Source organism: Bos taurus, chromosome 20 (genome assembly GCF_002263795.3).
Source record: "Bos taurus isolate L1 Dominette 01449 registration number 42190680 breed Hereford chromosome 20, ARS-UCD2.0, whole genome shotgun sequence".
Lineage (NCBI taxonomy): Eukaryota > Metazoa > Chordata > Mammalia > Artiodactyla > Bovidae > Bos > Bos taurus.
Genome location: NC_037347.1, coordinates 31,371,413 through 31,443,501, shown reverse-complemented (window position 1 = coordinate 31,443,501; position 72,089 = coordinate 31,371,413). Strand labels below are relative to the sequence as shown.

Sequence of the window (72,089 nt, the reverse complement as noted above, 5' to 3'; positions counted from 1 at the left end):
AGCCAGAAAAGTATAAGTCCCCATTTTACACAGTCACTGGTGCTATGTGGAAAATGGATCTGAGTTAGGAAGTTGATATGGAAGCCCGAGATATAGCTCATGAAACAGAGCAATTACTGCATGAAGAGAAAAGGAGCAGCTTCAGAAAATTTTGGAAGCAAAAAACTGGCAGAAATTGTGATTGACTAGATGGTAGGAAAAGGATGAAATATTTAGGGTAGATAACTCCCAGATTTCTAGCCTCCACTGTTGTATTTCTTGACAGAATCACTCACTGGCAGATACACTAAAGTGAGCAGAGAAGCACCTCTCCACTTTGTCCCATTTCTTCCCTCTTTTAGGCAAACCCATTGATTTTATGATAATCTAAACTCGGCTACACTGAGGTTTAAATGAAGACGAGGCATATTCTAAGTTTATAATAAAATATGTTTAAGTCATCTGCATAGTCCACAGAAAAGAACTCTAAAACTAGTGTTAAAAACAAAAAGCAGCCCCTATACTTATAAAAAGAACCCCTCCTATATGCTACCCTTTAAAGCACCAAAACAGAGGCAGTAGGATTAACCACTTTTCCAGCCTTTCCCCAATGTACCCTTCACATTCTTTTCAGCTCTTCAAACTGCTCTAAACATGATGAGGACAATATAATTTTCCCTGCCTGGTCTAATAGCTTGCAGTGCTGTTGGAAATAAAGTGGAAAAATACATATAATCTGAAGATATGAACCAGTTTACGCCATAAAGCAAAGCTCTAATTCCAGAATTAATCTACGTTTATCATAATCAAATCAGCTCTGATTAGTTCTTATTATATGGTACTTACTAAATAAGGTATAACTCTATTATTAAGCCTAATACTTCAGTATTCTTGCCTTGAGAACCCCATGAACAGTATGAAAAGGCAAAATGATAGGATACTGAAAGAGGAACTCCCCAGATCGGTAGGTGCCCAATATGCTACTGGAGATCAGTGGAGAAATAACTCCAGAAAGAATGAAAGGATGGAGCCAAAGTAAAAACAATACCTAGTTGTGGATGTGACTGGTGATAGAAGCAAGGTCCAATGCTGTAAAGAGCAATATTGCATAGGAACCTGGAATGTCAGGTCCATGAAACAAGGCAAATTGGAAGTGGTCAAACAGGAGACAGCAAGAGTGAACATGGACATTCTGGGAATCAGCGAACTAAAATGGACTGGAATGGGTGAATTTAACTCAGATGACCATTATATCTACTACTGTGGGCAGGAATCCCTTAGAAGAAATGGAGTAGCCATTATGGTCAACAAAAGAGTCTGAAATGCAAAACTTGGATGCAACCTCAAAAATGACATAATGATCTCTGTTCATTTCCAAGGCAAACCATTCAATATCACGGTAATCCAAGCCTATACCCCAACCAGTAACCCTGAAGAAGCTGAAGTTGAACGGTTCTATGAAGACCTACAAGACCTTTTAGAACTAACATCCAAAAAAGACGTCCTTTTCATTATAGGGGACTGGAATGCAAAAGTAGGAAGTCAAGAAACACCTGGAGTGACAGGCAAATTTGGCCTTGGAGTACAGAATGAAGCAGGGCAAAGGCTAACAGAGTTTTGCCAAGAGAACGCACTGGTCATAGCAAACATCCTCTTCCAACAACACAAGAGAAGACTCTACACATGGACATCACCAGATGGTCAACACTAAAATCAGACTGATTATACTCTTTGCAGCCAAAGATGGAGAGAAGCTCTATACAGTCAGCAAAAACAAGACCAGGAGCTGACTGTGGCTCAGACCATGAACTCCTTATTGCCAAATTCAGACTTAAATTGAAGAAAGTAGGGAAAACCATTAGACCATTCAGCTATGACCTAAATCAAACCCCTTCTCATTATACAGTAGAAGCGAGAAATAGATTTAAGGGACTAGATCTGATAGACAGAGTGCCTGATGAACTATGGACTGAGGTTCCTGACATTGTACAGGAGACAGGGATCAAGACCATCCCCATGGAGAAGAAATGCAAAAAAGCAAAATGGCTGTCTGGGGAGGCCTTACAAATAGCTGTGAAAAGAAGAGAAGTGAAAAGCAAAGGAGAAAAGGAAAGATATAAGCATCTGAATGCAGAGTTCCAAAGAATAGCAAAGAAAGATAAGAAAGCCTTCCTCAGTGATCAATGCAAAGAAACAGAGGAAAACAACAGAATGGGAAAGACTAGAGATCTCTTCACGAAAATTAGAGATACCAAGGGAACATTTCATGCAAAGATAGGCTCGATAAAGGACAGAAATGGTATGGACCTAACAGAAGCAGATGATATTAAGAAGAGGTGGCAAGAATACACAGAAGAACTGTACAAAAAAGATCTTCATGACCCAGATAATCACAATGGTGTGATCACTCACCTAGAGCCAGACATCCTGGAATGTGAAGTCAAGTGGGCCTTAGAAAGCATCACTACAAACAAAGCTAGTGGAGGTGATGGAATTCCAGTTGAGCTCTTTCAAATCCTGAAAGATGATGCTGTGAAAGTGCTGCACTCACTATGCCAGCAAATTTGGAAAACTCAGCAGTGGCCACAGGACTGGAAAAGGTCAGTTTTCATTCCAGTCCCAAAGAAAGGCAATGCCAAAGAACGCTCAAACTACCACACAATTGCACTCATCTCACACGCTAGTAAAGTAATGCTCAAAATTCTCCAAGCCAGGCTTCAGCAATACGTGAACCGTGAACTTCCAGATGTTCAAGCTGGTTTTAGAAAAGGCAGAGGAACCACAGATCAAATTGCCAACATCCACTGGATCATCGAAAAAGCAAGAGAGTTCCAGAAAAACATCTATTTCTGCTTTATTGACTATGCCAAAGCCTTTGACTGTGTGGATGACAATCAGCTGTGGAAAATTTTGAAAGAGATGGGAATACCAGACCACCTGATCTGCCTCTTGAGAAACCTATATGCAGGTCAGGAACCAACAGGTAGAACTGGACATGGAACAACAGACTGGTTCCAAATAGGAAAAGGAGTATGCCAAGGCTGTATATTGTCACCCTGCTTATTTAACTTCTATGCAGAGTACATCATGAGAAACGCTGGGCTGGAAGAAGCACAAGCTGGAATCAAGATTGCCAGGAGAAATATCAATAACCTCAGATATGCAGATGACACCACCTTTATGGCAGAAAGTGAAGAGGAACTAAAAAGCCTCTTGATGAAAGTGAAAGTGGAGAGTGAAAAAGTTGGCTTAAAGCTCAACATTCAGAAAACGAAGATCATGGCATCTGGTCCCATCACTTTATGGCAAATAGATAGGGAAACAGTGGAAACAATGTCAGACTTTATTTTTGGGGGCTCTAAAATCACTGCAGATGGTGACTGCAGCCATGAAATTAAAAGATGCATATTCCTTGGGAGGAAAGTTATGACCAACCTAGATAGCATATTCAAAAGCAGAGATATTATTTGCCAACAAAGGTCCGTCTAGTCAAGGCTATGGTTTTTCCAGTGGTCATGTATGGATGTTGAGAGTTGGACTGTGAAGAAAGTTGAGCGCCGAAGAATTGATGCTTTTGAACTGTGGTGTTGAGAAGACTCTTGAGAGTCCCTTGGACTGCAAGGAGATCCAACCAGTCCCTCCTAAAGGAGATCAGCCCTGGGTGTTCTCTGGAAGGACTGATGCTAAAGCTGAAACTCCAGTACTTTGGCCACCTTATGTGAAGAGTTGACTCATTGGAAAAGACCTTGATGCTGGGAGGGATTGGGGGCAGGAGGAGAAGGGGACAACAGAGGATGAGATGGCTGGATGGCATCACCGACTTGATGGACATGAGTCTGAGTGAACTCCGGGAGTTGGTGATGGACAGGGAGGCCTGGCGTGCTGCGATTCATGGGGTCGCAAAGAGTCGGACACAACTGAGCGACTGAACTGAACTGAACTGAACTGAGAGTTAAACAAGTGACTTGTTTCACTTCGGGGGGAAAAAAATGTAGCTAAACTAAATTAATCCATACCCATCAAAGTGAATCATGAAGAAAATCATGACTCAGACTTTGGTGTGGAAAATTTTTTACACTGTCTGCTTCAATCAACATTGCTCATTCTCTGAGGATTTTTGATAGCCAAAGTATTTTCGTTACATCCTTGGTAAGTTAGTGACGTCTAAGTTGCTCATTTGTGTCCGACTCTTTGCAACCCCATGGACTATACAGTCCATGGAATTCTCCAGGCCAGAATACTGGAGTGGGTAGCCTTTCCCTTCTCCAGGGGATCTTCCCAACCCAGGGATCAAACCCGGCTCTCCCACATTGCAGGCAGATTCTTTACCAGCTGAGCCACAATGGAAGTCTTGGTAAAACACCATCTAATTTGAAAATATTCACTTTTTGGTTGAAATTGAGGGAGAGTGAGAAAAGTAGAAAAAGAGAGGAATATTAATTCACAAAGTAATTGGCTTCATGGCATTTAAAACAACAAAAAGATTGATATAGTTTCTGGTCTAAAATCTTTATTCTATTAAGTTGTGCTCTTATGTCGTCCTCTCAGATGTCCTCTGATATAGGCCAGATATAAACTAGAGAAAAAAAAAAGGCCAGCTAAAGATTTGAGATTTTAAATAAAAAGATGTAAATTTTCATTTAAAATTTCTTCTTTACAAAGAAGGAGAAAAATACACTTTTACCACAGAACTCTGTGAACCTTGCAAAGCTATCTTCCAACAAAGACCAGAAGACGACTCATTCTGTCCTAAAGCGAAAGCTCACCCCCTCTGGTGGACAGGAGGAGCTCCAGGTCCCACTTCCTTGTGAACAATTTCTGAAGGCTTCCTGCCTAGCAGGACACAAGATGGACCAATATGATCTGCTGAGAATCTTTTAAGTTTGTGAATGACAGACAGATGGGAAAAGCAAAAGGAAAAAAAAAAACCAAAAGGCAAAAAAGCAGGGAAATCAGCTAAGGATGCTGATATAAGGGCAGACCTAGCTCCTCAGGGCTCATCCGGGAGGGACTTCGGCATCAGTTCCCAGGACCATGATGCCAGCCTCCTGAGCTCTCTGCCTCCATCCTTCCCCTGTCCTAGGATCACCTTTCTAAAATGCACATCTGACCTTTGATAAGATGCTATTTAAAACTATTCCAAGCCTCTTCCTTGCGTTGCACAAGGAGCTTCTGGAAAGCAAGAAGTGTTATTTTGTTCATCTTTGTGTTCCTAGTCTCCAGCCCAACGCTTGGCATAGGCTAGAAGGTGGATGTTGAATAAACGAAATCCTACTAGCCTTCTAATCTAAAATTAGTAACAATCATAAGAAATCATAAAGCCAAAGCATAAAAAAGCAGAATCATAAGAGGAGCTCCATCATTACAGAAGAAAGCAATAGCTGCAAATAGTTAGATTATTGGTTCAAACACATTTCTAACTACTGTCCAGTCTCACGTAATTGTAAACATTCATCCGTAGCCCAGATGGATATCTTTTGAGGCTGTAATTCAACATGCACTATTGGTACACATGCATACCTGTGACTGTTTCTGATTAAGCAGTTTATAGGATTACATTTTATTATCTACATTTATTTCCTCTTATGAGCGAACACTAATTTTGAAAATTAGTTTCTAGATTTTAAACATTAGCCTAATAAACACAAAATTAGTCTTCTGAAGCATTGTGGCATTAATCAATATTTAAAAGATAAAATTCTATAATGGGTTTTAAGAATGTGTAGTGCACACAATGGTTATTTGTCCTAGCATAAGAATTAAAAGTCCCCCTTCCATTAGAGAGGAAAACTCTCCTTTAGCAGCATGACAGGATGCCGTACCTGCGTGAGGGGTAAAGAACTGCAGTCTCCAGGTCTGTCACTCTGTCTCCTCCTTCAGGCACTAGGAATTTCAAATAAGAACCTTTTTTAAAGTCATATATCAAATAATGACTGCAATTCAAAGTAAGTTAAAATAAACATTTCCTGATCCAATTACATTATATAGAACAGAATTTGACTTTGCTTAAGGAAAAAAAAAAAAAAAACAATCCCAAAGAAAAGCAATGCCAAAGAACGCTCAAACTACCACACAATTGCACTCATCTCACACGCTAGTAAAGTAATGCTCAAAATTCTCCAAGCCAGGCTTCAGCAATACGTGAACCGTGAACTTCCAGATGTTCAAGCTGGTTTTAGAAAAGGCAGAGGAACCACAGATCAAATTGCCAACATCCACTGGATCATCGAAAAAGCAAGAGAGTTCCAGAAAAACATCTATTTCTGCTTTATTGACTATGCCAAAGCCTTTGACTGTGTGGATGACAATCAGCTGTGGAAAATTCTGAAAGAGATAGGAATACCAGACCACCTGACCTGCCTCTTGAGAAACCTATATGCAGGTCAGGAAGCAACAATTAGAACTGGACATGGAACAACAGACTGGTTCCAAATAGGAAAAGGAGTATGCCAAGGCTGTATATTGTCACCCTGCTTATTTAACTTCTATGCAGAGTACATCATGAGAAACGCTGGGCTGGAAGAAGCACAAGCTGGAATCAAGATTGCCGGGAGAAATATCAATAACCTCAGATATGCAGATGACACCACCTTTATGGCAGAAAGTGAAGAGGAACTAAAAAGCTTCTTGATGAAAGTGAAAGAGGAGAGTGAAAAAGTTGGCTTAAAGCTCAACATTCAGAAAACGAAGATCATGGCATCTGGTCCCATCACTTCATGGGAAATAGATGGGGAAACAGTGGAAACAGTGTCAGACTTTATTTTTCTGGGCTCCAAAATCACTACAGATGGTGACTGCAGCCATGAAATTAAAAGACGCTTACTCCTTGGAAGGAAAGTTATGACCAACCTAGATAGCATATTCAAAAGCAGAGACATTACTTTGCCAACAAAGGTCCATCTAGTCAAGGCTATGGTTTTTCCTGTGGTCATGTATGGATGTGAGAGTTGGACTGTGAAGAAAGCTGAGTGCTGAAGTATTGATGCTTCTGAACTGTGGTGTTGGAGAAGACTCCTGAGAGTCCCTTGGACTGCAAGGAGATCCAACCAGTCCATTCTGAAGGAGATCAGCCCTGGGATTTCCTTGGAAGGAATGATGCTAAAGCTGAAACTCCAGTCCTTTGGCCACCTCACACCAAGAGTTGACTCATTGGAAAAGACCCTGATGCTGGGAGGGATTGCAGGCAGAAGGAGAAGGGGACGACAGAGGATGGGATGGCTGGATGGCATCACTGACTTGATGGACGTGAGTTTGGGTGAACTCTGGGAGTTGGTGATGGACAGGGAGGCCTGGTGTGCTGCAATTCATGGGGTCGCAAATAGTTGGACACGAATGAGCGACTGAACTGAACTGAACCGAAAGATTATAAAACTTTTTTCTCCTTATTTTATTAGCTCTTACAGTGGTAGTTTCAGTCCTGGTAATGAGTTGATATCTCCTGGAGTAAAGAGACTTACACATTCAAGAGCTTGCTCTGCACTTAGGAGCTTGTGACTTTAATGACAGTCTGTGCCTTTCTGAGCTTCAATTTCCTCATCTGTAAAATGGAGCTAATACCTGCCCTCCAGGTTCATTGTAAAGGATGCTTGAGAAGATAAAATATGTAAAAAATATAAAGCACCAATACACTGATTATTATCTTAGTTCTTAGTATTTTTCAAACAAAAACAAATCTTTCTAGCAAGAGCTAATTACCTTCATTTATTTAATCTTATGCTCCTGGTTTTCAACATGTCACTTTCACCTACCCCAACCTTTTAGCAAGTGATTTTCCTCTTAGAGCTTGGGTTAAAAAGGTAGATATTTGATATCAAGACCAAGGATCATTAAGCTTTATCATCATTTAAATTATGTGGAAACAAAATGGAAAGTGACCTTGGAGCATTTTCCTCTGTCCATTTACTTTGAAGGGTTGTTACTCGGAACAGTTCCTGTTGGACGAAAACACAATTACCTTTGTGCTCTATTTAATTGTTGGCAAATACAGCATCTGCCCTTGCCTGATTAACTGGAGAGTACTCTCAGATGCTATTCAGTAAAGCTTTACTGCTTTCACATAATTAGATCATTTAAGAGCTTATAGACTTAGTTCCTTTTACTTCATTAATCTCCCCCCACCTTAAATAGATTCTGAGTTTTATCAGAAAAGATAAGACTGCTGCTGCTGCTGCTAAGTCGCTTCAGTCGTGTCCGGCTCTGTGCGACCCCAGAGACGGCAGCCCACCAGGCTCCCCCGTCCCCGGGATTCTCCAGGCAAGAACACTGGAGTGGGTTGCCATTTCCTTCTCCAGTGCATGAAAGTGAAAAGTGAAAGATAAGACTACTGTATTCCAAAAACCTGATGACAGAATAATATATACAATGAGAAAAGAACTAATTTTTTGTTCTTGATTACCTTAAATTATGCTTTTGTAATCTGCAAATTAAGCTTTCCATGGAGACTAGTAGGGGGGAGCATGATCCCTCTTCTCTGAAAAATGTTGAAACTATTTAAATAACTTAATATTTCTTCTTGAAACCACATATGTATATGCATTTGACACTATTTTAATCAAGGGAATTTCTCCTGAACTGCCAATATTTCTTCTTTCAATTTTGATTATTTTCATCAGGGAGGGCGCTTAGGTGGGAAGGCATAGAGCAAGCAGCAGGGACAAGGGAGGGAGTGAACTCAGTGCACAAGAGAAAGCGAGGAAAGACACAGAAGATAAAAGAACCGCACAGGACTGGCCAGCTACTCAAGTTCTCAGGAGAAACAGAGGCCTGGAGTAGACAGGAAATGGAGGCCACAAATACGGCTTTGGGAAAGAATCAATCCGAAAGGGACCTCCCCCCAACCCCGCAGCTTTCCATTCTCCTCTGCAGCTGCTAGGAGGCTTCTCTACCTGGACAAAAACAGCAGTGCCAAAGGCTCAAGCAGGTTATCAGCTTATTTCTAACAGGTCTCTTCAGAGCAAGCGATAGAGGCAAGCGGTATGGCTCAGGAGGCAGTTAATAAATCATAGGCATTTTGAGTTTGGCAGAGATTAAACCTGAAGGTGGAGAAGGAACCAGCAACCCACTCCAGTATTCTTGCCTGGGTAATCCCATGGAAAGAGGGCCTGGAGGCCTGGATTCTATGGGTTCACAAAAAGTTGGACACGACTTGAGTGACTAACACACACACACCTGGAGAATGATGAGACTGCCTAGGGCTAACCAACTTTCTCCTGGGATTTATTCAGTGTTCTGAGTTCCTCCTCTGGCTCCCTTGTTAGCACATATTCAAAGAGGTGGTCAGAGAAGTTCACCCAGTACATATCCTGGTACACAATAAACCACACGCAGTTACCTGCTGATGCTTTTCACCATTACAGGAAAGATATCCAGGAATCCTTCTTAACTGAGAATGAGCTGGCAACCTTTCCTCCTTAGGAGGGCCAGCAAGCAAAACTACTGTTAGGAAAGCCTCACTCACATCTGTACAACTCTGGTCTAGTTCCCTAAGAAAAAAATACAGACACCCTGCCTCCCCCCAGAGGTACTGGTCTGCCTATCAGTTACTCTACTCGTATTTCAAGGTCCTGTTCTAGGCTCTCTCTTCCAGGAAGGTTTCCTCTAGCTTTCTAATCAGGCCCTGCATTCACAATGACACTGAAGCCTTCAAAGTCTACTGTCAGTGGAAAGCTAGTTTCCGGCAGTTTTCTTAAGCATTTGGAATACTTAGACTCCTGTTGGGAGAAGGGCTATAATTTGATTCTTTTAAAATCCCTTTGAGACGCTGGAGTAAAGGGCACACAATTGCATTTTTGAGTGACTGAATTTGGAGTTATAATAACTAGAGGAAAAATCTTTTAAATTCAAGTAGTTACAGCAGGAACCCTCATCAGTGAATTCTTTTCACTATCCTTTTAAGATGAGCTGCAGCCCCAAATGGTGTCCAGAAGCTTAAAAAAAAAAAGAACAAAAAAAAGGTTTTTTTCTGCTGCTCTTCAAAGCAAATGGTAGGTTTCAATTATTCCCTGAAAAATGTAAGGAATTCATATGGAATCAGAAGAGAACGCTTGTTGGCCTTATGTCATTCCCAAATGCACACCCCTCCAGGTCCATGCCTTCCAAAGATGAAGCCTGTAAGCTCTGAAAGACTAGCTCCTCTACTGCTCTCACTATACTCGGTTAACAAGCAGCAAGCAGGCACTACCACAAGCCAAGCATTAGGATGACTACATTACTAAGAACTGAGTCCTATCACCTTCCCATTAGATTGGGTAATATGTTTTTAATCTATACAACTGTCTTGAGAAACATAATATCACATCCTATGATGCTTGGTTTTTTAATAAACCCAACATAAAATTAGGACTATTTTCTTTTTCAAATGAAACTAAAGATTCTCATATATAGCCCATTAAACTCCTCCATCCACAGCCCCAATGCATCTCCTGCATTCAGTTCTACTGGATTGCTGTTTTAAATAATGCTAGGGTCCCCAGGAAGCACATATTACACCAATATCAGGGTTTTGCATTTCCCGTGAGAATAGCTATCTAAAACGTCAATCAAAAAAAAAAAAAAAAAAAGTAAATCTCAAAATCAATCCCTCAGTTAAGAGAAACAAGATATAAAAGCACTCTGGAGAAATATTAAAAAAAAAAAAAATGAAAAAACAAAGGCCCAGGATTAGTTCAACAAATGACGTGGACTTCTATGGCCCCAAACATAATACCTGTATAACTCACCCCATCTGGAACACCTTCCAAGAACTGGGGTTACTTACTAAACTAGAACTGAACTGAACTACACTGGAACTGATTTACGTGCAAATTTACAAACTTAGGAGAGAGACCTGCAAAGTTTAGACACCCAGAAAATAAAGTCTTTCTCCTTTTCCATAAGATCTGCTATCCCTGCCCTCCTCATCCGCACAAAAAAATAACTCAAATTTTAAAAATAAAAACCACAAACTGCTTGGATATCTCAAGCTGCAAAGAACCATTTGGCCCAGATACAGGATAAGGACTTTCAGTTAGCCTTCTAACAGAAATCTGTGCAAAGAAGTCTAAACTCCACCTCAGAAGGAAAAATCTGCTTACTAGCCCTTCCTATGTCTTAATCTTCTCATTTGTCATTGTTTTTCATAATTCATCCCTGAAATAGAGCAAATGTTACTCAGCAGCGGCTAGAACACCTCAGGTGCAGCAGGTTGGCAAGAGCATCAGTCTGAGGGAAGAGTTGATGCAGAGGTGAACGAAGAAGCCTGTGATGCCCTAAACCAAGGCCGCCGGGCAAGTGTAACCAACAGGGACAGCCTCACATTACCTGTTGTCCAAAACTCTCCTCCAGGGTGGGTCAGCATAATGCCTTCTCTACCACTGGTCAAGGCAGTTCACACGTTTTTCAAAGACTCCATATATCGAGTTTTGAAAAGCCCTTGGTTCAACCCAAAGCCTACTGTGTGTGAAGCCCTATGCGTGCCTGCCCATTACATCATCACAACATGTCAGGCTGGTTCTGAAGCTATTAATATTAGCAGGAGGAGATACGGACTTTCTAGAACACGGAGGAGACATATATATATGGGCTTAAAAAATATGGAGGCAGGAAGGTGGGAGGCAGGAACCTGTGATATTGGAAGCAAGCACAGACCGAAGCAGTCTAGAGTCTGAAGTACTCAGCCAGGTTAAACCGCGGTTGTGATGCTTTCTCTCACCTAAGCTAGGGAAGAAGAGCAACGCTGCCCACCTCCCTTCCTCCCAGTCACTCTCTTTAAGTGGCAAGACGACACACCCCCTGCCAACCTGCAAGGCTCCAAGTGTGATCCTCCGCATCCTTGGGCGTCCACCCTGAAGCCAAGGCTCCAGGAACACCCTAGCAGGCCAGCTCCTTTCTCATCCCCCTCATGTACCCACCCCCATCCCCTCAAGGTGGTCACAGCCACTCCCCTGGCACCTCCAGCTCCTATGTCATCAGAAGCCTACCCCTCAATACCCTCTTCTCCTTCTCCCCTCTGCGACTCGCCTGCCCACATTAATGCCCCCATCCTCCAGGACCCACCGCGGTCGGCCCCAGGTCCCCGGCAGGGGAAGCCCATGCACGGCCCCCGCTCCCGACGCCCTATCCTCCAAGTCCAGGTCCAAACCTTAGCCCTGACCCGGACGGAGCCGGAGCTGCTTCGGGCCTAGTCAAGGACACTAAATCGCCGTGCCCTCACCCTGCCCGCGAGGCCTCAGCAGCCCGGGTTGCCTCCTCCACTCAGGACACTCACCCAAATATGACCGGGCGGTGGCCGTAGAAAGTGAACGACCAACGAAGGGGTAGTGCGAGCCGCCTTCACTCCGCCACTAGCTTTATAGCCGCGGACCGACCAGACTCCGGCAAGGCCGGGAGTCCGCGAGAGGCGGGACAGTGGCCCCAGCAGCCAATCGTGGCCGGCAGAGGAACCCCGGAGTGCCCGCCCCCTAGTCGGGCTTCAACCAATCCGAAGGAAACTAGAGGAAGCGCTAGCTGGGGGGTTTTCCCTCGTGGCTGGAAGGGCGGGGGAAGGGGCGGGGACAAAGCCGGAGGGCAGAGAAAATGGGGTGAGAGAGTGACGTGTGGTGGCCCGAGAGCCGGCCTACCAATGACAGAGCGGCGAGACACGGCGAGAGCCAACGGGAGCGGAGTGAGAGGTTCTCCGGCCAATTGAAGCTCAGCGAGAGGAGATGAGAACCAATGAGGCCTCCGCGTCCCACCACTGGGGAGAGGTGGTCTAGTGTGGGAGGCAAGTTGGTCCCTGCTGGAGAGTCCGTCAGGTTGCCTAGCAACCAGAGCAGGCGTCACCTATAAGATTTCTAAAATACTTGATTTAAATTCAATCTTAACGTTTCCTAGTTTCCTAGAGCAGCCCACATACAAGCTGGAGCATAATACATCACCAAGAATTTGTAAACTTATTCTAAATACCAGATTTGTAAATAATATTGTAACCTCTATACAAACGAACTAAACTTAAAAGCATGTTGGTTTGGGATTAGACACCAGTGAGGAGGGTAAGGGGCCTTGCCTAAGCAGGGAGTTTGTCCTAATTCTTGGATTTTTCCTAGCCCATATCATATACTCTGAGGAAAGTGGCTCCACCTGGCCCATTCTCCACTGTATCTGCTGAGCTTGATATGTGGTAGGTGCCGAATAAAAGGTTGTTGAAAAGGAAGGGGTCTCATAATTCTCAGTATAGCAAACCCACAGGATAAGCACCATCTAGTTCCCCCAGGAAAGAGAGAGGAGCAATTCAAGCTGGAGGAAAACACTGAAACACTGGGAGAACCCAAAGGAGGATAATTATGGCCTTAAGTAAGACTCTGCCTCATCTCCTCAGAGAGAGAAACTATAGTACTTTGGTGGGAAACCATGAGAGTTTCTGAGTTGTGTCTCCCCTTCAGTTTCATTATGACACAGGAATGCTGTTGATAAGGGGTCCCTGATGATTCTATATATCACACAACTACTGTTATGTGAAATTTCTTATCCACTATAGATAATAACCTAGTAAGAGACATTCTCAGCAGGAGGGTGGCAACGGAACCACTGTGGAGTGGTGGCAGCATAAGTTACTTGGGGGAGAGGACCACTCAATAATGGTTATACTCCATAATGTTGCTCATGACATTGGTTCTGTTCCAGAACCAATGTCACTGATACCTTCATAAAGTAACTAGGTGATAGAGACACCACTTGATTGTGACCAATAACAATTTGAGGATGGGATTTAAACATTTTGTACATGCTAAAATTCACTGAAAGACAGTAAGGACAGACACGAGAAAGAAGACAGCTTTGTCCTTAGAAAAACACTTTTAGCAGTAGAGCAAATATTTCCAACTCCAGGAGTACACAATAGGAAATAATTAGCTAGATAGTCTTGAAGATTATTTTGCACAACAAGAAATTCCCACAAAGCCCAGACTGCCTTTTTGATTGAATTAATCTCCAATTAAGCAAAGTGAGCATGGTTGTTGATTACTGGGAAGTCAAGCAATAGACAATGAAACAGGTTAATAATTAAATATAGAACTTGTCAATTGAATTTTAAAACACAAGTCTCTGTGATTCTGTGAAATATAATGGTAGATTATACCAGGCTACATATACATTAGCTATCCGTGCAACTGAGGACAAAATATACATACATTTATTTTGGTTGCAAGTATAAGGATTTTTGAGCTACAATTTGACATAAGCACGTCATACTTGAATGTGCATTTTTAAGCTTGTTAATATATATTTAATTATATTGTTTCTAAATTTAATGCCAAGTAGTGTCGGTAAATCACTGTAGATGATATATATCAAAGGGAAAGTATACTTTATTGTTCTGCCCTCCCTACTTTGAAAGGAACAAACTTTAAGAAGCAAGAAAAGAAATATTGCCTGCCATATCAGTAAACAAAGGATATCACAGTAATCACTGATTGTAGCCAACTGCCATACATGAGCTGGTGAGCCCTGAGGGAACTCAGGAAGGAAAGAATACCTGCCAACTGTAGCCATGTGACTGCAGCCACTCCCCACGGTGAGCCCTGAGAAAACTCACAATTTAAAAATACAGAATACTGAGATTGCTGAGCTTGCATATCAAGAGGAATAATTTCAGTGAGTCCAGACTCTTGCATCCTCCCATACACAAAAAAGTCTTAACTTCCTTAACTTGGGATATCTGTTTTTCTTAACAGTAAACTTTGGATGTTCTAACTACATGGTCTTTGTTGCAAAACTTCTGTATAACCTGGCTCCCCCATTGTTGCCTCAGAGCAGTTTTCTCAGGGTTTAAGATGCTGCCTCCCAGGATTAAAGTCCTAAAAATTCCTACCAAATAAAATATAACTCTCAACTTTTAGGGTGTTCCCAAGTAGTGCTAGCAGTAAAGAACCTGCCTACCAATCCAGGAGACATAAGAGGTGGGGGTTCAATCCCTGAGTCAGGAAGATTCCCTGGAGGAGGGCATGGCAACCCACTGCAGTATTCTTGCCTGGAGAATCCCATGGACAGAGGAGCCTGGAGAGCTACTGTCCACTGGGTCGCAAAGAGCTGGACACAACTGAAGCAACTCAGACTCATGCATGCTCAAGTTTTAGGTTCTGAATTTTTCTTTTAGTCAACAATGTAATGATAACATTTAGTATTATAAATTCATCTCTTGAGCAAGCATTTACTTTTTACTCTGTGTCACGAATTGCGCTAGACCTATGCTGTCCGATAAGGCAAGTGCTACCTATACATAGCTTGTGAGCACTTGAAGAGTGCTAGTCCAAAGTGAGCTGAGCTGTACTATAAGTGTGAAATAAACACCAAGTTTTAAAAACTTAGTACAAAAAAGGAACTCTCTCACTAATAATTTTTATATTGATTACTTGTTGTAATGATACTTTAGTTATATTGTGTTAAATAAAAATTATTATTAAATTAACTTCACCTGTTTATTCTTAGTTTTTTGCATGGCTGCTAGAAAATGAAAAACTACATATGCAACTCCATTTATGACCCCCAATGAGCTACAGTAGAAAGATACAATTGAAAGACAGATTCTGTTATTAAACTGTTTATAGTCTAAAGACTGAAGGAGAGAAAAATAAAGGGCTGGGTTTCCAGCCACTGTCTCACTAGATAAAGGTCAGGAGAGGATGGAATAGAAGGAATCTTTGGATTTTTCAGTTAAAGGTATCTCTGTCTCTTCAGCTCTAAGCAGCTTTATTTCACTTAAATATTTTGTCAGTTCAAAAGTCAGTTCCCTATCAGGGCTCTATCTCTTGAAGCCCTTTTGCTTGGCAAGATGGCAATTGCCAGGGCTCACCAGGTTGTTCTACATCAGAAGAGGGCTCAGTCCTAGCTGTGGGTTCTTGTACTGGCCTCCCTTAGATGAATAGGACTTGGCCTTGTTACTGTCTCATGCTGCAAAATCCCAGAGCTCACTTTCATTTATACCCTACCCAGTAGTATGCACTCAGCAGCCCACTACTAGGCTCATTCAGCCCCTTTTGCAGCAAAACTCCTCAACAGAGCCAGCCAGAGTTTCAGCTGTCTTCTTTCCTCTGCATGGCATGAGGCACCTGTAGAGATAATCCTTCTACATGACTTAAGAAGCTGAGGGAGGCTTAGGGCCCAGTCCCTACCTGACTGAGACTCACAGTCGGACAGACTGACAACAGCAATTCTGCTGCTACAGCCAGAGATTCCCCTCTCACCAGAACCATCTGACCACCCCTCACGAGAACTTGATTGAGAACCCTACTGATTTAGCACTCCCACCCGCAAAAGCCATTCCTGTTTCCAACACTACTCCCCTCCAGGGTTTTACTTCTTACTCTTCTCACCTCTGAAAGGGTTAGTACCATTTGAGGATCCTGAAAAATATTTTTAAAATAGCATAATTAATAATTATAATTCTACAGTTCAAGTGCTACATAAAGAAGCATGCCCAAGGACTTTCCTGGCAGTCTGCAGGGGACGTGGGTTTGATCCCTGATTGGGGAACTAAGATCCTGCATGCTGTGCAGCACGGCAAAAAAAAAAAAAAGCATGCCCAAACGACAATGGAGGTCCACAGAAATATCTAGTCAATCCCGGTGGTTAAGGCAGGCTTTCCAGGGCAGGTGATGTTCATTCATTTATCACATTCAGGAGTCTTTACTGAGCACAACTGTGTGCCAGGTTCTGTTCTAGGCTCAGGCGATTCTGTGTGCTAAACAAGACAGACACAATATCTAACCCAGTCAAGTTTAGTTTGTGGAGACTAAACATTATGTAAGAAAATAAGTTGCAGTCTCATCAGTAAATGATAATACTATGAAGAAAATAATGCAGAGTAATGAGACAGACACTGGCTGTCGGATGGGAAAGCACTCAAAGTGGTTAGGAAAGAGCTCTCTGAAACAGTGACACCTGGAGGATGAGAAGGAAATAACATATGAAGCTCTGGAGGCAGAGTGATGCACAGGGAGGAACTGGCCTCAAAATAGGAAACAAAAGGCCCATGTGTCCAAGCTGAGTTTTGAAGAACTGAGAAGTTATCTAGGTTGCAGACCAGAGGGCAGGAAGGAGAGGAGTGGGGAGGAGAGTAATTTCAGGAAAAGGATCCATCGGCTTTATATGCAGGAGCTGCAGCTTTAATCAAGAATGATAAAAATAAGTGGAAATTATGATAACAGTGAGATCTCCCTTGAGCTAGATTTTTCAGGTAAAAGGAGTGTTAATGGATCAGGGTTAAATTTTTTTCTCTGTGTTATTGGGAAGAAAAGGAGTAAATTCAATGGAACTGCCTTCCCACACTGTAATCTGGAGGGCAGTCTGCAGCACCCCTGTCAACATCTGTTAAGAGAATTTACTGAGCATCTACTCTCCCTTCATTTAACCCCACTGAATAACCCCCAAATTACAAATTTGGAGATTGAGGCACTGAGTGGTTAGGTAGTTTGTTGCAAGTTTATTACAAAGTAACAAGCTGGGATTAAAACCTAGGTCTAGAGACTTCCCTGGTGGCCCAGTGATTAAGAATCCGCCCTGCAATTCAGGGGATGCAGGTTCAATCCTTGGTTTGGGAACTAATATCCCACATGGCTCGGAATAACTAAGCACGTGCACCTCAACTAGAGAGTCTGTGCACCACAGTGAAAGATCCTGAGTGCTGTAACTAAGATGCAACACAGTCAAATAAACAAATACTAAAAAAAAAAAAACAACTCAGCAACAAAAAACTCGGGTCTTAGGATGCAAAACCCATACTCCTTCCACCATTCTATGTACAAAAACATAATTGTACTCAAAGTTAGAGTGAAGTGGTAGATATCAAATAAGGAAAGGTAGGTAACTTCTCCTAGGACATCACTTATTACCCTTGGGGTATCTTACCATAGTACAGGTTTGGTGCTTGGTTCATGAGCTCAGCAGACCTCTTTTATCAGCTTGCTAGAAGTAAGTCCTCTGAGGAGTGTACCACATTAACCAAGTTGATAATGCATAAAATCAGAATGCCAGCCTATTAGTTATAATACAAAAGGGACCGCAACCTTCAAAGTCCACATGCCTCACCCTCTAGATTACACACAGGAAGTCAAGTCATCCTCAGACGATTGATTGGTAAACAGAATTGGGAAGATGTTAGAAAGAAAGCTCTTTCATGCTATTGGGTTAAGATAACATGAAGTATCCATTTCTCAATAGAATGGTCTTCCCAGTAGGAGGGGACATATGCCAAGGCCATAAACCATCAATCGCCTTCACCTAGGCCCCTTTAAGACCTGCTTTGCTGATGAGACTAGAATACTTGAAATTTACTCCTAAACTCTCTTCTTCTGTGGACTATACTTAATCCAACACTGTTTGCCTTCGAACCTATGGCTTTCCTTTTTACAAGTCCATGGCAGATCATCTCCTTCCAGAGTTCAATTCTCTAAACAAGTCAGTATAATCAATCAAGTTAAAGTCAAGTCTTAATTGCCTTAATTCTTTCAACTAACTTTTTCTATCTCTGCTCTGGTATGTGTCAACTTTCTAAGGCTATTCCACTGCAGATATTCTTAGGGGGTGCCTCACAGCAGACTCACCTACCTGGCCCACACACTGCCCTCATTCTCCCTCATGGTGGGGTATGGAAGGTACATATTAACAGCATCCAGCCCACAAACAGCCTGAAGTATGCAATGCAGTTACCAGTAAGTAACCAGTGGCTTCTAAACCGGTGAAAGAAAACCTTTCTAAAATCAACCACCACCTGCTTTACCTTCACAATCTAAAAAAAGACGGGGTACTGAGGGTAGAGAGAGAGGGAGGTCAGAGTCATTAGCCCTGGGAGGAGGCCAGTGTTTTGGGAAGAAGACAATTTCTTCCTGCCCTGTGGAGGAAGGGAGGGTAGGTCTTCTTTTATCCATTCTGCTCCCCACCCCCAGGTTAAATCCAGGTTTGGGGTTGTTGACAAGAATCAAGCATTATGGGGGAATACAATGATCATAATTAGCTTTAGCCTCCCCTAAGAATTGGATTCTGTTCATCAGAAGGATGGAGCAAAGGACTGAAGATAGGCATGAAGGGTATCTGCCAATGTGGAGGAGCCTCCAGCTGGAAGCTGTTCCACTTGAGCACCCACACTTCCTACGTGTGGATGTGGGTCCCTGGGGCTACACAGAGGCCCAGCAATCACAGGATTCTGCCAGCCAGGCTTGCAGCTTTATGCCAGTTCATTCCTTTTAAACCCTAATTGGAGGCTGGTTGATCTGATATGGAGACTCCATTTTTTGGTGTATGAGTCACTGTTCTGGTTGCAAAGAATAGAAACCAACAGGAACTAGCCTAATCAAATTGATTCACATGAAAAATCCAGGAGGTTGGTTTTGTTTCAAGGATAATTTGATCCAAGAAGTCAGTTGATGTCTTTTATTATTTTTGTGGTCTCCATCTTTCAAGAATGCTTTCCTTGGAGCTGGCATTTTTCTCTGAAAGTCTCCTTCCTTGCTCGAGATTTCCATCCTTATAAGGTTAGCAGTTGGAAACAAGACAGAACAAGTCCTTGTTCCCAGCTATTTTCCAGTGGAGTGGGCTAAAGCAAATGCATGGGCTTCCCAGGTGGCTCAGTGGTAAAGAATCCACCTTCAAATGAGGGAGATGCAGGAGACTCCGTTTTGATCCCTGGGTTGGGAAGACCTCCTGGAGAAGGAAATGGACAGAGGAGCCTAGCGAGCTACAGTCCAGGAGGTCGAGAAAGAATCAGACACAACTGAGCCACTGAGTATGCACTAAAGAAAATACAGTCTTGTGTGTTTCCTGCACTGTCAACACTCTGCTATAACACAGCTTCACTTCTGAAACCAGACCTGGGTTTTCCACATATAAAGCAAGTCTTCAACACCAGCTGGGTGCCCCACAGTTTAACTCAGTTCTACAGGTTAAGGGTCTAGTCCCACAAGACTGCCCCCCAGCCCAAACCACTTCAGACACCAATCACATATTTAGGTGGTTAGCTGTGTTTCTGACTTGCCAGCTATGAATCAGAAATTCCCATTCTGCATCCTCAGGTTCAGTTAATTTGCTTGAGTGTCTCATGGAACTCAGGAGAATATTTTATTTACTGGATTACTAGCTTATTACAAAGGTTAGTAAAGGATACTCACCAATAGCCAGATGAAGAGATGCACATGGTGAGGTTCAGAAGGGTCCCACATACAGAAGCATCTGTCTCCATAGAGTTTGGAGTGGGCCAGCCTCCCAGCGTGTGACTATGTTCCTGTTCACCAATCTAGAAGTCCTCCAAATCTTATCCTTTGGGGGCTTTCTGGAGACTTCATTTTTTAGGCATTGTTGATTAAATCATTGGCTGCTATTAACTGAATTCATTACCCAGCCCCTCTTCCTTCCCCAGAGGTGTTGGGGGTAAGTTCTGAAAGTTCCAACCTTCTAATCACCTGGTTGGTTCCCTTGGCAACCAGTCACAGCCTTAGATGCTTTTAAAAATTCACTTTATTAATATAAACTCAGGTATGGGTTGAAAGAGGTTTGTGATTGAATAGCAAGATACCTTTATCACTCTTATGACATAGGAAATTCCAAGGGTTTTAAGAACTCTGTGCCAGAAACAGGATGAAGATCAAAAATATATTTCTAATTATGAATCACTATCTCAAACATGCAGAGGCACCAGGTAAATATATATAAATAAATCCATAATAGGATGGAATATTTCCACATTGCATATTATTAAGAAAATAAACCAGGATAATAAGAAAGAAGCTGATTGGCTGGGAGGAGGATAGTGATACCTGAGGAAGTTAGGAAAAAAATTCATTTCTGGGACAGCTGATCTAGGAAATCAATGATGAGAAGAAGCCAGCCATATGAAGCTCTGGATATTGTAAGAACAACAGCCAGTACAAAGGTTCTGAGATAAAAATAAACTCTGCCTGTTTGGAGAATGGACAAAAGGCAAGTCTGACTGAAGTGAGTTTTGAAGAACTAAAAAGAATTAGCCAGACTTAGAACCACACATTTGGAGAAGGCAATGGCACCCCACTCCAGTACTCTTGCCTGGAAAATCCCATGGACAGAGGAGCCTGGTGGGCTGCAGTCCATGGGGTCGCTAAGAGTCGGACATGACTGAGCGACTTTACTTTCACTTTTCACTTTCATGCATTGGAGAAGGAAATGGCAACCCACTCCAGTGTTCTTGCCTGGAGAATCCCAGGGACGGGGGAGCCTGGTGGGCTGCCGTCTATGGGGTCGCACAGAGTCGGACACAACTGAGGCGACTTAGCAGCAGCACCAGCAGCAGCAGAACCACACATTTAACCAGAAGAGAAAAAGTTATCTTAAAAGTAACAGTGGAACTTGAGAATAGGGGGAAATGTGGAAATTACAGTCAGTAGCTTAAAAATCCTCCTGTGTGGGGGTTTTTCCTCTTCTCTAATCTGGGCAGAAAAAATGAGTTCAATGGCATATTCCTCCCTCACTGTGATTCTAGGAGTTACTTGCCAATCACATGAAAACATTTTAATACCAGCCATCATTTATTGAGCATCTACTATTTTCTAAGCATTGTAATGGGCAACTTAGGTACATTATCTTACCCACCAACCTGTAAGCAGATATTATTCCCAATTTACAAGTGAAGAACTGAGCAGCAGACAGTTAAAGTAGTTTGCCCACAGTAAATGACAAAGTTAGGATCCGAATCCAAGTCTTCTGTGCCAAAACTCACTCTCTTTCCACTATTCTGTGTACCACTCCACCGCACCCCCCCCCCCAAACAAAAAAAGCACATTTGTGGCCAAGGACAGAACGAGGTGGTAGACATCGGAAAGAGGGAAGGTAAGCAGCTTCTCCAGAGAGGCCACACAAGCGCAGTTTTCATTTCCTTTAGAAACGGTACATACTCAAGGACTTGGCACTTGGCCCTGGGGGCTCAGAAGCCAACTTCTGGTAAAAGGCACAGAAATAAACTCATCAACCAAAATTCTGATGTGTATTATAGTCAGAATGCCAGTTTTAAGTACGGCTGCCTAGAAAAGCACAGAAAAATAAAATCTTACATGTAATCAAGAATGCGTGTGCCTGTGTGCTAAGTCGCTTCAGTTGCATTCAACTCTCTGCGGCCCCACGGACTGTAGCCCGCCCATCTCCTCTGTCCATGGGATTCTCCAGGCAAGAATACTGGAGTGGGTTGCCATGCAGGGGCATCTTCCCAACCCAGGGATCAAACCCATGTCTCTTATGTCTCCTGTATTGGCAGGTGGGTTCTTTACCACTACCACCACCTAGGAAGACTGTAAACAAGAATAAGAAATGCCAATTCACAGATGTTTAAAAATCAGTTTTTGGAAAATATCTTTGATGCTTGTGGGTGTGTCTTGTCCAGGAAGGATGTGTTTCCTTTCTTTTGGAAAAGTGCAAGGAGCTCTAAACTCTCCCAGCTGCCAGCCTAGCAGATGAAATGTTATTCTGCAGAAATTATGTTCAAATACTGTTTATATTCGCTTATAATCTTACTCTGAAAATGCGTCCCCGGTTGTAGCAACCGTTAGGATAATTGGGATAATTATGGAACAATATGCCCGGAACAGTTATCAACATATTACCAAATCTGAGTACTTCAGAAAAAGACAGAAAGGAAAAAGAAATAAGAGCTTAGTGGCCATTTTTGAATATTGGCTTGGGGCTCACTTTCTGAACTGAGAAAAGAATGTTAAAGCGCTGTCCTCACATACTGAATACGTCCAGTTTAAAAACTAATAAAAATGTATGGTATAACTATTAATATTTCTTGGTTTACATATTTTCTTGATTTGCAATTGGAATGAAGGTAAACATTTATTGCTGTATTAACTTTTTATCTTATGGACTTTAATTCTTTAAAAGTCACACTTTGTGGGGCGTTCTCTGGCAGTCCAGTTGTTAGGACTTGGCACGTTCAATGCTGTGGCCCTGGGTTCAATCCCTGTTGGGGAACTAGGATCCCACAAGGCTTGAGGCCAAAAATAAGTAAATATAAAATAAAATTCACTGTGTACTTTTTAAATTTTATTTTTAATTGGAAGATAATTGCTTTACAATGTGTTGGTGAGATCAGCCATAAGTACACATATATCCCCTCCTTCTTGAACCTTCCTCCCACCGCCCCCTCCATTTCACCCCAGTAGGCCATAACAGAGCAGCAGGCTGAACTCCCCGTGTTATACAGCAGGTTCACACTAGGCATCTATTTTACACACAGTAATGTATATTCACTGTATATATATTTTTAAAAGTCATGCTCTGTGTTTCATCTCTCTGGTGATCATAAAGCTACTACAGAATACAAAGTTGTGGGTTTAAGCATGACCTACTTTAATCCATGCAAACATTTGGTTAATTGCTCCAATGCCAAAAATAGTTGGTTATCTGCGCTAACGCCAAAAAGGAGAGTGCACATTTGTCATTCTTTCCTCCTGACTTCTTAGCATGTAGACTTCTTTCCTATAGTTAGGGAATTCCCCATGAATGTTTCTTTATGTCTTCCCCCCACAATCAGATGAGAACAGCAGCTAATCACTTTTCCAGAGCACCTAAGAGTTAGGGAGAAAGGCATCCGTCAGATGCATCCACCTGGGACTTGAGTCTGGAGCTAGTGCTGCAAAGAAGTGGAGATCTGATAGTGGCTGGGCCATGGGTTTTCCAAGGGCGAAGTCCAAAAGTGTATTCATGATCACTTCCCGCCTGGCATGACTCTGGCTGTAGTGCTGACTGGCTGACCTCCCCTTCTGGTTTGAGGATGGGCTAGTTCAGAAGGAAAGGGAACTCGAAAGCATGCAGGAGTAGCAGAGAGAAGGAGCAGCCACCACCCTCAGGGCTGAGAGAGAGCACAGAAGAGGAAGCCCTGCTCCCCCAGGCTGTGATCCCCACATTCTGTTGGAGAGAGCTTGGCTGTGGCTCATGGAAGGACAGAGAAATCACTGTGATGCCAGGTCCTTTAATAATTTGCTGGAAATTAACTGTCTGGAGTGGTGGGGAAGTAGTTAGGGCTCACCAGAGGCACTGGGCTACAAAACTGCTGAGGACTGGGGAGCCAGTATAGGGGAGGGGGACAGCTACTGGCCTCTGGGGGCCACCCCCATGCACCCCACCCACCCCCATGCACCTCAGCCTCCCACACCCTCCACCATCCCCCATGCACCCAACCCGCACCCTTACTACCTGCCATGCACCCTACTCCCCACGCCCCTAACCACCCCCATGCACCTCAGCCCCCCACACACCCCACCCCACACACCTCCCATCACCCCAGGCACTGTGTCCTTGAGAGCCACACACAGAATTAGGATGTAAAAAATCTTTTTCCTCCTCCAATGTCTTTCTAGCACTCTCTCTGTTGAGAAAGCTTAACATCATGCCAGCTGGCAAAGGAAAAGTATCTAAAGGTACCAGAACTGTTTTCAAAGAGCAAACAAAAATGTTGCATTTGGAGCCAAGAAGCAGCAAATATGTAACTGGCATACCTTGATATTAATTTGATTGTATTTTGTGGTGATATCAAGTCAATTATATTTTCTGACACTCTTAACTGCTTTAAAAATTCAGGGTAATTCTGCCTGGTGCCTGGTTTCTTAACTACAAAGAATATCAGGAAAATATCATGATACTTCTTGCATATTTTGTGTGAAGTGTCTGTCCTTTGTGTGTGTGTGTGCTCAATTGCATCCAGCTCTCTGAGGCCCCATGGACTGCAGCCCACCAGGCTCCTCTGTCCATGGGATTTCCCAGGCAAGAATACTGGAGTGGGTTGCCATATCCTTCTCCAGGGGATCTTCCCAAACCAGGGATTGAACCCGAGTCTTCTGCATTGGCAGGAGGATTCTTTTACCACTCTCAGTGGTCCCACTGAAGCCCCACCTCACTTGAGGGAAGGAAATCAAAGCATACCTCCTTCCAAAGAAAGTGTCCTCACTGTATTGTTTCTTAAGTCCTCCTCTGTCAACTCATCAATATACTTTGTCAGGGTTCAACCAGAGATAGAGAGATGATAGGAGATGTACACTATGAGACTAATCCCAAGGCATTGACTTCACGTGGTTGTAGAGGCCAAGCCTTAGGGCAGGCCTCCTGGGAGGGCAGGCTGGACCTCCCTGGCAGGAGCTGAAGCTGTTCTGCAAGGGGATTCTTCAAGAAGCCCCACCTGTGCTCTTCAAGCCTTTAAGCTAATTGAATCAGACCCACCCAGATAATCACCCTAAAAGTCATTTGACTTTGGATTTTAATTACAACTACAAAGTACCCTCTCAGCAACACCTAGATTAGTGTTAGATTGAGTAACTGGGGACTGTGGCCTAAGCTGACCCATAAAACTGGCCATCACACCCTTATTACGGCTTGAATGCTTTTGGAATTCTGAAACCAGTGCTTTAGTGTTTCCCTCAAAAAGCTGTATCTTATTCTAGCACTCACTTTGGAATTTTCAGTTATATCAATTTAATTTCCTTCTATAACCCCTTGATGCCCAGCATGAGCAAATGAATAGTCCAGGGACTTCACCAGCAGTCTGGTTAAGACTCCACTTTCAATAAAGGGGGCACAAGTTCAATCCCTGGTCAGGGAACTAGGTCCCATATGCCATGGGGTGGAGCCAAAATTTTTTTTTAAAAGAATGGACAGAGGAGCCTGGTGGGCTACAGACCATGAGGCCATGTGACTTAGTGACTAAACAACAATAAAGGAGCCTCTTATAGTTTCCTGACCCTCCCAGTCTTCCCATCATCTTATTCCATAGCTCACTGCTCAGAAAATCTCTTGGCCTCCCTGGTTCTTAAACTGGCTGTAAGTTCTGTCCATTCTTACTCTGATGCATCTCCCATTTCTCCTGGCTCACACATTTTCCTGGCTATGCTTCTGTTGTTCTACTTAAGCCCCATATTCTCATAAGACACTGTGGTTCCCCAATTGTTCCCGCCTCATTCAAGGGGCATTCCCTCCCCCAGTCCACTTTATGCTCTGCTTCCACACCGGGGGTAAGTGTGCCTCTGACCTTCTTACCACTTTGCAGTGAAAGCATTAACCCGAGCCAGATAAAGGGCCTCCTCTTCCCTACCAGAAGCACAAATCAGGCACTCCTCATCACTTACAGGGCTTCCCTGATAACTCAGTTGGTAAAGAATTCACCTGCAATGCAGGAGACCCCGGTTCAATTCTTGGGTCAGAAAGATCCCCTGGAGAAGGGAAAGGCTACCCACTCCAGTATTCTGGCCTGGAGAATTCCATGGACTGTATAGTCCATGGGGTCGCAGAGAGTCAGACATGACTGAGAGAATTTCACTGTCACTTTCATCACTTGCAGAATTAAATACCAAAGTCAAACGCATTCAAAGACCTAAGTCACAGGCATTCAAAACCCTCTGTGATATTATCCTGGCCGATTGCAAAATTTTCTCCCTAAACCAGTGGATTTGCTCTTGCTTCCCTCATAGCTAAGTTAGTAAAGAATCTGCCTGCAATGCGGGAGACCCGGGTTTGATCCCTGGTTGAGATCAAAGGATTTGAAGAAGGAAATGGCAACGCACTCCAGTATTCTTGCCTGGGAAATTCCATGGACAGAGGAGCATGGCAGGCTGCAGTCCATGGTGTCGCAGGAGTCGGACAAAACAGCATCTAAACCACCAATGCAGCCTGTTCTGTACTATCCCACATTTCTGACTTGGCTTGTACCCTTCTTCTGCCTAAAATGTCTCCCCCAACACCATGTCCACCCATCAGAATCTCACCCATCCTTCAAAGTCCACCACGAATGATATCGCCTCCATGAATCCTTTCTTGATATACTTAACTGGATGTCATACCTCCCTCCTTACCACCTTATACCTCTTACTTCACATGTATACTCTTGCTTACATTACAGTTACCCCCATGCTACTGTTCTTTCCCACCCATCCCTATATTGGAAGCTCCTTGAGGATACCTACTGCTCTAGCTCATGTTTCTATTACCTCTTTGTCCAAAGTAGATCCTTGATAACTATATTCTGATATGAATATAGTTGATCTGGGTCATTATTTCTCTATGAGTTTTGTGTCATGAACTGCACATATGCTATCTGAATCTGGAAACCCAGCTTTGTGCTTACCCTTGTCAACCTTATATTTTATGGCCCTCATTCTCTTTATCTTTAAAATGAAAGTTTTTAGCCAGGTGATATTTAGAATTCCTGCCATGTTCTTAAATTCTAAGATTTTTTAAAATGCCTAAAATTAGAATGCTTTCTTGTTTTCACAACTCCTTAAAGAAAGTGTCTTTGCTCTGAGAAGAAAGACAAGTTATTAAGGTGAATAAGTTTGAGTTATTGACATGAAAGTAAGTTGGCAGTCTTGACCTTCCATGTCTTGTTCAGCCTGGGGCATCACACCACTCACAGCTACCAATCTGGCAGCTAGAAACCTGGTCAGATGTGCTAGGAGGAAAGCAAGCGACATAGGAACAAATGTAGGGCGAGAAGAGAACTCAAGGGCACCATTTCAAAGACAGGCAGGCGAACTAGAATTTCCAGGACTTGAGGAACGAGAGGGAAGAGATATGAATAAGTGAAACCAAAGCTAAAGAGCCTTTTGGAGAAAGTGAGAATTTGGTTAAGAATATCTACTTTTCTAATTTTTTAAATACATTTTTTAGATTAATTTTACATTTATTGAAAAGTTGCAAATGTCATACAAAAAAGTTCCCCTGTACTCCACATTCAGATTTCCCTATTGTTAATATCCTACATATGATACATTTATCACAACTAATGAACCAATATCAATACATTATCATTAATTAATTTTTATTCTTTAGCCTTTACCTAATGATCCTTTTCTGTTTTTGATCCTAACCAGGATACCACATTATATTAAGTGGTTGTGACAGTTTGGGCTGTGACAGTTTCTCAGACTTTCTCTGTTATAGTTTTGTTGTTGTTGCTTTGCTTTCAAGAATTTTAAAAAATTGTATTTATTTATGTCTGTGTTGGGACTTTGTTGCTGCTCGGGCTTTTCTCTAGTTTCGACAAGCAGGGGATACTCTCTATTTCTCACGCTCTAGCTTCTCTTTCTGCAGAGCACAGGGCTCTAGGGTGCCCTGGCTTCAGGAGTTGTGGCGTGTGGGCTCAGTAGTTGTGGCTCCCGGGCTCTAGGACATGGGCTCAGTGGTTGTGGTTCACGGGCTTCGTTGTTCCTCAGCATGTGGGATCTTCCCAGATCAGGGATCAAACCCATGTCTCCTGCACTGACAGGCAGATTCTTTGCCACTGAGCCACTGGAGAAGCCCTTGAGTATTTTTTTCTTTCACTTTTATTGAGATATAATTGAGATATAGCACTGTATAGTTTAAGGTGTACAGTATAATGACTTGACTTACATATACATATGTATATTTATTATGAAATGATTATCACAATGTTAGTTAACATCCATCATCTCATACAGACACCAAAAAAGAAGATAAGTGGTTTTTTTTCCTCATCATGAGAATTCTTTGGATTTACTCTCCTTGCAAATTTCTAATATATAAAACAGCAGCACTAACGAGAGTCACCATGTTATGCATTTCATCCTCAGAACTTATTTATCTTAAAACTAGGAGTTTGTACCTTTTGACCACCTTCATTCAGTTCTCTTACTCCTCAGACTTTCCCTGGTTTTGATAGGTTTGAGAAAGCTGATCAATTATTTTGTAGAATGTTTCTCAACTGGGATTCATCTGATGTTTTTTCCCAAGGTCAGGCTAGGGTTATGGGATATTTTGGAAGAAGACCAGAGATCAAGGTGCTATTCTCCTCAGATCATATCAAGGTTACTTACTATCAACATGACTCACCACTGGTTTTTGTTTTTATTTTGGCATGTCATGTGGGATCTTAGTCCCCTGACCAGAAATTAAATCTGTGCCCCCTACAGTGGAAGCACAGAGACCTGACCACCAGAGAATTAATTCTCCATGACTTATCTCTGTTCATGTTGACCTTGATCACCTGGCTCATGTTTGCCAAGTTTCTCCACCATGAAATTGTTGTTGCTGCTGCTAAGTCGCTTCAGTTGTGTCTGACTCTGTGAGACCCCATAGATGGCAGCCCACCAGGCTCCCCCATCCCTGGGATTCTCCAGGCAAGAACACTAGAGTGGGTTGCCATTCCCTTCTCTGACCATGAAATTGAGGCAGGAGATAGATGAGTCCCAGGGCAAAAAGCCCCTTCTCCAAACAGAATTGGAGTTAATTCTCTGTGGACTGATACTCAAAGATGAAATTAGCAAGATGATTGAGGGAAGAGGCTGAGTCTGGCCCAGATAGAAGATTGTTGTGTTGTTGTTCAATCACTAAGTCACGTCTGACTTCTTGCGATCCTATGGACTATAGCGTGCTGGCCTCTTCAGTCCTCCACTATCTCCCAGAGCTTGCTCAAATTCATGTCCATTGAGTCAGTGATGCTATCTAATCATCTCATCCTCTATTAACCTCTTCTCCTCCTGCCCTCAATCTTTTCCAGCATCAGGGTCTTTTCCAATGAGTTGGCTCTTCTCATCAGGTGGCCAAAGTATTGGAGCTTCAGCTTCAGCAACAGTCCTTTCAATGAATATTTCAGGGTTAATTTCCTTTAGGATTGACTGGCTTGATCTCCTTGTAGTCCAGGGGACTCTCAAGAGTTTTCTCCAACACCACAATTTGAAAGCATCAATAGATATTTCTCATTTTTGAAATATCTCACCATATTTCTCATTCTTGAAGTCAGGCGATCAGCCCAACTACACATATACAGAAAAGCTCCTTGGAGGTCAAAAGGGGAATGATGCTAAGTGATGATAACCACCCTTAGGCCTCTTCAGGAGAATTCATCTTAGCTAAGAGAAGTGTGGGCATACACGGAAGGATCCTGTGATATACCAAATATGGACTCTGAACCAGACAAATAAGAATGATTGAAACCATTCTTCTGGGTTTTCAAGAGAAAACCCAGAAGAAACGCCCCATGTACGTGTTTAAAACTGCCACCAGAGTGCAGACCAGAGTGTGTGTCTTTCTACACGTACCGTACTCTTTTCCCTCATAATAAGCACTTTATTTGTTTCACTCCTTTCAGTCTTTGTGGGAATTCTTTTCTGCAAAGCTGGAGAGCCAGCTTTGCAGCTGGCAAAGCTTTGCAGCTGCAGAGCTTTGCAGCTCTGACCACTGGTATAGAAGCTAGGATCTAGTGGGCTAACCACCACAACCCAACCTCAATCTGTTTCAACTCGCTACATGCCAAGACCACCTGAAATCCATTCTACTGTTCTGCTGGTGAGCAGATCCAGGTTTGGTTTCATAATAGTACTCCTCTGGTTTTATTTTCTCTTATCCACCAGATTAATCTTGTTATTCTCATAGCCTCTTTGTCACTCTAGCCCCATCACAAATTTTCTTCTACTCCATTCCTTGATGTAGCAGCATTTTCCCTGTGACATATTCCTGTGAATCCCCATGAAAAGAGTACCCCTTGCTCTCTACCTCCTTTCCACAGAAATATGAGATCAAACCAGTCAATCTTAAAGGTAATCAACCCTGAATATTCACTTGAGGGATAGATGCTGAAGCTGAAGTTCCAATCTTTTGGCCATTTTGTTGTAAAGGGCTGACTCACTGGAAAAGACCCTGATGCTGGGAAAGATTGAAGGCAGGAGGAGAAGGTGGTGACAGAGGATGAGATGGTTGGATGGCATCATCAAACATGAATCTGAGCAAACTCTGGGAGATAGTGAAGGACAGGGAAGCCTGGTGTGCTGCAGTCCATGGGGTCACAAAGAGTCAGACATGACTGAGGGACTGAACAATAACTAAATGGTGCAAAGTGAAGAATTAAAGAGCCTCTTGATGAAAGTGGAAGAGGAGAGTGAAAAAGTTGGCTTAAAGCTCAACATTCAGAAAACGAAGATCATGGCATCCGGTCCCATCACTTCATGGGAAATAGATGGAGAAACAGTGGAAACAGTGTCAGACTTTATTTTTCTGGGCTCCAAAATCACTGCAGATGGTGATCGCAGTCATGAAATTAAAAGACGCTTACTCCTTGGAAGAATAGTTATGACCAACCTAGATAGCATATTGAAAAGCAGAGACATTACTTTGCCAACAAACATCCGTCTTGTCAAAGCTATGGTTTTTCCAGTAGTCATGTATGGATGTGAGAGTCGGACCATAAAGAAAGCTGAGCGCCGAAGAATTGATGCTTTTGAACTGTGGTGTTGGAGAAGACTCTTGAAAGTCCCTTGGACTGCAAGGAGATCCAACCAGTCCATCCTAAAGGAGATCAGTCCTGAATATTCATTGAAAGGACTGATGCTGAAGCTGAAACTCCAATATTTTGGCCACATGCTGCGAAGAGCTGACTAATTGGAAAAGACCCTGATGCTGGGAAAGATTGAGGGCAGGAGGAGAAGGGGACAACAGAGCACGAGATGGTTGGATGGCATCACCGACTCAATGGACATGGGTTTGGGTGGACTCTGGGAATTGGTGGTGGACAGGGAGACCTGGTGTGCTGCGGTTCATGGGGTCTCAAAGAGTCAGCCATGACTGAGCGACTGAACTGAACTGATAAGTCAACTAGCACTGATAAGAAATCATCTCAAACAGCAATCATCTATTTGCTCAAATGACTGAGTGTTAGTCAAGGATTAACTGATTCAGGCTGGGTTCAGCAGAACAGCTCTACTCAACTCTGGTTCTGGCCAGCTCATATCTCTTCTCTATGTGTTTTTAGCCTGGGACCTAGAATCGAGGGAAAAGCTATCCAGAGTGGAGGATTCTTCTTCAGTGACAGAGGGCTAGCCCCACCCTCAAAGCACTTTTTAAGCTTCTATTGTATCACATTTGCTAACCTGCCAAGGTAAATCATGGAATCAAGTCCAAGGTCAAGGGGAAGGGAGCACACTCTGCTTTTGTGAGAGGAGCTGCAACACCACCAGGCAAAGGTCATGTCTGCAGGGAAGAGTAAGAATTGGGGCCAGTAATTCAATATTCCATGGATGATCCAAGTGGACTCCACTTCTGGCACCATTTCTTCCACACCACACTTTATGTGGTTACAGGAAAGGGGTTAAGAGTCACTGTCACTGATCTCCATCTATCGCCTTGAGGAAGTAGTCTCGCTGCCAAATAGAAGCAGATGGAAACCAAAAACAAAGACAATACCACTGTGAACATCCCCAAATCTCGTCCTTATCTCAAAGAGCTATAGCTAGAGTTGGCCCTTTGTCTCCGTAGTTTCTGTACCTGAGGATTCGACCAATATTTTGAGGATCAGAAATATTTGGAAAAATAATTCCAGCAAGTTTAAAGAGCAAAACTTGAATTTGCCACACACTGGCAACTATTTAATAGCATTTACATCATAGAATAAGTAATCTATGCATTATTTAATATCTATGGGAGGATGTGTATAGGTCATATGCAAATACTACAGCATTTTATATAAAGGACTTGAAAATCCATGAATTTTGGTATTCATTGGAGTCTTGGACCCAGTCCCACTCCCAGGCAAAAGGATACCAGGAGACAACTACACTTTATCCTTTTCTCTTGTGTGCTCTAACTTGCTTCCACTCAGGTCTCAGATCCAGATAAAGAAAGGGAGCAAGGGGCAGGGATGGGGAGGACAGGGTGGGGGGAAGTAAGCTATGACATTTTTGGATTTCTCCCCTCTCCAATTCATAAATGAAACAGAAGCTATTTCCTTGGTGTAAAACAAATGATGCATGTGACTAAAAGACCAGGACACATTATTCTGATGCCCAATTAGAATATTTTGTAATCCCACCAACAAGCTGGTCAGATTTGACCTATCTTCAGTGCGACCCTCAGAGCCCAAAGGTATTGCTCACCCACGCTCAGGGACAGACGATTTGTGCGCTTTTGCTCTGACCTTGTTTCTGCTACCTTGCTGCTGCCTCAACTACAATGACACATGTGAAGTTGCTGCCCTGAGGGGCACATTCTCTGTTCTATTAGTAATAGCTCCCACGTCACCACTCAGACCTTGTGAAGACTCCCTTTAGTTATTTTTTTTAAAGCACAAGACTGTTGTTGTTTAGTCGCTAAGTCGTATCTGACTCTTTGCGACCCTATGGACTGTAGCGCGCCAGGCTCCGCTGTCCGTGGGATTCTCCAGGCAAGAATACTAGAGTGGGTTGTCATGCCGTCCTTCCCGGGATCTTCCCCATCCAGGAATCGAACCCAAGTTTCCTGCTTGGCAGGTGGATTGTTTACCACTGAGCCACCAGGGAAGCCTGCACATGACAGATCTTTAAGCAATTATTCATGACATGATTGAGGTCAAGTTATAATCCTCAAGTGCTAGGGGTCAGAAAGTGAAAGTCAAGGTGGAGAGAATGCCTTCACCCTCAGAGATTTTTTTCACTTAAGCCAGAATGCCGTCTTCTCAAAAAACAAATAGGGGGTTCCCTGGTGGTTCAGTGGTTAAGAATCTGCCTTGCAATGCAGGGAACATGGGTTCGACACCCTGCTGAGGGAAATAAGACCTCACATGCCTCAGGTCAACTAAGCCCATGAGCTGCAATTGAGGAACGTGCGGCCCTCAACAAAAGATCCCGGAAAGATCCCAAATGCCCCAACTAATACCAGAGGTAGCCAAATTCATTCATTCATTAATTTTAAAAAGAAACGAACAAATAGTTCCTGAGTACCTCTTATGTAGCCAGCACAGTGCTTTACTTTAAACCCTCACACCAATTTTTTAAATGACTTCTGTTAACAGAAATTTATTATCAAACCGAAGTCTGAAGTCAGTCTCACTAGGCAAAATTCCGGGTGTCTGTAGGTCCGCATTCCTTTCAGAGGCTCCAGAGAACATTCATTTCCTTTCTTGTCTTTCCAGCTTCTAGAGGCTGCTCACTTTCATGGATGGTGGTTCTCTCCATCTTCTAAGGCAGCCATGGTGGCTTAGAATTTCTCACAACACACAATCCTTCTCAGAGATAGATTATTCTTCTGTTATCACATCGCCTTCTGTGACTCCACAACAGCAATCTTTAGAGGCTGGTTTTACTATCTCCATTTGTAAATAAACAAATCAACATTTTATGTTATTGTTGTTCAGTCACTAAGTCATGTCCGATTATTTGCAACCCCATGAACTGCAACAGGCCAGACTGCCCTGTCCTTCGCTATCTCCTGGACTTTGCTCAAACTCGTGTCCTTTGAGTCAGGGATGCCATCCAACCATCTCACCCACTGTCATCCCCTTCTCCTCATGCTTTCAACCTTCCTCAACATCAGGGTCTTTTCCAATGAGTCATCTCTTCATATCAGGTTGCCAACATATTGGAACTTCAGCTTCAGCATCTATCCTTCCAGTGACTATTGAGGTGTGTCTGACCAAAACAACCCAGTGCTTTTTCTACTACGTCAGTTGAATTCAGTTGCTCAGTCATGTCCGACTCTTTGTGACCCCATGAATCACAGCACACCAGGCCTCCCTGTCCATCACCAACTCCGGGAGTTCACTCAAAATCATGTCCATCGAGTCAGTGATGCCATCCAGCCATCTCATTCTCTGTTGTCCCCTTCTCCTCCTGCCCCCAATCCCTCCCAGCATCAGGGTCTTTTCCAATGAGTCAACTCTTTGCATTAGGTGGCCAAAGTATTGGAGTTTCCCCTTTAGCATCAGTCCTTCCAATGAACACCCAGGGCTGATCTCCTTTAGGATGGACCGGTTGGATCACCTTGCAGTCCAAGGGTTAGATTCTACACAAACAAACAAGCAAAAACAAATGTCAGCATTAGCGTTAAAAAAATTATATTCATTTTATCCAAGTTTTTTTGTAGAAGTTTCTTTAGGTAAAAAACTGCCCTGGGGACTTACCTGGTGGTCCTGTGGCTAGGACACGGCACTCCCAATGCAAGGGACCCAGGTTTAATCCCTGGTCAGGAAACTAGATTCCACGTACTGCAACTAAGAGCTTGCATGCTGCAATGAGTATATCCTGCATGACACAACAAAGATAGAAGATCCCACATCCTGCAACAAAGACACAGCATCGCCAAATAAATAAATTTAAAAAACACAACAAAACTGTCCTACTTCCTTTAAAGTACAGTTCAATTTATAAAAATAAATTGAATAATGACATAATTCAGGGGAATATTTGATTGATAGAAAAACAGATTCACATATACTTTCCAAGTTTTGTATGTTTTAAAAATAGCAATTACTAACACCACAAAATTCATGTATGATTATTAAAGCTAATATCTATTTGAATTATTTATATAGCTCTCATCATGAGTATACTAGCTCCAAATAACATATAATATCTGCTCTACCTTCAATCTCTCTGATTTCTCAGTCTGAAAGATGGGGAAATTGGCCTGATTTTGAGATTTGGTTTGGGGAACTAGAAATGTCAAGTTTCCACTTTAACCCCTGGAAAGTAACTTGAGCCCATTTTGGATCATGGACCTGTTTCTAACAACAAAAATTGATGTGTTTATGTTGCAGAAAAGAGTGTTGCTGTAGAGGATGGTTATGTCCTAGGTCTCAGGTGAGTCCCTGGGACTGTCGCCAAGTGTGGGTTCTTGGCTGCATGCAGGAAAGAATTCAAGACTGAGCCATAGTAAAGAGGAAGAAGGCTCATTCAGGGAGATATGCACTCCATAGAGTGTGCGCCATCTCAGAAGGTGAGGGACCCCAGGGTAGGGGGTTGTCAGTTTTTATAGCTCTAGGTAATTTCATAGGCTTATAAGTGGGATGACTATTCTGGCAAGAGGATTATTCTGGCTAAGGTGGCTCAGACGGTAAAGAATCTGCCTGCAATGCGGGAGACCCAGGTTCAGTCCTTGGGTCGGGAAGATCCCCTGGAGAAGGGAATGGCTACCCACTCCAGTATTCTTTCCTGGAGAATCCCATGGAAGAGGAGACCAGTGGGCTACAGTTCATGGAGTTACAAAGAGTCAGACACCGAGTGACTAAAACTTTCACTTTTCACTTTGGAGAAGGGATGGGGATTTCTGGGAATTTGGCCCGACCCACTTTTTGGCCTTTTACGGTGGCCTCAGAGCTGTCATGGTGTGTTGAGGTGTTACAGTGAGAATATATGAGGCTCAAGATCTAGTGGAAGTCGACTTGTCCACCCTCTTGGATTTAGTTCGTTCTAACGAGTTGATATGGGGAAACAGTGGAAACAGCATCAGACTTTATTTTTTTGGGCTCCAAAATCACTACAGATGGTGACTGCAGCCATGAAATTAAAAGACGCTTACTCCTTGGAAGGAAAGTTATGACCAACCTAGATAGCATATTCAAAAGCAGAGACATTACTTTGCCAACAAAGGTTCGTCTGGTCAAGGCTATGGTTTTTCCTGTGGTCATGTATGGATGTGAGAGTTGGACTGTGAAGAAGGTTGAGCACCGAAGAATTGATGCTTTTGAAGTGTGGTGCTGGAGAAGACTCTTGAGAGTCCCTTGGACTGCAAGGAGATCCAACCAGTCCATTCTGAAGGAGATCAGCCCTGGGATTTCTTTGGAAGGAATGATGCTAAAGCTGAAACTCCAATACTTTGGCCACCTCATGCGAAGAGTTGACTCATTGGAAAAGACTCTGATGCTGGGAGGGATTGCGGGCAGAAGGAGAAGGGGACGACAGAGGATGAGATGGCTGGATGGCATCACTGACTCGATGGACATGAGTCTGAGTGAACTCCAGGAGTTGGTGATGGACAGGGAGGCCTGGCGTGCTGCGATTCATGGGGTTGCAAAGAGTCGGACACGACTGAGTGACTGATCTGATCTGATCTGAATGAGTTGATGTTGGGAGAAGGCAATGGCACCCGACTCCAGTACTGTTGCCCGGAAAATCCCATGGATGGAGGAGCCTGGTAGGCTGCAGTCCATGGGGTCACTAAGAGTCAGACACGACTGAGCGACTTCACTTTCACTTTCCACTTTCATGCATTGGAGAAGGAAATGGCAACCCACTCCAGTGTTCTTGCCTGGAGAATCCCATGGACGGAGAAGCCTGATAGGCTGCAGTCCATGGGGTCGCACAGAGTCGGACACGACTGAATCGACGCAGCAACACAGCAACGAGTTGATGTTGTGTCCTTTGGGCTAAGTCATTCGTTTAAAGGTTATGTTCTGCTCCCTACTTGTCTCATTTATTTAATATGATAGGTTGCACCCTGTTGAAATAAACCTTGTTCAGACCTGTCCTTTCGGGGAATCAGAACCTTGAAGTTGGTCACCTGTGATCTACAAGATTTAGATATCTGAAATAATATCTTATGCAGCCAGCAAAACTTGTTCCACTGGATTGGAAAGTAAATGCAGTCACATTTCTTTTATGCTTCCAATCAACTGATTGCAAATCAATATACTTTTATTCCTTCTCAAGGCCACTCTATCTCTTCTACTTGAATAGCCTAAGAATTCAATTCAAACAAGGCATGCCTGCTTTCCAAACACCGGGTAGAGAGACTAGCATCTATAGTTGCTGTGGCTGCTAGGGTGTTGTCAGTGGATTCTGGTATTATTAGTATATTTTTTGCTCAACTACTCACCAAGCATCTGCCATGTACCAGTCGCGGCACCGGACACCAAGGACATAACTGGGAACACACTAAACCTGGCTTCCATTCTCATGAGACTTTCTCAACACTATGGTCCAGAGGGTGACAGCCAATGAACCAAACCACAGACCAGTGTAAGGAGATGCTCTATGCTTGGCTCCACAGGTCACACATGGGCTCAGATACTATGCCAAACTGGCCAGGCCCTGAGAGCTTTGACTGTCAACTACACACTGAGGTAAAAAGGATGTACTTTGCACCCAAACACGGAGCCCTTGGTATCAAGCCTGAGTCATCAGCTGAGAAGAATCCTGTGGCTCAGATGAGGTTCCCTTAGTGGCAACTGGTGATTTGTCTGCCAGCAGACCTTGAGAAATTACCTTGACATTAACTCTCATTCCAGCATTTATTAGAGTGTAGGTTTCCTCTGGTCTCCTTCTGCAAATTGTATAATCATTCTCCAGAATTTTACATAGATGAGTGGAAGAAACTGCTGCTAAGCCATAAAAGGAAGTGCGTGCCTGCTAAGTCCCTTCAGTCATATCCCATTCTGTGCAACCCCGTGTACTGTGACCCACCAGACTCCTCTGTCCATGGGATTCTCCAGGCAAGAATACTGGAGTGGGTTGCAGTGCCCTCCTCCAGGGGATCTTCCCCACCCAGGAATCGAACCTGTGTCTTTTATGTCTCCTGCATTGGCAGGCAGGTTCTTTACCACTAGCGCCATCTGAGAATAAAGGGGAGAGAGAGCCCTTATTGTGACTTTTGCCTACGCCCACTGATCTTACATTCATGCAGCAAATGAAAGCCATTCAGGAAACCCTCTGCAGAACCATTGAGACTAGCATATCATCATCCCAAGGTGATTTTCTGTCTCTCTAAAAAGAAATGGGCTGAGATCACTGAAACTATAACAGCACTGTTTTATCTGTCGTCATCTTTGGGGAGAGGAAGAGAGATGAAAGTTTCTTTGATCAACTCCAGAGAATTCTTACTTATAGGCTTCATTTTTTAATAAGCATTGTGGGTTTTTTTTTTACTAAGATATAATCAACGAAAAACATTATATTAGTTTTAGGTGTACAAAGATGACGGTTTGACCCATATATATACTGCAAATGATTAATAGGCATCATCATACATAGTTACCATCTCTTTTTTCTTGTGAGGAGAACTTTCAGGATATACTTTCTCAGCAAATTTCAAATAGACAATAAAGTATTGTTCACTATAATCATCATGCTACATATTACATCCTCAGGACTTATTTGTCTTATAATTGGAAGCTTGAAGCTTTTGATCACCTTCACCATTTTTGCCCACTGCCCCTCTTCTGCCTCTGGCAACCAGCAATTTGCTCTGTTTCTACAAATTTGGGAGATTTTTTTAGGTTCCATGTCTAAGAGATCATATTGCATTATTTTTTAACTTGAGCAACAACTGAGCAAAGTGATGCCTTGTGGGTAGAGGTGAGGAGTCAAGAAAGAAAGGATAGTGTTGCAGGAAAGAGAGTGGGGCACAAGAGGAGGCTTACGTCCCACGTCTCAGGTGAGTCCCTGGGACAGCTGCCAAGCGTGGGTTCTTGATTTCATTCAGGAAAGAACTCAAGATTGTGCCGTAGTAAATAGAAAGAAGGTTTATTCAGGGAGATACACACTCCATAGACAGGGTGTGGGTGATCTCCCTGGGTGTGAGAGACTCCAGCTACAGGCTTGTCAGTTTTAATAGGGCTGGATAATTTCATAGGTTACTGAGTTGGAGTATTCAAGCTATTTTGGGGAATGGGGTGGGGATTTCTTAGAACTTGGCCCAGTCCACTTTTTGGCCTTTTATGGTCAACCTTGGAACTGTCCCAGCACCCTGTGGGTATGCTCTTTAGCTATTATGATGGGCATATGCTGCTGCTGCTGCTAAGTCGCTTCAGTCGTGTCCGACTCTGTGTGACCCCATAGACGGCAGCCCACCAGGCTCCCCTGTCCCTGGGATTCTCCAAGCAAGAACACTGGAGTGGGTTGCCATTTCTTTTTCCAATACATGAAAGTGAAAAGTGAAAGTGAAGTTGCTCAGTCATGTCCAACTCTTAGTGACCCCATGGACTGCAGCCCACCAGGCTCCTACATCCATGGGATTTTCTAGGCAAGAGTACTGGAGTGGGGTGCCATAGCCTTCTCCAATGATGGGCATATACTGAGGCTCAAAGTCTAGTGAAAGTCAATTCATTCATTATCTTGGACCCAGTTAGTTTAACCAGTTTATGTCATATCCTCAGCAGCTGTCATTCTTCTGAAGGTTTTGCCCTGCCCACTCCCTGTCTCAGTAGTAGTTTTCCACAAAAGCAGTATGTGTGTGTGTGTGTGTGTGTGTGTGTATGCCTATCATGCACATGTATTGTGTAGGGTGTTTTATATATATATATATATATATATATATATATATATTTATTTATGGCATTGTGTTCTCTATATGAAATTTCAGTTGCCCATCACTTTGTTAACCCATAAAGTTTAGAAATGGGCATTTCTGACGTCTTCCATACAAATCTTCAAGTCCCCATTCAGAACCGAGGCTGAAATGAGCTGAAGCTGAGTAGTTATCAGTGAGGCCAGCATGCTGAGATCTGCTGGCCAGGGTTTGGGATACAGCGGGTGTGGTGAAATACATCAGGCTTCAGCACTAGACAGACTCCTCAGCTAGATTCCCGGCTTTAGCATTTAATAGGTTTAGCATTGGACAAGTTGCTTAATCTCTCTGAGCCTGGATTTCTTCTTTTGAAATACATGGGGGGAAAATATCAAATTTTCAGTTATTGTGAGAACTAAATACAACATTTCTGGTATAATCAGATCAGATCAGTCACTCAGTCGTGTCCGACTCTTTGCAACCCCATGAATCGCAGCACGCCAGGCCTCCCTGTCCATCACCAACTCCCGGAGTTCACTCAGACTCACGTCCATCGAGTCAGTAATGCCATCCAGCCATCTCATCCTCTGTCGTCCCCTTCTCCTCCTGTCCCCAATCCCTCCCAGCATCAGAGTCTTTTACAGTGAGTCAACTCTTCGCAAGAGGTGGCCAAAGTATTGGAGTTTCAGCTTTAGCATCATTCCTTCCAAAGAAATCCCAGGGCTGATCTCCTTCAGAATGGACTGGTTGGATCTCCTTGCAGTCCAAGGGACTCTCAAGAGTCTTCTCCAACACCACACTTCAAAAGCATCAATTCTTCGGTGCTCAGCCTTCTTCACAGTCCAACTCTCACATCCATACATGACCACAGGAAAAACCATAGCGGTGACTAGACGAACCTTTGTTGGCAAAGTAATGTCTCTGCTTTTGAATATGCTATCTAGGTTGGTCATAACTTTCCTTCCAAGGAGTAAGCGTCTTTTAATTTCATGGCTGCGATCACCATCTGCAGTGATTTTGGAGCCCAGAAAAATAAAGTCTGACGCTGTTTCCACTGTTTCCCCATCTATTTCCCAAGAAGTGATGGGACCGGATGCCATGATCTTCGTTTTCTGAATGTTGAGCTTCAAGCCAACTTTTTCACTCTACACTTTCACTTTCATCAAGAGGCTTTTGAGTTCCTCTTCACTTTCTGCCATAAGGGTGGTGTCATCTGCATATCTGAGGTTATTGATATTTCTCCTGGCAATCTTGATTCCAGTTTGTGTTTCTTCCAGTCCAGCGTTTCTCATGATGTACTCTGCATATAAGTTAAATAGCAGGGTGACAATATACAGCCTTGACGTACTCCTTTTCCTATTTGGAACCAGTCTGTTGTTCCATGTCAAGTTCTAACTGTTGCTTCCTGACCTGCATACAAATTTCTCAAGAGGCAGATCAGGTGGTCTGGTATTCCCATCTCTTTCAGAATTTTCTACAGTTTATTGTGATCCACACAGTCAAAGGCTTTGGCATAGTCAATAAAGCAGAAATAGGTAGTATTCAAAGTAAAGACTAATTATCAGTGCAGTTTGGAGGCATAAGTTATCTCTCTGCTTCCTAAGATTTTTGTAAACTGTAATGTACCTAAAGCTACTCGTCACCCTAACATCCATCTTCCCATTGTTCCCCTAATAATAGTTTTAGTGGGGCATATGACCACCAGAGAGGAATGTATGTCCCTGGGGAACATATGTATACCTGTGGTGGATTCATTTTGATATTTGGCAAAACTAATACAATTATGTAAAGTTTAAAAAAAAAATAATTGTATTTATTTACTTTTGGCTGTGCTGGGTCTTTGTTGCTAACGCAGGCTTTTCTTTAGTTGAGGTGAGTAGGGGCTACTCTCTAACTGTGGTACATAGGCTTCTCACTGCGGTGGCTTCTTTTGTTGTGGAGCACAGGCTGTATAGGGCACAGGGGCTCAGTAGTTGTGGCTCCCAGGTTCTAGAGCACAGGCTCAGTGGTTGTGGGGCACAAGCTTTGTTGCTCCATAGCATGGGGCTTCTTCCCAGATCAGGGATCAAACCTGTGTCTCTTGCATTGGCAGGTGGATTCTTTACCACTGAGCCACCAGGGAAGCCCTTCCTTTTTTTTTTTTTTTGAAGTTGGGTGTTTGTGAGGTGAACTCCTGGCAATAGATTTGAGGGAATATGGTATTTAACCTCCCAATCATGCTCTTAAAAGAAAAGAGCATTTCCTCCCTCACTCCCATCTCACTCATCCTCATCTTCTGGGTTGATTGTCCTCCCCACTGCCAAATCCTTATGTTCAAGTCCTAGCCCCTCTTCCTCAGTACTCAAGAATGTGACCTTATTTAGAAATAGGGTTGTTGTAGATGTAATTAATTAAGGCCACTGGGGTGGGCCCTCATGCAATATAACTGGTGTCCTTATAAATGGGAAATTTGGGCACAGAAATAGGCACACGCAGAGAAAAGATGATGGGAAAAAAACACAGGGAGGAGAGGACCATCTGCAAGCCAAGAAGTTGCTGGGAGCCGCTCCCTGCCCTCACAGACCTCAGAAAGACCCAAGAATACCGACTCCTTGATTTCAGACTTCTAACCTCTAGAACAGTGAGAAAATAAATTCCTGTTATTTAGGTCATCCCATTTAGACTACATTCTTATGACAGACCTAGCAAAATTACTGCAGCCTGGGGGTGGCCCCAACTCACGGTGGTGAACCATGGGACAGGCTCACCTGTGGACGAGAGCGCAACAGAGAAACAAGGCAAATGACACCATGAAGCCACCATTTCAGCCTCGGAACGAAGGCTCGTTTTACACCTGGAGTGCTATGCAAGGAGAGAGAAATAAACTTCTGTCTAGTTTGGACTACTTTTGTTTCAGCATCTGAACCAGAATGCCAACTAACAATGATTCCTAAACAGCCTGTTTACTGTAACTCTTAGCTAAGGGGAATGTTCTGTTTTGGATGGAAGACATTTATCATTTAGGGTTGGAAGAGGGGAGAAAATGGGCACACTCACTCCTGTGAACTAAATACAGCCATTCAGGGACTTCCCTGGTTACCTAGTGGTTAAGACACTGTGCTTACAATGCAGGGGATGTGGGTTCAATCCCTGGTGGAGAAGCTAAGATCCCACATGCCGTGCAGTGCGGCCAAAACCAAACAACAATAAAATAACTATAAAGGCATGAAGTCAAAATTCTGTGAACTGGTCTCATGGCATTTCGTGGTTGAACAAAATGGTCTTGTCTAGAAGTTTTCTTCAAATAACTGGTTCTCATGCCACTCAAATGAATTCCTGTACTAATTACTATTATTATTGTGTTTACTAACTATTATCCTCCTTCCCATTAGGCCTTTCTTTCTTGTAAGTGTATTTTTTTTTTTTTTTAATATTTTACCCTCTGGTTTGGGCTTTGAACTTCCTGGGGAACTGCCATGGATAAGGCTTCTTGATCAGAATCCTAAATCAGCAGAATTTAGGCTGAGTCTGATAAAAAAAAAAAATCAAGTAATTATTGGTAATTTTATGTTCAGATATATGACGCCATGTCAATGTCAATAAAAGATATTTTATTCAAGTATTTGGCTTTTATATAGTCAGAAATGAGATCTTCTCAAATTATTAAATAAGAAACAATTCCTCTTATTCCTCAAGATAATAGCAGTTTTTCAAACCTAAACACTCCATTAATCTTCATTCCATTTGGCTTCAGATATCCTGTCACTCAGGTTTCTGCCAGGCTTGGAATATCTCTGTTTGATGTTAAGCAATCCCTTTTTCCTCAGTTTCTCTCGGCCTTTTATATCAATAGCTCCCACTGTCAACCATATTTTCTATTAAAGCGTTTAAAAGAAGCTGCCTCACCTGATTCCCAGTCCTCAGTGTGTGTTCTTTAATTGTAGAATTTTTGGACTCCCCGGCAGTCTAGGTTTGATCCCTGGTTGAGGACCTAAGGTGCCACATGCAGCAGGGTGTGGCCAAAAATTAAAGAAAAAACAAAAAAGAAGAAGAATGAGACTTCCCTGGTGGTCCAGTGGCTAAGATCCCATGCTCCCAATGTAGGGGGCCTGGGTTTGATCCCTGGTCAGAGAACTAGATCCCACATGCTGCATCTGAGACTCCGAAAGCTGCAACTAAAGATCCTGCTTGCTGCAATTAAGACTCAGGATGCAACCAAATAAGTAAAAGAATAAATAAACATTTAAAAAATACTTCAGGATTTGTTACCATTTTCTCTGATAACATTATCCCTTTTATATTCATTATCTACTGCTGCGTAACCAATTGCCTCAGAATTAATGGCTTGACACAACACACCTCTATTATCGTACAGTGTCTGTGGGTCAGTAATCCAGATATAGCTGAGCTTGGTCTTGTGCTTCAGACTCTCTCAACAGGCTCAATCAAGGGTGTTCTGAGATGGCCTACATCTGTCTGGGGAGTGTGTCTTTCTATCCCTGGAATCTTCCAGGGAAGAATACTGGAGTGGGCTGCCAGTTCTTCCTCCAGGGGATCTTCCCAACCCACAGATTGAACCGGCATCTCCTCCTCCATTGGCAGGCGGATTCTTTACCACTGCACTAACTTGAAAGCCCGTTGCTAGATCGTATGGTAACTCTTGGGATTTTTCATTTTAACTTTTAACTCTTAAAGGAACCTCCATTGTTGTTTAATCGCTGAGTCATGTCCAGCTCTTGCAAACCCATGGACTGTAGCCAGCCAGACTCCTCCATCTATGGAATTTTCTAGGCAAGAATACTGGAGTGGGTTGCTATTTCCTTCTCTCTTTTAACTTTTTAAAGAACTTCCATTCTGTTTTCCACAATGGCTGTACCAATTTACATTTTCAACAACAGTGTAGGGGGTTCCTTTTTCTCCACATCCTCTCCACTAATGAATGTAACATTTTAAATCTGTCCATTCTACTTTGGATGAGCACTTAGTTCTCATTTGTTGCTATGAATATTCTTATGTATGTGTTTTGGTGAACATATTTATTTAACTGGATATTGCTTAAGTATAGAATTTCTGGGTCATAGGGTAGGTATCTAGCTTTAGTAGATATTACTAGACAGTTTTCCAAAGTGATGCAATTAATTTACATCCCCACCAGCACACATGAGTCCCAACATTTGGCATCTTCTTAATTTCAATCTTAGCCATTTTGGTGAGTCCAGGGTAACTCTGAAAGCTGAGACTCAAATAGGAAGTCACCCTTTTTCTTCACCTTTTATAATCCCCAAGACACTCACTTCCTCCTAAACCTACTTTTCTTGAAAATTGTACAATTTGCCTTCAGCTGTCTGGTCTGGGTTCAGCAAAGTCAACCTGTCAGAAGCTGTTTATTCGGCCCTACTTCCTTCTGCAGAAAAGGTTCTGTAATTCACTGATACAGATAGTTATGACCTGGGAGAACAAGAAACAGAAATGGAGATAAAGTTCATTTTATGGACAGGCTGATGTCAGAGCTATAGAGAAGAGGTAAAAGACGTACAAATTCTGAAAATTCTACAAATTCTGTAGAAAATCTTGAAAACAATGGAGCCCAGTCACACTGGGTTTAGTTATTGTCATCTCCCAGGCCAGGACCTTGTGGCATTTAACCCTTGGTATCTCTCTCTCTTCAGTAGAGGCTGGTCATTACAGGAATGCAGGGCTCTCATGGTGTCCTATTTTCACTGTAATTGGCCAAACAAGAGGTCAGTTGCCTACATATGTGTTTTTAGTATATATTTACTGAGTGCCTACTATGTGCTAAGCCCTGGATGGAGGAAGGGGATGTTTATTGTTTTGGTAGTTTCTGCAGCAGTAGAATAGCAACAAGATGGAGAGACTACAATATGTCAGGTGATCCAATTATCTGTCAGTGAATTAAAAGATAGAGCATAGTCACAGTATTGGGGAGAGACCAGGATGAACTTGGAATTCTCTTACATTTACTACAGGGAAAACCTGATTTTACAAAAATTAAAAAAAGAAGGAAATTGCTACAATTGTCAAAAGAGCATCAGATCGGTCATATAAATTATGAAATGTGTCAGAGTTCTATTTGTTCATGGATATTATAAAAATCCAGAGCTCACAGGGAGGCCTGGGCAAACCTGAGAAAGAAGTCAAGTATATAAAGCACACAAATAATGTAGAAAGCAGTTGTGTTTTATCAGGCTCAAGTTGCCTGAATAGTGAATTATTCAGGGTTCATTTATTGAGAAGGATATTAAACTCTAGCACACAACTTGACCTGGCAAGCAAACAATACTTACGTAGTCAGGAGGGTAAAAGAGCCACTCATTGGTTGTGCTAGCTTCTTATTGTTGCATTAAGAAAGTTCTATGAACTCACCCACTTAAAAGAAGTAAAGTGAAAGGAGCTCAGTCGTGTCCAACTCTTTATGACACTACAGACTGTAGCCTGCTGGGCTCCTCTGTTTATGGGATTCTCCAAGCAAGAATACTGGAGGGGGTAGACTATCCCTTCTCCAGGAGGTCTTCCAACCCAGGAATTGAACCGGGGTCTCCTGCATTGCAGGCGGATTCTTTACCAGCTGAGTTACCAGGGAAACCCATTTAAACCACACCCATTTAGTAGCTCAGTCTGTAAACCAAAAGTCCAGACAGGTGGTGTGACTGGGTTCTCTGCTTAGGGTTGCAGAAGGCTGAAATCAAGATACTGACTGGATTGCGTTCCCTCTGGAGGCTCTGTGGGAGTATCTGCTGCAAGCTTTCTTATTCCTGGCTGAACGAGGCTCCTTGTAGGTGGTGGTGGTGACAGTTTTCATGTGTGACTCTTGTAACCCCATGGACTGTCACATGGGGTCAGTAAGGCTCCTCTCCATGGGATTTCCCAGGCCAGGATTCTGGAATGGGTTGCCATTCTCTTCTCCAGGGGATCTTCTCGACCCTGGGATTGAACCTGGATCTCTTGCATTGCAGGAAGATTCTTTACCATCTGAGTCACCAGAGAAGTTTCTGTAATTATAGGACTGAGGTCTCTACTTCTTTGCTATCTGTCAGCTGGGGCCCCCTTTTAGTAACTGCAGGCCACCCACATTCCTTGGGATTTGGCCTTTCTCCTGTCTTTAAAGCCAATCATGGCATATTGAATCCTTCTCATGTTTTGAAACTGAGACTTAGTCTTATAGGGCTCCTGTGATTAAGTCATTCCCACCAGATAATCTCCCTATTTTACAATCAACTGATTTGTTACCTAAAAGTGCAACACCTAGATTAGTGTTTGGAAGGTGTGTGTATACCAGGGCAGGGAATTATGGGGGTCATTTTAGAAAATTTCCAGCTACAGAGTTTTCCATTTTAGAACCTATCTTAGATTCTAGTCTAGTGATTCCCAGCTGGAGTTGAGAGTAAATTTACTCCCCTCTCCTCGAACATATTTGGCAATATCTGGAGACAGCTTTGAATGTCATATAGTGGATAGAGGTCAGAGACACTGCTAATTCATCTATAAAGTATGGGAGAGTCACCATAGTAAAGAATTAGTAGCCAAAGATGTCAGTAGTGCTAGAGTTGAGAGACTCTTCCTTAAAGCATGAAAGATGATTGTTATTTTAGTACAGAATTATAGTTAAATTAAATGTGAAAATATAGGTGATACAAGATAGAAGGATAGAAGAAAAAGAAAAGGAGAAAAGGGTATTTACATTTTACATAAAGAGGAGACTGAAATTCTAGAATTAATGGACTAATGAAGGAAGGTGGGTATACTATTCAAATTATAAAGATAAGGAAAAATAACAGTGATAAAACTATCAAGATGAGGAGGGAGAAAGAAAGGGAAATAGGATGCAATGAGGAAACAATAGAAATTGCCTAAAATTGATAAATAAGTAATATTTAAAGCTTTCATTTGGAATTATGGAAGTAACCACTGATGGGGTTCAGAACACACTACCCCAAAACATGGCATCTTAAATATTAAATATTTTAAGCTGAAGGAGTTCAAGAAAATAGCAGAGGCATAATCTTTCTGACCTTCCCCCATCTTTCCTCCCTGAAACAGGTCATAAAATCCTCAGGTGACAGTTATCCTCCCTATATGTGCAAGAGATGAGCAGCCTTATCTCTGAAAGTAAAGGGACATAAAGAAGAATCCTAACAAACAGGTCTTCCTGGTAGCTCAGATGGTAAAGCGTCTGCCTGCAATGCGGGAGACCTGGGTTTGACCCCTGGGTTGGGAAGATCCCCTGGAGAAGCAAATGACAACTCACTCCAGTACCCTTGTCTGGAAAATCCCATGGACAGAGGAGCCTGGTAGGCTACAGTCCATGGGGTGACAAAGAGTCGGACACGACTGAGCGACTTCACTCACTCTCAACAAACAGGTCTTGCTAACTTTCCCCAAGTTGGCTACACTGCATTCATGTTCTTTGATCTATCACATGTATTCCAATGAACAACTACCCATTTGCCATCAAACTCAGCATAAAACTACTCAGGTTTGCTTTTTTGGGTTTTTTATTTCCTTTTGAAGGTTCCCATGTCACACAAAATGTATATTAAATAAAGGTATAGGCTTTTCTCCCATTAATCTGTGTTTGTCAGTTGAATTTTCAGACACAGTCAGGAAAAATAAGAAGGTGGAAGAAAAGATTTTCTTCCCACACACCACCAGAAAAACAAAACTTAAAAAGTTTAAAAGAAGTCAGAATGGCTGCGATCCAAAAGTCTACAAGCAATAAATGCTGGAGAGGGTGTGGAGAAAAGGGAACTCTCTTACACTGTTGGTGGGAATGCAAACTAGTACAGCCACTATGGAGAACAGTGTGGAGATTCCTTAAAAAACTGGAAATAGAACTGCCTTATGATCCAGCAATCCCACTGCTGGGCGTACACACTGAGGAAACCAGAAGGGAAAGAGACACGTGTACCCCAATGTTCATCGCAGCACTGTTTATAATAGCCAGGACATGGAAGCAACCTAGATGCCCATCAGCAGATGAATGGATAAGAAAGCTATGGTACATATACACAATGGAGTATTACTCAGCCATTAAAAAGAATACATTTGAATCAGTTCTAATGAGGTGGATAAAACTGGAACCTATTATACAGAGTGAAGTAAGCCAGAAAGAAAAACACCAATACAGTATACTAACACATATATATAGAATTTAGAAAGATGGTAACAATAACCCTGTGTACGAGACAGCAAAAGAGATACCGATGTATAGATCAGTCTTAAAAAAAAAAAAAAAAAAAAAAAGAAGTTGCATCAAAGAAGCAGGTCTGGGAAGAGGGAGGACAGAGAAAGAGGATGTTATTGTTCATAATAAATTCTGCTGCACTTTTTTTATTTTTTACTACACATTTGCACTGCTTTAATAAAAATGTAATCTAAAAAAACCTTAGAGGCTTAAGGTTGATCTACTCATAGTGCAGTACTGGTGACACAGCAGTGTTTTAATAAGCACATATGATACCCTGTCAAATGGAATTTCTTTAAGAAGCTGTTCTCCCTTACAGAAAATTTCATTTATTTGCACTGCAGTAAAATCAAAATTTTAAAATATAGCATAAAACTTACTGTCCTTATAGCTACAAAAAAGTATGTGGAATTCTGGACCTGGACTGGAAGGGAAACAAAACTGAAAATAGTTCAAGTTGATTGAGAGGATTAGACACCAATGTTTTCATTTTAGCTTTTCATTAATGTTGTTCATTATTTATTAATAGTATTATTCCCTATGTTATGATTAATTAATTAGATCAATTGATTGACTTTTTAAGTCAATTAAGTTACTCTCAAGTTATTATTTTATTATTTTAAATTTAATGTAACCTAGACAGCATATTGGAGAAGGCAATGGCACCCCACTCCAGTACTCTTGCCTGGAAAATCCCATGGATGGAGGAGCCTGGTGGGCTGCAGTCCATGGGGTTGCTAAGAGTCGGACACGACTGAGCAACTTCACTTTCACTTTTTCACTTTCATGCACTGGAGAAGGAAATGGCAACCTACTCCAGTGTTCTTGCCTGGAGAATCCCAGGGGCAGGAGAGCCTAGTGGGCTGACGTCTATGGGGTCACACAGAGTCGGACACGACTGAAGTGACTTAGCAGCAGCAGCAGCAGCAGCAGCAGACAGCATATTAAAAAGCAGAGACATTACTTTGCCAACAAAGGTCCATCTAGTCAAAGCTTTGGTTTTGCCAGTAGTCATGTATGGATGTGAGAGTTGGACTATAAAGAAAGCTGAGTGCCAAAGAATTGATGCTTTTGAACTATGGTGTTGGAGAAGACTCTTGAGAGTCCCTTGGATTGCAAGGAGATCAAACCAGTGAATCCAAAAGGAAATCAGTCCTGAGTATTCATTGGAAGGACTGATGCTGAGGCTGAAACTCCACTACTTTGGCCACCTGATTCGAAGAACTGACTCATTGGAAAAGACCTGATGTTGGGAAAGATTGAGGGCAGGAGGAGAAGGGGACGACAGAGGATGAGATGGTTGGATGGCATCACCAACTCGATGGACATGAGTTTGAGTAAACTCTGGGAGCTGGTGATGGACAGGGAAGCCTATCATGCTGTAGTCCATGGGGTCACGGTGAGTCAGACACGACTGTGTGACTGAACTGAACTGAGATTTAATGTAATGTAAATTACATTACATTATTTAATTTTTAATTTACAATACATTAATTAATATTGTATTTACATTACAAATTTAATGTAAATTTTTTAAAGTTTTTAGAACGTGAAACTTGAAGACGCTTGGACCTTCAAGCGTCTATGGGACTATGGGATCAAAAAAGAGTATTTAGTGCTATGGTCTGAATGTTTGTATCTCCTGAATTGGGTTTGATCCCTGGATTGGGAAGATCCCCTGGAGAAGGGAATGGGAACCCACTCCAGTATTCCTGCCTGGAGAATCCCATAGACAGAGGAGCCTGGCGGGCTACAGTCCATGGGGTCACAAACAGTTGGACATGACTGAGCGACTTAAATAAAAAAACCCTCGTATATTGAAATCTTAATTCCCAAAGAGGATGATATTAGTAGGTGGTGTCTTTGGGATTCCTTCCCTGTAACAGTGGGTCCAGAGAGCTCCCAGTCGTCTCTACCACGTGAGGACACGGAGACGGAGGAGTCAGCAGTCTTCAGCTCAGAAGACAGCCCCCCCACCGAGACACTGAATCTGCCACACCACCATCCTGGACGGCCCTGCCTCCAGAACTGTGAGAAATAAATGTTTGCTGACTATAAGTCCCTCAGTCTGTGGTATTTTATTAAAGCAGGTGGAACAGACTAAGCTATTTAGGAATCATTTTCCTCAGGATTACCCATTTTATCGTATTATCATATTAAAAAGCATGATGGAATTGAGTGGGGAAAAGCCTTTATTTTTTGACAAAATCTGTCTTTAAGTTGAAAAGAAGACACTAGTGAGGGAGATTTTGCAAAATGAAGGCCATGAACAGTGTGCAGTTTCCTTCACTGCCTTGCTGCTGCTGCTGCTAAGTTGCTTCAGTCATGTCTGACTCTGTGCTACCCTGTAGATGGCAGCCCACCAGGCTCCCCCGTCCCTGGGATTCTCCAGGCAAGAACACTGGAGTGGGTTGCCATTTCCTTCTCCAAAGCATGAAAGTGAAAAGTGAAAGTGAAATTGCTCAGTCGTGTCCAACTCTTAGCGACCCCATGGACAGCAGCCCACCAGGCTCCTCCGTCCATGGGATTTTCCAGGCAAGAGTACTGGAGTGGGGTGCCATTGCCTTCTCCTAGACTCAGGTAAAACTGTCCGCAGGCATCTCTGGCCCTTTTGGAGCTCCAGATGCACAGATCTTTACCTGCATTCCTCCTCCTCTGCCCACCTCCAGGTAGGTGCCCACCTTCTAGGGTCCACTGCTGGGGCTGATGGGAGAACAGGAGACCTGGAGACCTGGGGACACAGCTTGTCCCTGCCACTTACCATGCGCCCTTGGGGAAGTCATTTTACCCCATAAGCCTCTGGTTTCCTCATTCAAAAATTAGAAATATTAATACAAAGCTCACTGATGCTAAATTGGTGTTCATGAGGAATATTAGACGGACTGTCGTTTGGTGATAGTTTTAGCCTGCATCAGGTTCAGCACCTCCGGGCAACTACCTAGGGGTGGCCCACAGGAAGAGCCAGACGCCTGACACTTGGCTGAGTGCACGCTCTGCTCCTGCCATCTGGTGGGTGTTTACGAAAACTACCTCTTATTCTACAGCCTCTGTGAGCAAGGAAGCCAAAAGATTAGCAGAGCCTTGGGGATCGACCCGCAAGGTGTGGTAAAGCTGTGTTAGGAATGAAAGGATGTAGGCTCCTTGTTTAGGAAACTGTGAAATCATCTCACACAGGACCCATCTCTGGACCCCTGACTAGTCTGCTCCAACAATTGACTGTAGGAGGCAGGTGGCTCCCAGAACAAACCAGGCTTTTTTGTTTTTAGCATCAGAATTTGTCAATCCAGTCTTCTGTGTAAAGAATGAACTTCACTGTTCACAAACTCTAAATAGTGCACTAGAAAATATGGAAATTCACATAGGAAGAATTCTTACCAAAAATGCTAAATCTGAATGTGATCCTGAAAAGTAGTTAGTTACTCAGTAGAGTCTTTGGGACCCCATGAACTGTAACCTACCAGGCTTCTCTGTCCATGGGATTCTCCAAGCAAGAATACTGGAGTGGACTGCCATGGCCTCCTCCAGGGGATCTTCCCAAGATGGTAAAGAACCTGTCTGCAATGCAGGAAACCTGGGTTCAATCCCTGGGTCGGATATATATGTTCATATTTCATATATACATTCATATATTAGAATATAAACATATATATGATTGTGGAATATGAACATATATATTATATCATATAGATGATTAAACTGCTGCCTTTTTTAGGTATAAAGCTGATGGCACTATTTTATAGAAAATGTCTTTATTCTTGACAGATGTCAAGTTGAAACACTAAAAAAATTTAGGAGTGAAGTGTCATGATGTTTGTAACTTGTTTTCAAAATGGTTCAGGAAAAAATTTTAACTTTGTATATATAATGTTTTATATATACATGTACAAGGAGAGAAGAGAGAGAAAAAACAAATATGGCAGAATATTAACAAGAATTAATCTAGGTAAAGGCATGCAGATGTTCGCAGTACCACTCTTTCAACTTCTTTGCAGATTTGGAAAACGTTATAGTAAAAAAGGTGGAGAAATTAGATCTGTATGCTGCTCCTCAAATATGTGAAGATAAGTATTCTCTTTTCACTTCATTTTTTCAGTTGAGTATATTACTGGCTACGTTTGCATCTGTATAGTTATCCCCTTGAAAAATATATTTTGTTTTGCCCTGTTGGCTCCCAATAGGGAAGATTCACATGATATTTTTATAACCAGCCACGGCCAGGTTCACTCAGCACTCCTCTGTGCAGCTTCATCTGTACCTTCTCTAATAAGGCGTTTTGTGGCCATGTGTTTCCTGCCTTTCCCGATGTGCCCCTTTACTGTTCCTCCTCCCGTGGTGTCTCTTCTTATGGCAAATGTTGCCTTTAGCCTCTTTCTTGGCTGCTTGTTCGTTCATCCACTGCTTAATAACGTGATTGTGCGGGCTGACACAGACTCTTCTGCGCTTGACATGAAGGCTGCCAAGAAGGGAAGAAAAAAAAAAAATCACTGATAGATGGTACAAGTAAGTAAAAACTTAGTGAACTGGTAGGCAGTTCCCACTTTGGGACAGTTTGTGTCTGGACACAGACTGAATCTTAAAGCTGAGGACCACAAGGATGAATCTTTACTACCGCACTGCCTGTGGTTCCTCAGACATCCAAAGAAAATGTTAAAAGGAGCAGGAGAAGGAACTGGAGGAGGAGGGGGAGAAGGGAGATGGGGAGAGGTAGGAGGAGGGGGAAAGAAGAGGAGGAAAGTAGAAGAAGGGAGAGATGGAGGGAGAGAAACCATGTGAAAACAATTCTCTGTCCTGACTCCAAGCACCCAACCAAAAAACCAATAACTTCCTCATTGCCCACCTTAAACACATCCTCCTCCATGAGGTTTTTCTAGATCCTCTCAGCTAAAAGCCTCTTTTTTTCTTTCAGTCTCTGTGGCCCCTGGTTGCCTGTCTTCTGGCACTAAGTTTTCTCCATCTTTTATCTGAGTAGTTGTTTCAGACTCTGTTCTTTTTCTGTGGTGTTATGCTCCTTGAAGGAAGAATAGCCTGGAAGTCTCTTGAAAAGGCCTTGTTCACAGCAGGAATTCAGTAATTACTCATAGATATGAATTGAAAATTGTTCAAAAATAAGGACAATCTGCTTTTGTTTCAACAAAACAATCTTACTATAATATAGATATATACCATGTCTCAGAAATTGTTCTTGTTTTCATTTTTCTATTATGAAATGTTGACAATGGTGTAGGAGAATCCTAGAACACCATTCACAATTTCTGGTACCTCGAATAATTTCTTGTTACAAAAGACATGGCTTTTAATTCCCCATCAGATGCCATCCAGCTCTTATTAATTGTTGAAAATCCTGCTGGCTATACGTATACAATATTTCTGTATCTGGATAAATGGAAACCCCTCACCCTTCTCTTCGGGAAAAAAAATAGGTGGGGATAGAGATGAGGCTGCTGTTTCTCCGGATGACCCAAGAGGAAGCATCAGCTAATGTGGGGCCTTCTGAAATGGGAGGAAAAGTTGGGAAAGGCTTGAATGCACTTGAGCATAATAAAGCCAGCATGTGGGATTATTAATTTAAAAGAAGTGAGGCATCTTAATAGGAGGATAACACGTTCTCTAAGTGTATTAGATTTAGAGGTCTTCAAAAGAAAAACTAATTATCCCTATGGCCCATTGGCTTGACTTAAGCTATTACAGGAGAAAACTTGGCTATAGCACCAATATGGAGAACGAACAAATCAACAAACAAGAAAGAGCTGAAGTTCCTACCCTTTCCAAAGACTAAATTCTCTCCTTACCCTGTGGTGTCAGCAAGAATCCGAGCAGACACTCAGGGGAGAAGGACCCCACTGACAGCCAGATAAGCCCATTGGCTGCAAGGCAGAGAACTAGGACTCAAAGCCAGCATTGCTTGGGGAGTGAGGGGCCCCAGGCAGGGGCATTGGCTCTGGGGCTACAGGAGAGACCTGGATGGGGGAATGCAGACAGAGGAGCCAGGGAGGAGGAAAGCACAGGAACACAAGCAACACCTGCCATGTGGGATTTCAAAGGCCTGCTCAGTGGGGCCTCAAACCCTCAATGTAATACAAGCAGAAAAATCAGCTGCCAGAACATAGTGCCCTAACCCAAGATGTGCTGATGTTTTAAAACCCAAGTTTAAAGGCTGCTTAAACCTACACTTGCATCACATGTGTCTCCATCAGGATAAGGGGATAGTCTTTTTCACACTCCCTGCCCTCCTGCAGCTCCATAATATTCTGGTGGGCACTGAGCCACTCAGTTGTGAATTTCTAGGTGAAGAGTTTGATGCTAAGAAACCATTAGGCTGATCTCTCGTTTTTTTTTTTTTTTTTTTTTTTACACATAAGAGTAGCTAGTGACGGTCCAGTGGATTTTGAAGGAAGGCCCTGCCGTAGATTATAACTATCACTATAATTATAACTATAAAATTTATTTCTTTGCCCATTTCTCTAAGCACAACAGCCTTTCAACAACCATTTTTGAAAAAAATACTCAAGCCTCCCAAACAACTTTATTTAATAATCCTAAATTTTCTTCCTAATGGATAATGTCTATATGATTCAAGAAGACTCAGCCCCCTTCCCAAGATATACAGCTTTGTGTTTTGTTTATGTGTAGAAAGAGCTAGAAACTCTTTAATGAAGTCACTATAGAGAAATTTTAAACAAGCAAACTGCTGTCTCAGACATCAGATATTACAGTGATTGTGTTAAGGGTGTGAAAAGAAAGGACCTATTTCTAGGCAGAAGAGGACAATGAAATAAATTTAGTGTGTTCACTGTGAGTTAAGTTGTATTAGTTAATTGAGATTAATAATGCATACTATTTCGGAATGCAATTTCAATGCTTGCAATGGTTTCTGCATCTAAAACACTTATCTCAAACCTTAAAGTCTTTATACATGTTCAAAGTTAAGGGAACTAATGTTCAAGAAGAGCAAATTAAAATTGAGATGCTGCTGCTGCTGCTAAGTCGCTTCAGTCGTGTCCGACTCTGTGCGACCCCATAGATGGCAGCCCACCATGCTCCCCCATTCCTGGGATTCTCCAGGCAAGAACACTGGAGTGGGTTGCCATTTCCTTCTCCAATGCATGAAAGTGAAAAGTGAAAGTGAAGTTGCTCAGTCATGTCTGACTCTTTACGACCCCATGGACTGCAGCCTACCAGGCTCCTCCGTCCATGGGATTTTCCAGGCAAGAGTACTAGAGTGGGGTGCCATTGCCTTCTCTGAAAATTGAGATGAGATACCACCAAACACACTAAAATTAGAAAGACTGGGGCACCAAAAATTGGAAAACATTTTAAAAAACAACATAGTTAAGGGACTACATTTTGGATAAGTAAAAACATGTTCTGTAGTAAAACAGTTTGGAAACAGAGAATATTTAACTTTATATGTCGAATGTAAGGAAACACGAAAGAGATGACTTATCATGTAATCATGTAACTTATGATTACAAAATAAGACATAGTCCAATTTCATCTTACTTGAGACCAAGTCGTAACCACTCTATATCTTTCAGCTGTCTTGTCAGCACAGAGGTGTCAGATTTTCATTTGTTTTTTTTTCATTTTAATTTTTTTCCCACTCAGAACGTCCCTCGTTTGGCTGAGGAAAGTCACGCACATTGTCTGGTGACTAAAAGCGTTTCACCTTCACTGCATCACTGCAATGCAGGGTGCGGAGGGCTAACATGGGGCTCTGGACATCCTGGTACTGACAGAGTGTGCATTCACACCACTCTCCCTGCTCTTGTTCAAATAATGGTCTGTATGTTGGGTAGCAGGCAGAGTCTCCCCAACCTATGGTTCACTGGTGGAGAAATGGTCATTCTGCAGGTTTAGCCCTCCTGCCAAACAGCACTCACATGACAGCAGCCAAGTCACAATCCCCGTCAGCTCTCTGGATGCGACACGTTGTCACTCTTTCCAGAAGCCTTCTGGAAATATGATGTGAAACCTCGGTGCAGCAGCTGGAGGCAATGGGAAGTATGGCTAAAAGAAGAAAAGAAAGAAACCTGAAATCGTATGGTTTATAGAATACATGTTGTTCAGTTGCTAACTCAGGTCCAACTCTTTGCGACCACCATGGACTGCAGCATGCCAGGCTTCCCTGCCCTTCACCATCTCTCAGAGTTTGTTCAAACTCACGTCCATTGAGTCGGTGATGCCATTCAACCATCTCATCCTCTGTTGTCCCCTTCTCCTCCTGCCTTCAATCTTTCCCAGCATCAGGGTCTTTTCCAATGAGTCAGTTCTTTGCATCAGGTGGCTAAAGTATTGGAGTTTCAGCTTCAGCATCAGTCCTTCCAATGAATAGTGAGGACTGATTTCCTTTAGGATTGATTGGTTGGATCTCCTTGAGGTCCAAGGGACTCTCAAGACTCTTCTCCAGCACCACAGTTCAAAAGCATCAGTTCTTCAGTGCTCAGCCTTCTTTATGGTCCAACTTTCACATCTATGCATCACTACCATTACTTTTCCTATGGTTTTACCATAGGAAAAATAATAGTTTTGACTATATGGACCTTTGTTGGCAAAGTAGTGTCTCTACTTTTTCATATGCTGTCTAGGTTTGTCATAGCTCTTCTTCTAAGGAGCAAGCATCTTTTAATTTTGTGGCTGCAGTAACCATCTGCAGTGATTTTGGAGCCCAAGAAAATAAAATCTGCCACTGTTTCCACTTTTCCCCCATCTATAGCACACTGGCCTGGCTTTATCTTGGAGACTCCAGAGAAACAGAATGTTAACCTGCTTGAATGAGGGGCAGGACTTACTGGGGGCTTTGTGTTTGCAGACCACACAGCAGGACACATCTCTACCTTCCAGAACTCACACTGTATTTTGGGGAGATAAAACTAAGCACAAGCAAAGACATAAAGCAAGGGAAGATGAGGGCAGTGGGGTTGCGACCAGACTTGCTTGAAGAAGCAAGATTGACAGAGTGACCCAAAACTCAGAAGGGACCAACCACATGGGCCCCCGGAGCAAGTTTGAAATTAACTGTCCAGGAAGGACTTAACTGAATCTTTGAGGATTTGGAGGGATGGCAAAAAATGGAGAAGACTTGTCCAGGCTAAAGGAAGTGCATGGTCAAGAGTTCTGAGATAGGAAAGCACAGGGCACACTTAGGGAATAAAGAAAAATAGACCTCTTTGCCTGAACTAAGTTGCTGGGAAGCTGATGGATGAGGGATATGGTTCAAAAGATGGACTGACATCATACCATTGACGCCTTGAATGTTAGTCTAAGGAGGTTTATCTTTTTTGAAATGGAGTCCATTAAAGATCGAGAAAAGAGAAGGGTTTTAGAAAAATTTGTCTTGCAGTGATGAGCAAGTAGGGATAAGTCAGGTGTGATTAGGGCAGGAAGTCAAGTTAGGAGAAGCTTATGTGACCCAGATAAAAGGAGAAAAGGGCAACACAAATAATGAAAGGAAACCTAGTCCTCTACTAAAATGTGTATCCACAAATTTCTCCATGCTACCTGCACACAGTAGTCTATGCTCCCCATTCCTCCAAGTGGGTAATACATTTTCTCAAAAGTTAGAAATTATGGTCAACGGTGGCTGCCAGTGGCAGTCTTATAGTAACAGACAAAAGTTAGCCCCTAAATTAGGATTAAAAGAAATGATTAAAACCCCTCAGTGGTGTCAGCTCTAAGTCTCTGATCTTGGGAAAAGAAGAGATTATTAGTGAAAGAAACCAGGTTTAAAAAGCCATATATGGTATGATCCCATGTATATGAAATGTCCATAGACAAATCCATAAAGACATAAAGCAGATTAGTGTTTGCCAGGGGTGGGGGTAGGAGGGAATGGGGAATGACTGCTAACAGATACAGGTCTCTTTAAGGGGTGATGAAACAGGCATGCTGGAATCAAGATTACCGGGAGAAATATCAATAACCTCAGATATACAGATGACCCACCCTTATGGCAGAAAGTGAAGAGGAACTCAAAAGCCTCTTGATGAAAGTGAAAGTGGAGAGTGAAAAAGTTGGCTTAAAGCTCAACATTCAGAAAACGAAGATCATGGCATCTGGTCCCATCACTTCATGGCAAATAGATGGGGAATCAGTGGAAACAGTGTCAGACTTTATTTTGGGGGGCTCCAAAATCACTGCAGATGGTGATTGCAGCCATGAAATTAAAAGACGCTTACTCCTTGGAAGGAAAGTTATGACCAACCTAGATAGCATATTCAAAAGCAGAGACATTACTTTGCCAACAAAGGTCCATCTAGTCAAGGCTATGGTTTTTCCAGTAGTCATGTATGGATGTGAGAGTTGGACTGTGAAGAAAGCTGAGTGCCGAAGAACTGACGCTTTTGAACTGTGGTGAAGACTCTTGAGAGTCCCTTGGACTGCAAGGAGATCCAACCAGTCCATTCTGAAGGAGATCAGCCCTGGGTGTTCTTTGGAAGGAATGATGCTAAAGCTGCAACTCCAGTACTTTGGCCACCTCATGCGAAGAGTTGACTCATTGGAAAAGACTGTGATGCTGGGAGGGATTGGGGGCAGGAGGAGAAGGGGATGACAGAGGATGAGATGGCTGGATGGCATCACTGACTCGATGGACGTGAGTCTGAGTGAACTCTGGGAGTTGGTGATGGACAGGGAGGCCTGGTGTGCTGCGATTCATTGGGTCGAAAAGAGTCGGACATGACTGAGCGACTGAACTGAACTGACTGAATAGTTGTACAATTCTGTGAATGTACTAAAAATCACTGAATTGTACACCTTCTGTGTTCATTTTTGTTTTGGCTGTGCCTTACAGCTTGCAGGATCTCAGTTCTCCCACCAGGAACTGAACCCAGACCAAGGCAGTGAAAACCCTGAATCCTAACCACTAGACCACTGGTGAACTCTCTACATTAAATGCCGTTTTTTCTTGGCCACTCTGAACTGTGAAGCAAGGCCCATGACAGTAAAGCACTGAATCCTAACCACTGGACTGCCAAGGAATTCCCTATTTCAATTATTTTTAAAGGGCAATGGGAGAACAGAACACTGGTTCTCCTCACATTTATTAATGCATTGATTTCCTGAAACTAATAGTTCCTTTCTTTAGCTACACTGTGCTGCTATTCTCCAAGTAAAGTTGTTTTAATACCCCAAACAAGGTTTTGGGCTTATTCATGTAACTATCCATTCATTCACCCATCTTACTATATAAAAATTATTATGTGAATTCTTGTAAATGAAATACTGTCTATAGCTATGTCTACAAGTTCTTTTATATTGAATCACTATGTTAGATGCTGGGAGTAGAAAAATGAACAGTTACTATTACACAGAACCCTCTATTAGTTGTCACTGACTCTTTGTGACCCCATGGATATAGCCCACCAGGCTCCTCTATCCATGGGATTCTCCAGGCAAGAATACTGGAGTGGATAGCCATTCCCTTCTCCAGGGAATCTTCCTAACCCAGGGATTGAACCTGGGCCTCCCACATAGCAGGCAGATTCTTTAGCATTGAGCCACCAAGGCAGCCCCAGTTGTGACCCAGGCAACTATAAAATCTTAAATGGACTTTCAACAGCTATGTGGGAATTAAGAATCATAGGTGAACTTATGTGTTTAAGAATTTGAGTTATCTGAATGCTGACATCAGTTAAAAGCACAGTTTTAACCCAGAAAAGCACCTGGGACCTATAGGTACTTAATAAACTGGATGACATTTCTCAGATATAAAAGTAAGACGGGCTCACCTGGAGATCACTTAACCTATCAGATTAACTATCAAAAGACAAGAGGCAGGCAAGCATATTTGGTGTTCGTAGATGTGACTGGTGCCCTAGTGAGGCACCTGGAAATACAATAGGCCAAGAAAGACAGAATCCTTTGAAGAGTACACAAGTTAGGCAACGAAGCTTGTGGGATGGTTAGGACTAGGGCTAAGGTAAGATTCTTGCAGATAACATCACGCCCCCAGAGGTTTTCTCATGCAGCTTCCTTTCAGAATATTTCCATTTTTAAAGAACAATCCATGTTTCCCTAGTGGTCCAGTGATCAAGAATCTGTCTTGCAGTGCAGGGGACACCAGTTTGGTTCGATCCCTGGTTATGGGAAAATCCCATGTTGCCATAGAGCATCTAAGCCCAGGAGCCACAATTACTGAGTCAGTACTCCAGAGCCTTGAAGCCATGCTCCACAGGAGGCCAGCACACCACAGCTAGAGAGTAGCCCCGGCTCATCAGAACTGCCTGTACACAGCAATGCAGACCCAGCACAGCCCCAAAAAGAACCATCGGGAATGTCCTCTGATTTCAACAATTCATATAACTATAAAAACATTTTTACTTTTGCATTTTTATATTTTTGCATCTATGCTCATAAACAAGATTAGTCTATATTTTAATCCCCTGAAGTCATCCTTGAATGTTTTGAGTGTTAACATTACATTAATCACCAACAATGCATCAGTTAGCTTTCTCTATTTTTCTATTATTTGGAAAAGTTTGTGTAAGACAAGAATTGCCTGTTCTTTCACTGCTTGGTAAACCTCTAAAACCAGCTAGGCCTGGTGTCTATCTGAAGAAAAGATGTTCAACTCTGACTCAGTTTCCTTAAGAGTTACGTGTTTATTTAGATTTTCTATAACCTCAATTTTGATAGCTTTCTAAGAAATTGTCCATTTAATTTACAATTTTTAATATGTTGTCCCTGAAAGAATTCAGGGCACGTGACCCCAAAGTATTCCATTCTGGCATGTTGATTATTTTAAGTTAAAGTCAGAGAAACAGCAAATGCAAAAAGGGCACTCTGACCTTCCTAAAAGCAAGATACAAAACTTCCAAGTAAGAGGTACTCTCCCTGCACCTGGGGAAGAAAGAAATTTTCAGCATTTTCTAACATTCTGGGTGAAATGAGATGGTGTCTCCATGAGACATGAAGTTGCAGCCAAGGAAAATCTGTACAAACTTTGTGAAACTAGGTCGCTTTCCCATGCTTAACTGCCTTAAGTCAAGTTCCTTTGTTTTCTCACATTTTCACAAATTACCACTTTGTCCAACTTTATATAAAAGCCATAACTCAAACTGCTTCTTTGAGTCTTCATTTCCTTGTGAAGGCACCCATTAAATAAACGTGTATGCTTTTTTCTTATTAATCTGTCTTTTGTTATAGGGGTCCTAGTAAAGAATCTAGAAGGATGGAAGGAAAGTTGTTTTTTCCTCTCCCCTACATTACACCATTATCTGTAGTTAAGAGTTCTCTTTCCATTATACAGTGTTTTGCATAGGCAGCTCCTGTGCAAAGTAACCGTTTAAAAACTTTGATCTAAATAATGAAGATAATTTATGTATAAATTTACAAATGCCATTTGCTTAGAAACTAAAAAAATACATTCAACTCATAGGCTAAATGCGAATCACAAAATATTAATTCTGGAAAATAATGGAAATGGTATTTATTATAATGGGTGGAACAGAGCTAAGTCTAACATAAGTGCATTTATTTAAAACACAAACAGGATAAAATAATTGAGTGTCAACCATAAATTGGCACCTGCCATGGGTGCTTGCCATCTGCTTCTACAAGGATTAAATCCTGCTGGGCTGCAGCTGCTGACCTCCAACACCCCCTGAAGGAGTTCGGGGTGGGGAGCAGAAATGAGGCACTCTGCTCAAGGAAACTGGCAGGACAGGTCTTCAGATAGATATTCTCAGGAGCTGATTTTATGGGTGCAATTCTTGTAGATCCTAATATCTAGAAAAGCACTAAAATTCTTCATGGTGACAACTGTTTCTCAGGTCTAGCAGAAGTTGCAGGAGCCCAGGAGAAACTTTCTACAAAAACTATGTACTTGATTGCATGTAGTCCGCCTTTACCAAAACCACATACATACTCTCTTTCCCCCTACCTCTTTGGAACAGTTTCTCAGAGCCATCTGAGGTGCTGTCTCCCAGGGTACAATCCTCATATTGTCCCACATAAAACTTAACTGGCAACTCACGTTGTGCATTTTCTTTAATTGACAAGTGTTCCACTCATGTCCCTAGAAAAGCAAAATCAGAGGAAAACTAAAACAAAAAATGGGAAAAAGACTCAAGCAGAACGGTGTCCCAACCTTGACGGCTGTCCCAGCACACGTATCTGTAGGCGAGGGCGCCACGGGTCGGGAGACTCGGTGCTGGAGCGGAGGCCCCAGCTCAGGGAAGGGGAGAAGGAGTGCGGAGCGACAGCCCTGGGCAGCGGGTGGTGCTGGCAGTTTGTCTGGGCCACGTCTGGCCGCTTTTCCGGCCTCTGCGCCTGCGCAACCTGCTGGGCGGCTTTCTGTCTCGGCCCGCATTTGGTGCCCGGGCACTGGGAGAGCACTGGGAGCGGAGGCCCCAGCTCAGGGAAGGGGAGAAGGAGTGCGGAGCGACAGCCCTGGGCAGCGGGTGGTGCTGGCAGTTTGTCTGGGCCACGTCTGGCCGCTTTTCCGGCCTCTGCGCCTGCGCAACCTGCTGGGCGGCTTTCTGTCTCGGCCCGCATTTGGTGCCCGGGCACTGGGAGAGCACTGGGAGCGGACCCCGGGTCAGGGATAACAAGGACTGCGCCTGGAGGAGGGTGGCGTCCTGCGACCGGCGAGGCTACTCACAGGCCCAAGGACGCCCGGCAGCGCGAGCCTGCTCCTCCGCCGCGAACCCCCGGGATCTCAAGCACCTGCGCCCTCCGCCGGGACTTCGCCGCCTCTGCCCCGCAGCTCCAGGGGACGCATTTCGGCGTCCCGGGCAGCCCTTCCTGGAGCTGAAGGGGAAAGCAGACGTGTTGGGCATATCTTTCCTACCTCCGTTAGTTTTTTTTGGTTGCTTGATCTACCCGTTTCTGATGCACTTAGGTTAAAAAAAAATATTACACTGTTGTTGAGATTGTGTCAGGTTTGGGGATTTTTGTTTGTTTTGACAGTCTCCTTTTACAAGACATGGCTTGGGTTCAAATGCAAACGAATACTCTCCTCGTCGGGGTCCTTATTTCACTTAACCATCATTTACCATTAACCCGAGCCAGAAACTTGTGTGTCATTCCCTCTTCCTGCAATCCACAGCCAGTCACAGACACCTGTAAATTTTACTCCCTGGACATTTCTCAGATTTGTCTCCCTGCTTTTCGTCCCTGTCATCACTGCCCAAGTACCAGACCTCATCAGTTGGAACTACTGAGCATCCCAGTTGCCTCCTTGCTCCCAGTCTTGCCCTTTCCCTCCATGGATCTGAGGTCTTATGGCACCATGTGCTTTTCTGGCTTTATATATTTTATATATGTATACAATTTAGGGTTTATATGACTATGCCTTTTGACTGTGAACTCCCTCAGCATATCTTTATACCCACGCCACATAGCACAGTGCCTGGCATCAGTGCTTTTCCTTTTTTAAAAAATAAGTTTTTGGGGGTACTCTTTCTACCCCCTTCTGATGCCTATGTCAGAAGCTTTCTCTATCTCCTTTATACTTTAATAAAACGTTATTACACAAAAGCTCTGAGTGATCAAGCCTCGTCTCTGGCCCTGGATTGAATTCTTCTCCTTCGGGGGCCAAGAATCCCGGTGTATTCGCGTGATTCAACAGCAACCTTTCATCTTGGGGGCTCATCCGGGATCCTTCAGGACAAGATGGACCTGATAACCTATGTGAGCTTACTTCTGCTGACTCCAAATATCCTGAGTCTGCCGTTGGATCCTCAAGACAATGTCTTCCTGTCCTGGGCTCACTCCTATGCTGCATTCCACAATCGATCTAACTGCTGGGTCTGTGGAGCGCTCCCCTCTTCATCAGTGGAAGGCTTCCCGTGGTGGACATCCCCACTTCAAGGAAAAGACTTTCTCCAAGTCTGTGAATACCTTCGACAACAATCACATGCGATGCCTCTTCTTCATCTGATGACATCTACCAACCCTAAAATGGACTGGTGCAACACTTTGTACTCTAACTATGGACATAATGTTTTAAAAACTTTTAATTTTGATTATACATTGTCTCGGTTCAATGACTATTTTGCTACATATAAGGTAAATAGGTCTAGATCTAATGGTTTTTTACCTGACGTTTATCAAATATGAGATGAGGTTACATGGCTAACTCCTGAAAAAGGACGTTTAATATCTACTGCCTCTATATGCTGGGAACAAACAGAGCCATCCCCAAAAGTTAGCCAACAACTTACTTACAATGATTGGAAACAATTGGGATATTTGTCTCAGGAAACATGCAATGTAATCGTTCCCATGTTTTCCAATCCCAGTTCAGGTTCTCCCTTTGTCTGGCCAAGCACAAATTGAGACTGGATATCTCAGTCGCGCTGGCTTGCTCCAAACGAGACTTATTAGATATGTGGCTCTTACCTATGGGCATGGCTTCCCCCTGGTTGGATAGGGAGATGTACCCTGGGTCTAGCCTTTACTCATGGCTTTATATTTTCAGAGCTTCCAGAAAAGCCTGCTAATTTACCCCACCTTAAAACTCGATGGGCAAGGTCTGTATTTCATTGGTATGATTATTTGGTTACAGCGTTTGTTCCCTCTTTGAGAACTACAGATGTTATGTTACGAGTGGATGCTTTGACTAATTTTACTCAGCAGACATTACAAGATTCTCAAAAGGCTATTTCAGCTCTTAATGCTGAACAAGCACAAATTAGAAAGGTGGTTTTACAAAACAGATTGGCTCTAGATATTCTGACAGCTACAAAAGGAGGAACTTGTGCCATTGTTCATACCCAATGCTGTACATATATACCTGATATGAGCACGAATGTTACTCATTTTACCAGCCACATGAACAAGATGATTAGGGCCATGGATACTCCTGAAGCCTCAATTGCCTCACTTTGAGAAACGTTAACTAGTTCCCCATGGTGGACAACTATCTTAATTACAATAATTCTGGTTGTTTTGTTCTTGCTGTTTGCTCCCTGCATCTGTAATTGTATAACTGGATTTGTTTCTAGCCGCATGAAAGCTTTTAAGTTACAAATGGTTGCTCAAACTCCTGCTACTGCTGTAGCTTCCTACAGCTACTATTTGGGGGCCCTGGATCATATATCCTCAATATGAGGATTAGGAAAATATGTTGCCTCACCAATTTAGGGACAACGCCCCTTGTCAGCTCGAAAGTAGTTATAAAATGAGAACGACGCCCCTTTTCCCTAGACAACATAATTCTCCTAAAAAAAGGGGGGAGAATGAGAGAGTCAGTTCCTAGACAGGTTGATAGGGAGTCTAGGGGTCCCCAAGGAGAGAGGGGTCTGAAATTCTCAAGGAAAAAGAAAGGACAAACTTTTTTTCTTTCTCCACATTCCTTAGGATTATATACCAATAATGTATCCTGCCTAAGGACAGTCTTTAGATTCAACCTTCTGTTATCTTAAAATGTTAATTATGAGAGTAGACCTGGTCTTTACAAGGATGTATCTTGCCTGAGGACAGTGTTATCTTAAAATGTAAATTATGAGAGTAGGTCTGATGAGGTCTTTACAACCTCCAGATATTCTTTGGATTATATAACTTCATTGTTAACACTAGCAAGCAGGTACTCTTTCTACCCCCTTCTGATGCCTATGTCAGAAGCTTTCTCTATCTCCTTTATACTTTAATAAAACTTTATTACACACAAAAAAATTAAAAAATAAAAAATAAGTTTTTGGTCAAGGTCTTATGTCCCAAGTGTCCTAAAACTGCACAGTGCTTTTTCAGAAGCATACCATCCTCTCACCCTCAAGTAATTAGGGGTTAATTCAATATGATAAGTCACTTGTATTCTATTTAATATTTTAAAGATAATGTTATTAGTATATCATTAAAGGCATTATCTTTTATTATAGTGTTATTGCCAATGTTCCTGTTGGTTTGGGGTTGTCATCGTTGTTTCCAGAATTAAGTGTCAGAGAGTTGAATGGTTAATTTGCTACAAATGTCTGTCTCTGGTTTGACTTTATGTCTGTGATCCAATTTTGGTCACTAAGAGAAGGCTTTAAATATTTCCTTACTCAAGACTTTTTAAGATCAACAGTAAAACACTGCAAATTCGTGATATAACAATTAGATTCTGAGCTTTAAGGATTCTGTGACTGTAGAGAGGTGACCCAGCTTCCTCTCTTACTTAGATGTATGGTTACTCAAAGTGTGGTTCTCAGAGCTATGGTATGGTGTCCTTTGGGGCTTATTAGAAATGCAGTTTGGAAAACACCAATACAAGTAACACTTTAGAGAACACAATAGAATGGAAACAGAGCAAAGTACATGCCATTGTTAGAGAAATAGTCCCAGGATAAAGCTGAAAATGATAAGAAAATTTCACTTGGCTTCTGTCAGTATCTCAAGTCTACAAGTACAATTTAAAAATGGCAATAGGTATAAAATTTTTTAAAGTGAAAAAAAAAAAACAGAATGACAGCAGTTAAATGTTCCAATTATAGTTGGTTGGGGACACACTTCTCCTTCTAGTGAATTTCATACTTTAATGGAGCCATATCATACTTTGAATACCTACAAACAAAGGTGTCCACTGCGCACCACATAGGCAAGAAGGACTCACTAAGCCACGATGCATGAAACTGCTGTGTCCAAATAAAGTCCTCCCAGATACTTCTTAGAGCCCCGAGATAATGTTTGTGTAACAGGGAATGAATGAAAGTCGGACACGACTTGGTGACTGAACAACAACAAATATATAAATATATATATATATATATAGGGTCTATGCCTGGTTTATGTTTATACATCAAGTGATGTAGTAAAATAATTTAAATGTCATCATTAAGAATAAAGAGAATTTTTTTCTTTAAAGGAGTCCATATATGACTGAAATTTGAGACAGTTGCTACTGTATTATAAGAAGTCACTCTGCTTCTCTAGACATTGAAAAGAACATTAAAAAAAAAAGAAATATGAGGGAAGTTTAAGAGGGAGGAGACATATGTATGCCTATAGCTGATTTATGCTGATATATGGCAGAATCCATCACAACATTGTAAAGTAATTATCCTCCAATTAAAAATAAAATAAAATTAAAAACAGAACAAAGCACACTGAAGGGCAAACTTGAAGAGAAACCAGAGGTTACTGGGCATGTTATGTCTGGCCTCTTGGGGACCACTCCTGGTGAAATGGAGTGTCCCAGTTTACAAGCACAGATGTATATTCTTGGCAACCCTCTGTAGTGAATCTGCTATAACTGAAACAAACAAAAGATAAAGTTTTCTTTCAGGATTCAAGCAGCAAGTCCCTAGCACGTATCTCTAATCAGGAGCCATCCTACTCTGAGAAGGCTGATTATCAGAAGAAACTTGAAGAAAACCAATTTGGGATTCAATGAAGCAAAATCCCCTGACTTGTATCTGCTGGACAAAGGTGGACATTTAGTCTTTAATGTAAAATAAAAACAGAAAGACCCACAAACCCTGGATTGTGGCTTTAAAGAATCTGGCTTTTGGCCACTGAATAATAGACATTTTTATGGAGTCAGAATTGATTTCTGGGAATTGGCAGCCACATCATTGGGGGTGGAGTATTGCCCTATCTTTGGGTAGAATCCAAGGCTTTTAATTATGGGTAAGTCAACCACTTCCTGATTTATACAGAACATTTGGGGAATGCCAGTTACTAAGCCATCACATCAAGATGGCCACTGTAGGCACCATTAAGATAATGGAACATTTAATGTCTTACAAAACAAAACATATTTTCCAAGTCTCAGACTGGCACAGGCCATTTCCTTATTTCCCCGAGCCCGAGACAATGGCCATAGTCAGTGTTCACCTCCCTCCCTCCCATCCTGACCTTCCTCCCAGCCTGCATTCCTTACAACCTCCAAAGGGCACTTGAGACACACAGACCCTTGAATGGAAGCTTCCTACAGAAAGCACTGGACAGTGACTGCAGTCATGAAATTAAAAGACGCTTGCTCCTTGGAAGAAACGCTATGAAAAAACCAAAGGTATGTCTAGTCTAAGCTGTGATTTTTCTAGTAGTCATGTATGGATGTGAGAGTTGGACCATAAAGAAGGCTGAGTGCCTAAGAATTGATGCTTTTGAACTGTGGTGTTGGAGAAGACTTTTGAGAGTCCTTTGGACTGCAAGGAGATCCAACCAGTCAATCCTAAAGAAAAGCAATCCTCAATATTCACCAGAAGGAACTGATGCTGAAGCTGAAGCGCCAATACTTTGGCCATTTGATGCAAAGAACTGACTCATTGGAAAAGACCCTGATGCTGGGAAAGATTGAAGGTGGGAGGAGAAGTGGACAACAGAGGATGAGATGGTCGAATGGCATCACTGACTCAATGGACATGAGTTTGAGCAAGCTCCAGGAGATGGTGAAGGACAGGGGAAAGCTGACATGTTGCAGTTCATGGGGTTGCAGAGTTGGACACAACTTAGCAACTGAACAACAATATATATTGGGATGCATTTTTAAGGTTAACAATAATTAATACATGTCCCACCAAAAAAAAGGAAGGTACATCACTTATTTCTAAATGGCAGAAACTTGGAGCTTCTCAGACAATGTGATTTTCCTGTGACCCAAACTGCCGTGGGCTTCCCTGGTGACTCAGATGGTAAAGAGCCTGCCTGCAATGCGGGAGACCCAGGTTCAATCTCTGGGTCAGGAAGATCCCCCGGAGAAGGAAATGGTGACAGACTCCAGTATTCTTGCCTGGAAAATCCCGTGGATGGAGAAACCTGGTGGGCTACAGTCCATGGGGTTTCAGAGAGTCAGACATGACTGAGTGACTAACACACAAACCACCTTAGGAGTAGCCCTGAGACTAACTCAGAAATTACAGTCACATCTCCTCAGCTCTTTCTTATCATCATCAACTGTTCCTTTTCAAACACCTCGGTGTCTTTTTGTCCCACCCTCTTTGCCAGAACTCATTGGCCTTGGATCTGGCAGGGCTTTCCTCATCACCCTGCCTCCTCCGCCTGCCCTTCCCTCCCTCCCTCTCCTGGGGGAGTGCTGCTGCTGCCTGTGCCACAGGGAAGGCTAGAAACAGGCCAGGAAGTGGATGGGGGAGACATGTACACTTTTATTTCAAAGCTTCATGTGAAAAAAAAATCGTATTGCCAATAATAGGAATGAAGCCTTCCTTAGCTGTTAGACTTGAGAAACAATGGATCTGAGTCCTAAAATCTCAATGGTGAAATTTTCTGAAAAATTTACAGAAATATAAAATGAAAAACTTTTTGCCTTGATAAAATGGAAGGACAGAGGGGAAGAACTGTGCTCATTAGTAAAGCTCTGCACATTGGGGTGCTATATTGGGAGTCCCTAAGCAAATGCCTACAGGAGCCGAGCAGTTAATGGGATGTTAATAGCCAAGCAATTAATAGGATGTCCTTCTCTCTGTCTGGAGGACAGAGGCTAGCTTGCTTTAGCAGGTTTTTTTTGGTTTTTTTTTGGCTTTTTATATTGTATTGGGGTATAGCTGATTAATAAGCAATGTTGTGATAATTTCAGGTGAATAGCAAAGGGCTAGTATGCTCTATTCATTCTTGCCAGAGAAAGTGGAACCAGTGTTGCCAGACCTGATATTTCAGGAGAAGCCCTAAAATCCAGTTTGTATGTGTGTACACACAACTCTGTGTATGTGAAACCTGTCAATTTAAAATGTTGCCTGAAGTTTTCAAAAAGCAGACCAAACAAAATTTACATTTTACCTCTGTTCTGAATTTAGAGAATCTATTCAGGGTAAAGTTTCAGAAAAGAAGACAGTGGAAAAGAGTTAAATCAATCAAGTATTAAATACCTATATTTAGGGTTTCCTAAATACAGTAGAAAAGATTGCCTCCGGTCCAAACGCAGTTATAATCCTCATATGAGTGAGTGAGTAAAGTCGCTAAGTCGTGTCTGACTCTTTGCAACCCTGTGGACTGTAGCCCACCCAGGCTCCTCCATCCGTGGGATTCTCCAGGCAAGAATACTGGAGTGGGTTGCCATTTCCTTCTCCAGGGGATCTTCACAACCCAGGGATGGAACCCAGGTCTCCCACATTGCAGGCAGACGCTTTAACCTCTGAGCCACCAGGGAAGCCCATAATCTTCATATAGATGCCAGCAACTCAAAATAGAAGTTCTTTCTGATATAATTTGTATGGTTCAGTCTCCTTTATCCTGAGTCCCTTTTGTAGGATCAGACTGAAGTTTTGGTTTTCAGTATCCACAGGGCTGACTTTGGTCTGAAAGCTTGCAACTTGCCAAACCCTAAACCAGAGGTCAAGTCTATCTTTCTTCCAGAAACGTGCACACTTGTATTCAGTTTAGCAGGTAGAGTGAGGGGGCGAAAGCTGAAGACAGCCTTTAATAGGCTCTCCTTCAGCCTCTATTGGAGGATTTTCTAAGATAGTATCATCAAAAAAAGGAAGCACTACTCAAAATTGCACAGGTGGCAAATTACTGATATTCCTGTTCAAATGAGGTTCCTTTCTGAAATTGCCTCTTGGAGATGAAGGATTGAAATGTATGCCATTCTCATGTAGATAACAGGGAATTCCTGCCCCTAACTGCTGGCGGTACCTCACTCCTTCCAGTTCCATCTTGGAAGGCAGCCCCCCTCCTTCCATTGGAGGCTGAGATCCCCGGACCCCCCACTCACCTTCTGAGGGGCGAAAAGCCACACAGGCAGCCAAAGCCAGGAGGGCGAGTCCTGTCTGCTGCATTCCCATCTGCCCCAGAGTGCAAAAGCAGCAGAGGTGAGTCTGTAAGATCAGGAAATGAGGCTAAAAGTGTCCTTGGGTGCAGAGAAAGAGCGTGGAGGAAAGCAAGCCAGAAAGCCCCGCCCTGGGAGGTGCCAGGGCACCTCTTTCTCATGTTTCTTTCCTTGAAACGGGCTCTTTCTCAGGACCAGAGCTGTTTGCAGCCACCTGGGGGTCAGGCGATGTCAGTGGTGATCTGCCATCTGGTGAGGTTCTTGTGAGTTTGGAGGTGTGCGCCAGAATTCGGGGACAATTAAAAACTACCTGCCTACATGCATTCCTGCACAGAGTTATAA

The 72,089-nt window shown here is 42.7% G+C and overlaps 2 protein-coding genes across 10 annotated transcripts in view; both read right to left on the bottom strand.

Moving 5' to 3' along the window:
* Positions 1-12,370, bottom strand: part of HMGCS1 (3-hydroxy-3-methylglutaryl-CoA synthase 1) — a 25,740-nt gene extending 13,370 nt beyond the window's left edge. The window contains exons 1-3 of one of the 3 annotated variants that reach the window (XM_059878676.1): positions 12,224-12,279; positions 7,855-7,910; positions 5,802-5,862 (exon numbers count right to left, since the gene is read on the bottom strand). In XM_059878676.1, coding sequence (XP_059734659.1) covers positions 5,802-5,862; positions 7,855-7,864 — 71 coding nt within the window. In that variant the 5' untranslated portion in view covers positions 7,865-7,910; positions 12,224-12,279. Of the gene's footprint in view, positions 1-5,801; positions 5,863-7,854; positions 7,911-12,223 lie in introns of all 3 variants that reach the window. The other 2 variants (NM_001206578.1, XM_059878677.1) reach the window with 2 other exon arrangements.
* A 21,268-nt stretch (positions 12,371-33,638) lies between these two features.
* Positions 33,639-71,832, bottom strand: CCL28 (C-C motif chemokine ligand 28). Of its 7 annotated transcripts, XR_009491875.1 has the most exons (8): positions 71,694-71,832; positions 56,983-57,109; positions 53,358-53,555; positions 43,807-43,891; positions 43,340-43,428; positions 42,669-42,762; positions 34,820-34,975; positions 33,639-34,701 (listed from the first exon to the last, which is right to left on the bottom strand). XR_009491875.1 is itself a non-coding variant. In XM_010816787.4 (4 exons), the coding sequence occupies exons 1-3, from the start codon at positions 71,761-71,763 to the stop codon at positions 53,363-53,365; spliced, it is 390 nt and encodes a 129-aa protein (XP_010815089.1). In that variant the 5' UTR covers positions 71,764-71,832; the 3' UTR covers positions 43,491-43,891; positions 53,358-53,362.
* Between the last annotated feature and the right edge of the window lie 257 nt (positions 71,833-72,089).

Excerpts from the sequence above, each read along its gene's own strand:
- CCL28 (XM_010816787.4), bottom strand. The coding sequence starts at position 71,763 with ATGGGAATGCAGCAGACAGGACTCGCCCTCCTGGCTTTGGCTGCCTGT. Across the intron at positions 57,110-71,693 it reads GGCTTTTCGCCCCTCAGAAG|CCATACTTCCCATTGCCTCC; the intron begins GTGAGTGGGGGG and ends TTCTTCTTTTAG. Across the intron at positions 53,556-56,982 it reads TGTGACTTGGCTGCTGTCAT|CCTTCATGTCAAGCGCAGAA; the intron begins GTGAGTGCTGTT and ends CCTTCTTGGCAG.